The sequence below is a fragment of the Poecilia reticulata genome, chromosome 21 (assembly GCF_904066995.2).
Source record: "Poecilia reticulata chromosome 21, P_reticulata-male-v2, whole genome shotgun sequence".
In the NCBI taxonomy this organism is placed as follows: Eukaryota; Metazoa; Chordata; class Actinopteri; order Cyprinodontiformes; family Poeciliidae; genus Poecilia; species Poecilia reticulata.
Window position 1 is genome coordinate 16111539 of NC_088850.1, and position 69890 is coordinate 16181428.

A 69890-nucleotide genomic window follows, 5' to 3' on the forward strand; every position below is an offset into this window, starting at 1 on the left:
ACAGATGGTCAGATGGTTAGCAGATGGGTGGAAAAACGACTGAAGGACTGCCGAGTGGACAGAGATGGATGATGGACAAATGGAGAGATGGTTGGATGGAGAAATGAAAGGACGAATGAGTGATATTTGGACAGGTGGGGCAACGAGCGATAGGATGGGAAAATAGATGGATGATGGGTATTTGTATCAAACGGAAGGATGAGTAGACTGATGGGTGCGACTTTTATATAACTTGACAAAATAAAAAAAATAAAAAAAAAGTAGGACCTGAGAATAAGTAATGACTAATCCTTCAGCACACACTGGGCAAAAAAAAAAAAAAAAAAAAAAAAAAAAAATAAAGAGTTGAGCGCACAGAAACTGAGTCACAGCAGCATTTTTAGGATGAAAATATAAAACTCACATGTTCTCTTTATTTGTTGTATATAGATAGATGTACACCACTGAAGGTTTTGGATAAAAGCAAGCACAAAAACCTCATTTATGTAAGGAGCAAAAAACATGGCTGGATGTGGAAGATTCAAAACGGAAAAGACGTTGGTTTACAAAGACTGGAAAATCAAATCAAAATCCGAGCTGTTTTCCTAACCATCGATAGTTTTAACGTGTTGAACTTTGTGCCACATACCAACCGTTTGCAGTTGCTAAGAATATCTGATTTCTATACACAGGATAGTTTGTACAAAATATGAAATCTACCATTTAATAATAGATATAACATAAAAGTACATATGTACAATGAAGCCAGCCATTTAGTATGACAAATACTAAAGGACACTTGCAATAAAAAAAATCTTTTCAAAGAGAAAACAACAACAAAAAAAACAAAGCTTATGTAAAATGAAAAGAGCTCCAAAGAAGCCAGTATTAAAGCCATTTTAAGAACAAGAGACACCAACAGGGCGCGGCGCGGCGAGTCCAGTCCTCCCGCGCCCGTATCCGTTCCGTGCGAGAGTCTAGAGTAAAAGGTGCAAGGAGAGGCGTTGGCGCGCACCTTTTGGTGACCGTTGTTCTTCAGGACGAACATGGAGAGAACAGAACAGTGACTTTCCATATAATTTACAATTTGCACATTCGGTTGAAACACTGACGACGAGGTTCTGCAGGCAGAGGGGTAAAACCACGACAAAATGAACTCGAGAGCATCCAGAAGCAGATCTTCCAATTTTTTATTCCCCCCCCCCCCAATTCATCGCTGAGGAAAAAGGGGGAAAGCGCAGGTCTGAGCGGACGAGGTGAAAACAAAACATAAAGGCGGAATGGGACGGTTGAGATGGGCGGCGAGCTCTTTATGACAGGCACCGCGGGGTGGGGGGTTGGGGGGCGGGCGACCCCTTCACGCCAACACAGACAGCATCACGGATTTCAACTCTGCACTACTTTTTTTTCTTCATTTACTTTTTTTTTTTTTTTTTACATGCTGTGTTTCCTTTTTCTTTCAAGTTTTACCAGGAAGTGCTTAATTCGCTGAAGTGGCTTGCTTGGTGGGAGGGGGTTAGGGGAGAGAGACCGCACCGCCTCCGCTCTCGGCTACGCGGATTCGGCAAGGCAAGGTGCAGGAGGCCAAGCAGCGCGACGCGCCCTGCTTGGAACGCGTCAGATGTTTTTTTTTTGTAATTGTACAAATTTCTCCAATGAGCTGGCGTTTCACGTTAACGTATTGTTAATACTTCAATCCGCAGCAAATGTCCCCTTTCGATGACAAAAAAGGCACTGTGAAAGGAAAGGCTTGAAAAACTAAAACGCACCTCTTCGGCTTCTAGTGAGAGTTGCGTAGCAAAAAAATAAAATAAAATAAAAAAAATCCACCCAATTTCTGCTCAATTACATGCGTCAAACCCACACCTCTCTTCAAGTGCTCGTAAAAGCCTCGTATTGATGACTTGTTCTGAATGGATGCAAATGGACGGGTTAAAAATTAAATCCCATCTTATGAGTAAGTGAAGCTGCAGGCCAGGTTTGGCTTTGCTAACTTATTGCCTACTGACCTAAAGTTTTTTCAGTGAAGTGGAAAAAAATGAAAGCAGTTGGCACCAAAATAGACTTCTTCACAGAGACGTGGATGAATCCAACTGATTAAACCCCGATGGCGGGTCCGTTTTCGTCGAGAGAATGAAAAACATCAGAGCAACCAACAAAATGGTTACACATTAAAAGAAGCGTCTCCTCTTTTTCTAGTTTTATTTTTTATTTTTTATGAGACGAGCTCCTCATATACTACGTACGGAAAAATATAGACAGCCGTTTTGTTCAAATGTTATGAGAAAAATAGCTATTAAATATATACGTATATATGTAGAAACAGCTGACTTGTTTCACCAAATTATGTTTTTTTTTTGTTTGTTTGTTTTAAATCTTCGACCTAATATAGCTAAGGGCTTGTACTATTTTAACAAGCACCTGACATCCATAGATAAGAAGCAAGAAGATCAGACAGCTCACACACTGAACAGAACACCTGAGAAGAATGACCAGAAGAGGGCAGCACAGTACCTCAAAAACACAAGCTGAGGAGAGAGAAACAAGGGAGGAGGAGAAAACAAACAAAAAAAAAAAAACGCTTGTTTTGGGGGAAGAGACGTAGAGATCAGGACTGGTCTCTGCATCCCAGCAGGGCGGGCGTTGGGAAGTGAGGGAGGACGAGCACCGCTTGTCCTTTTCAAAGCTTACTTAAAACGGGTAGCTTCAGACATTTTCAGTGTCGGGAGTTTTCTTGGCCTGTTCTGCACTGTGCTGCGCTGAGATACCAGAGTTCTGTTGTTGTGCTGGCCCTCCGTGGGCCTGTGGTTCCTCTCTGGATGCCGCCGTTATTTACTTTTTTTTTTTTTGGATTCATTGTAAAGGTTGGTCTGTCTCTTAGTGGGCGTCGTGCGTCGTCAGCATTTCCTCGGCTCTTCGGTGCAACTCCAACGCCGTGACGGTGGAGATGTCTTTCGGAAGCTCCGATTTCCTCCTCACCAAAGGCCGCTCTCTGCGCTGATCTTTTTGGATCTGTGCACAAAAGACGAGCGTCAGTCAAAAAAAACACGGGCGCCGCGCACAGCTCTGCTGCGCGGTCATTTAGCTTCTGCGCCGACGGTCGCCACTCTTGACATCCGTCACTGTAACGTTTCGGCGCGTCTTTTCCAGCACGATGCAGCCGAATCAGCAGCTGTGCGAATGACTCACACCGACGGAAAGATTGGACGTGCGGAGCAGATAAGCGCTTCGCAACGTGGAGAAACGGCAGGTCTGCAAAATCAAAGCAGTATGCAAACTGTTTGCTTTTGTCTAATAAACCTCGACACAGCAACTTGCCTGATTACACACACCTTCAGGTTTTAATCTTTGTGTATTTCATTGGGGTTTTGTGTGAAACACCAACCCCAAGCGTAGTGATTTTTGAATCCCATTCTTGTTTAATAAAATAGTTCAGATTGGATGAAGAGCATCGGTGGGTATTTATTTTCAAACAACATGCTAGAAGCTGCTAAACCAGGCTTTCAAAGTTTGGGATAAGTTGATATTATGACTAAAATTTGTGTTAATCTTCTCCAGCTTTTCCCCTGACCCTTCTATTGTATTCCTTAACATTCATGAAACTGTTTGCAGACAAACTGTTGAGGTTTGCGGAGAAAAGCTGTTATTACCGAGTTCGGTTGCAAACATGAAGACTGTTTACTAATAGGGTGATTTCAGAGGGCAAGTAGCTGCACTGGAGTTTATGCAGGGGCCTGAATATATTTTGCACTATTTTAGATTTTTATTTCGGGAAATAAATAAATAAATAATTATTCCCCAACACAATTGCACAAAATCTCAATGAAATACACAGAAATTGTTTATGGCAAAAGGGAAATATCCCAAAGAGTGTGAATACTCGCAAGATTTCTGCAAGTCAGACGTAAATATAACTTTATGCCTCACTAACGCCTGAACAGAAATCATTAGAATCACAATGTAAATGCTGCCTCTGAACTTCAACTACTCATCCCCAACATAAAAAGCCAAACTGAACACTAACCTAGTGAACTCATGAGTATGAGATCTTTTTTTTAAGTCACTTTTTATGTAGAATTGGAAGCGAATCAGTCTCTCTTTTAGCTTGTTGGAAACTGGATGAGAGTCTTCGCTGCTACACTCCACACTGACCTGTGTGGCTCCCTCCTCTACTGTTTGCTTTAACACACTGACATCTTCTATCAGCGGCACATCTGTCTCCATGTCCATCGCACCGCCTGATCCTGGAGGGTCAATGTACACCAAAAACTGTACACAGGCACAAAAGACGAATAATAAGAGTCACTCGTGTAAACTCGACTGAAACCTGCATGTTATCAATGCTTATGCGCCACAAAGTGACTGAGATTGCACCTAGTCCCTCCTGGAAGACAAATTTGAGACTGTATCAGCTGAAGCGTCCGTGACTCCGGTCAAAATCAGAGCGAAAATGAGCGCAGCTTGCTTCGACCAGACATCCGTGAAACTGCTGCTGTGTGTTCATCTCACCTGTGGGTTGGACTTTGCGAGATTCTCTATCTTCAGCCATGCGTCTTCTCTCTCCTTCCATTTGCTTTTCTCTCTAAGACAACAAGGCGGTTCGTGAGCTTATTTCTCCAAACAAAGCTAGTCATGTTTTCCACTTCCGATTCTATTTTCAGTGATTTATGCCATCTCTGTAATTAGGTCAAATTTAATGCCCCTACCCTGGAAATGTCGGCGCGACTCGCAATCGACTTACTTGCTTTTCTCCGCTTTGAACTGCTGGGTGCAGTCGTCAAACAGCTTCTGATTCATCTCCATAAAGAGCTTCAGAGCGTTGTAAATCAAGCCGTGGATTGTCCTGCGGACACACAAACATTCCTGTGGCTCACTCGTTTAGCCCACAACAATTAGGCGACTACAACACACCCCCACGTACGCGGCAGAGAAAACACCAAGCCCCGGACTCACTTGTTCCAGTGGGTCTTGGAGTTGCGGTAAAGGGCTGGGAACATGATGGGAAGGATCTTGGCGGCGTTGTCGCTGATCAGGCTCATGATGTACTCGTTGTTCCAGTAGTAGAGAGCGCGCTCGGCCACCTAAACGATACAGTTCGTCCCACGGTTTACGTCACGCGGACAAACAGAAGGACGAAAACAAAGTAACCGGAGACGGCCGACGGAGAAAAGCGAGCGAGCCGAACCTGAAAGTGTGGACTCGACACACACTTGGCGAGCTGTCTGAAAAGAGGCTCCATGACTTTGACGAACTCCGAGGGCTCGATGACGTCCAGGATCTCCTCCAGCTCGTTGAGGAACATCACCTCCTTTGGACTGTGGGTCTTTGGCCAATATTTTAACAAAGCCATGACGGTCTGCATGGACACACACACAAGCAGGTTCACAGGGAGTCAGAAGAGCTCTGTTAACCATCCAGGACAGTGCAGCAATGCTTTCCATAAACCTCAACACGGCTCTTATTTGGAGCGTAAAGCAGCAGAACAAAGACGATGTTTTACAGACGATACAATGATCTCTGTTCCTGCAAAAACAATCTACAGTATTATTCTCATGTTGCCCACTTCTACTACTACTACTACTACTACAAGGGTTTAGAGCTAACAATTAATTTAGCAATTTATTACTCTATTGATTATAGGAATAAAGAAATTGGTATAGACTACGTTTCTTATTATTTTGTGCAAACGTATGTATTTTTTGTACGGTTTTGGCTTAATTACTGCTCTGAGTGTGCTGTTCTTTCAGCATTTTTTTATTTTTCTTTCTGGTTTATGATGTTGACCAATGTTAGAAAAATGAAAATCTAATTGATGGCATCTGCAGTATTTCAGCCACAAGTTCCACAACAAATTTGATACTCAACAGTTAGGGATTTTTTTTTTTTAACTTCCTAGTACCCGTTCCCCGTGAGTGCAGGATGACCACGTGAATCTGTTGCCACACGGGCTTTTCAGCTACAACCTTGCATTGCAATAAAAGAAACAAGAGCAGCCTCCCAATATTCTTTCACAAGATGAAAGGTGGGGCTACACAATCCCAGGCAGACCTTCAATAAAGCACAGAATCCCATAAAATGTCCAATAAGAGCGTTTCTTCTTAATGAAAACAGTGCAGAGTTGAGTCATCGTTTCTTGAAGGAAAAACTGCTGCAGAGTTTTACCCACAAAGCGAGAGCACGAGGGGAGGAAACGCAAAGCGGCACGTGTTGAAAAGCTAAACAAGGCGATACAGAGGTGGCGAAGCAACACATCGGCTTTCTGTTGGGTTTTGCGAGGTAGTTATCTTTAATGTTCTAGCCGCACAGCACAATGTTGCTTCTGCTCGTAGCAGCAGATTCAACTACACTAAAAACGTCCATCTGATGAAGTAATAGTGTTTTGCTACGTCATTGATGGTGGCCGATACGACGACCTTAGACCACAAAGGACTAGAAAAGAACAACAATTTGACAAATTGACAAGAGCTGTTTACAGAAGGAAATTCTGATTTTACACCATTTATTTACAGCAACATTATATACAATTTAAATTTTTAATATATAAACAGTATTTTAATTCCTTTAAGCCGGTAGACATTTAAAATACGGGACGAATAATTAATAAAAATCTTAAATTTTAATTGTTAAAACAACAACTACTGAAACGAGAGAGAGATATGATATCCGACCACGTCTCAAAATTAAACGCTAGCAGCGACTAAACACTCTTCGCTGATGAGATTTAAAACACATTTCAGGTGAAGACTGCTGTGGCGTCTTTTTAATGAAACCTAAGCAAACAGGATGTCTGCGCGGCTAATTCAATTATCGATACAAACGACCTGACGGCATTAACGAGTCCAACCTTACCGGCTCTGTGAGGGTGCTGTCCTTCTCCAAGAACTGGACCACACAGTAGGCCAGCTGTGAAACACAAACACAAGTCTCACGTCAGCCACCTTCTGAAGCGAAGCTAGCAGGAAACGGGAAAAGGTGTCACACCGAGGGGGAACTTACCTGTGGGTGATAAACACTCAGAGATTTGACTTTGTGTAAAGGCAGAAGGACTTTCAGTAGAAAAATTTTGTGCTCTTCTTTCAGTGGCAAAGCAAATCCGTTAATTATGCTGCGGATGAGGAAAAGTGGTCATTGAGAACACGCTCTACATATCTAGTTTCAATTTTAGAAAAAAAAATAAAAACCAAAATTTTATTCTGCTGCTGAAATAATAATAAAAAACACTCATTTCATAACTCAGTTCTTCTTCCACATTTGGACATTTGAGAAGAGAAGCGTTATCTAGTTACTGCCTGTTTGTTCCTGTAACGGTACAATGCTGATGTTGGATTTAGATTGAGCCATCCGATAAAGGGCAATTTCACAACTTTTGTTTGGCATCCATACCAGCTTACGCTCAATTTAAAAATGTGTGACACATAAGACTTCTCCGTATGTTCCCTGGACTACCCCACACAAAATACAAGTTAAATCACAGTCTCTGAGCTGCGATATGTGGTCAGGAGTGTCAGTGATGCTTGTTTTTATTTTTAAATGACTGTATCTATTTGTAGGCACAGTTGGAATAGCTTGTGGTATAACAAGTCACAGATGGAGGACACCATTAAAAATATATATCAGTATAAAAAAAAAGATCTCAGTTTTTCAGAAATGGACATCTTTATCAAAGTACAAAGACTCCTCATGATTCCATGCTTAATTTTATTCCCTTTAACATAAAAATAAAAAAAAAAACAAATGTTTTCTCTAATTACTTTGTCAAAATCAAAGCCTTACCTGCCGAGTATTTCCAGTAGTTCTGCTATGCCGTTATGGCGCTCTGTTTCATAAATGAACCTAGGGAAGAACGCATGTTTTGACTCGACCTCCGACACTCAACGCAAACAACGACTGCTTACGATCAAGCTTAACGACTAAAGCACACTCACGTATAAAATATGTTATTTATCTGTTTCCTAATGTACGCTCGCAGACCCAGGAACTTGCCGTAGATGCGATGCAGAGTGGTTTTTAAAAAATCTCTTTCTCTGGGATCTTCGCTGTCAAACAGTTCCAAGAGCTGAAACCAAAAGAAACATACAAATATTACTAGAAATGACCTGACAACGAGCATAATAAAAAAATATATACATTTACACTCCCTCTTGACACTTTAACGTTGACAAGCCAAGGTTCTCACCTGCATTACAAACTTCTGGTCAATATACTTTTTGGCAACGTTAGGTTGGAAGTCTGGTGACTCTAGAAACCGTAGGAAAAATTCATACACCAGCTGTGGGAAGAGAGAAACCAGTTGACTTATTGGTTTCCAGTGGATATGAAAGCTTACTCCGGCTGTGTTTAGTGACTGTGTGTTACCTGTAGATGTGGCCATGCCGCCTCTAGCGTGGGCTCGTCCTCCTCAGGGTCAAACTCTGCACCGGTGGGGTTCGATGAGGGAGGCAACGTCCTAAACATGTTCACAGCAAACTGGGAGGAGCGGGGGGAGGGGGTAACAAGGAGGAAAAATATCAACATTTGGACTTTATTTTTCACACAGTTATCTCCTAAAACGCGTCATCACACCTAAAGGCTGAACCTGACCGATTGCATCCGTCAGCCTAACAGAAATCGATGCTGCGCTTGCACATTAACCTTTTCTCAATTCCAGCTTCACTCTTACTTTAGCTGACATCTCGTGAACAAGGCACTTTTTTTTTTTTTAGCAAATTAAAAATCTGAAAAGTGTGCCATTTGGTGCAACCATCTACAGTTGCTGTAGTTCTCTTAAAATTCTTTAGGTCGTGCCTCCACTGCCTTTCGATGAAACATCTCCCAGTTCTTTGTTAAACAGCTCAAGCTCAATCAGACCAGATAGAGATCAGCTGAGATCATCCAGATAACATCTGATGACTGACTGTCAACATTAAACATGTGCTGATGTAAACCATTTAAAAGTAGCTTTGGGTGTTTAGCTTTGGGTCGGAGGCTTCAACCTTACAACATAAAGAGCCATTTTGCTCTCAGGATGGCATTTTATTTCTATTTTTAGGCTTAAAAAAAAAGAGAATAAAAAAAGAGGCCAGATATTAAAAATAAAAAGAATCACAGGTTACAATCTAATGACAAGGAAAACAGGTCGAAAAATGCATAAGTGTCATTCTTTGTGGAAATTCAATGCACAAATCTGGAGAAAAAAATTGAACAGTTAAAAACCTGCATTTGGCATTAAATCCATTTTTTAAAACAGTAACTGGTTCCGTTTAATTTTTAGCTAAAGTTATTAAAAGCTATTGTGGAAGCCCCTCAGAGCTTGCAGACCCTTGGGCTATCAGAGCTCCATACAGAGAAAACTCTGGTCACTTTGGACTTTTCCCAATGATGCAAAACTTTTGTGCCCGTCAAACTGCAGCCTTTTTAAAACCTGGAGACCGATAACAACCCCATACATACCAAACACAACACCCATTTTGCTAGAAAAAACAACTGCAAAAATTCACCCCTAAACCACAGATTCCTAATGTGTTTGATAACCGTAAAGATAAACATTTTAAGGTGTTTTTAGGGTCTCAAACATGTCCTGAAAAAAGCACCAAGACCCCCAAGTGAAAACCACTTGGACAGCGTTAACATAAGAATACACACTTTATCACCATGAAGGAGTTTGTCGTGTCAGTCCACACTTTGATGATAAAAGCCACTAGAGGACTTCAAAAAGCCCTCGTCTTTAAGGGGGGTCAGAAAAAAAAAAGAAAAAAAAAAGGGGGGGGATGGCGCTGGCAGGAATAAGAGAACATTTCTATGCTGATTTGGCAGCTCGGGTGCATTTTCAGCAGCACTGATCAAATAGAGCCTCAACAACAGCGGAGGGGATATTTGCACCTTGATCATCTGCAGTTTACAATGTGGCACTGAGGCCAGGCTTTGATTAACATCAAAGAATTTTTAATTTGGCTTGGGAAAACAAGTCGGGTAATGTGGATGCATCCTGACCACAACCCTGGAGGACCAGCAGGAGGGCGGTGAAAGCTAAGCCTGAATAAATGCTCAGAATCAGAACTACAGAAGGTTTAGTTGCAGATTTCGGGGTCTTTAAATGTAAGAATAACGTAATTCCCACCAACCTCGTTATGATCAGAAGCGTTTTAACATTTGAGGAGCTTCTGAGTTAAGAAATGCCCGAGCGACTATCGTGACTTAAAACTTTAAACAGACACCAAAGCAAAGATAAACGGGTCCGTTAGAAGATACCATCTGTATCTGAGCCTTTATCGTGTCATTCAGCAAAAAAAAAAAAAAAAAAAAAAAAAAAAAAAAAAGAAGAAGAAGAAGCCAACTAGGATCTAATCTGTACTTTAGATTTTTTTCAATATTAAGCCTGAAACACACATCTCCACATATCTCTGAGCTGATCATACAGCAGAGAGATTACCACCCAGAGGGAGACATTATTGTTTCACACTATTTGCTTTATGGAAAACATGTCGTTTACCAGCATATTTATGTGAGAAGCAATAAGTGGGTGAATTCTTGCTGCAATCTTTGTCAGTACCAAACACTAAATCTGAATCTAAGAAAGACCGACTGGTTTTTTCCCCCCCTCAATTTTAGCCCTAATGTTTCTGGTCTGTTTATGTAGAGTAGGTGTGGAGCTTTATAGACCCTCGACCGGGGAATGAGATGCAAACATACTCAGAAAGGTAAATACGTTCTCAGTTAACATGATTTTAATTGTGAAATAAATACGGCAATCCTTAGTTTGAATGTTTGCAATATGTTCAATATCACTTTTCAGTACATTAAAATTGGAATAGAAATAAGAACAAAATACTAAATATTCCTCAATTTAAAATAGTTCAGTATTGAAGAAGCATTTTCTTTTTTTCCGATTTCCATCCACTCTGGTCATTTCAAGGCAATTGATCAAAACACTTTGAAGCAAAACAAAATAGTGATGCATCAGATTTTCTAAAGACACTTCCCCTTTCAAAAGGTTTGGCAACAAGCCAAACTTTAGTAACGTGAGCACAGCGAGCGAGCCGCTCATTACGCGAAACAAACGTGGGAATATACTGGAAAAAAGTTCTGCTGAACGTCTGAACCCTTAGAGAAGGGCGAGCTGATGAAAAACATCCACTACAAAGCCGCAAAAATGTTTAAACATTTTGGTAAAAACAAACTGTGGATAGGTTGATTAGATAATTGTATTTAGGGGAATAAATCAGGGGCTCGTATTTACAGTTTTGAGGCTAATTTAAAGGTAAAATTAGACTACAAATTAACTGAAAACAAACTGATGTAATAAGGGTGAAAGAGACCAGGAAGGCAACTTTCTGGTTCAGAATAAAAACTTCCGTGTGTTAAATTAGGAAATATTTTCTTAATACGACTTCAGAGATAAACGGTACAGTTAGCATAGAAGTTTGCATCCATCTGGGGACGTTTTGTCCAGATTTTTGAACAGAGAACCTGAAGTCATTTGTGACTGCTTTGACACTGACCATATGAACTACTTCTGGGTAGATGGGCTCTGTGATGACATTCCTGTTGTGGGTGATGTATTCCACCATCTCGCTCAGAGCGGCTCGCTTCACCTCCTTCCATTTCAGGTCGCTCAGGGGGTCCGAGACGAAGTCGAAGAGGACGCAGCACTGACGCAGCTTCTGGATGAACAGCTTCTCCTGCTCTGCTGGGGGAACGTCTAGGAAACAGAAAACAGACGGGGAGCTGAAGCGAGCTGCCAATGTTTTAGTGGAGGAGAAAAAACAACAACAACAAAGTTTCTGCACAACACAACATATAAAGCAGTTAAAAATGTTTAAGGCAGCGAAGAGCGACTATGAAGGAAAAATCCATCAGAAAATGCCTTGCTGGGCAAGAGTTGAGCAGGAAATGACTTGCATGCTCACTCTGTGATTACTGCCAAAAATCAAATGTGAATGCTAAATCGAACATTTAGCATTTCAAAGACGGCTCCCGCCACTACATCAATGATGCAGAGGATCCAAGTCATGATCCCTGGGGAACATGAGGCCACACCTGTCCACATATTATAATTAGCATAATTAACCCGTCAGTCTGAAAACACAAATATCATTTCAGTTTGTAGAAAACTTCCGACTAATTGAGCTAAACTATTCCAGTCGAATCTACGATTGAACATTGGGGCCAGAATACGACTTTTTAATTTTTCTGATTCTGAGAATGAAGTCATAGTAGTACGACAATAAAGTAAAAATAATGACAATAAAGCATTCAAATTAGCAGAGTAAAACCATAATACCAGAAGACTAAATAATAATTTGAGAGAATGAGAAATCCTAAATAATAAAAAATTGATTAATGTTGAACATCTTGTGAAGTTATACTTTGCCATCGGTTTTACTGATAGGATAATGTGACATCTTTTAACAAATCACCATCAAATTATTTTCGTCAGCGGGACTTTTGAAACAATTGAACAAACGACTCAGAAAGATCCACAGACTCAACTACTCGCGTTCATTAAACAAATTGTGTCTTGTAATTTAGGAAATGTCCCGCTAATATTGTGACTGTATTCTCATAAATAAATAAAAATTCTCTTATAGTCTGGCCCAATAATCTTGTCGTACAACTCACAGAAGCAACGACTGAAATAAAAGCCACTTTTTTAAAATAGTCTCTCTCATTTGTAATGTCATTTCTAGAAAAGAAATGAGAAAAAAATTTTAATTGATGTGGGAAAAAAATATATATATATCTGATTTTATTTTTAAGTCATATCACCCAGTATTTAGGAGATCCTGTACAAGTCATCTATTGAAACATCATCTCCTATAAGAGTAAAAAGCAAGGCAAGGGTTTCAAACAGTAGGAAGAAAAAAAACACTTAGTAATAAAGCCACAGGCGTTGTCCATCCATTCAGGCATGTTTAAAGGAGCTCTAATGCACTCTTTCACCTTCAGCTGCACTCTGTACCAAATAAGCAGAGTCCTTTGCAGCAACTGGACTGACCTGCAGCACATTTTGAAAGACAGCAGTCAGACTTCACTTCTTAAAGCAACAACTGCATGTCGCACAAAAATCTCATTCATTCCACCAACAGTTAGGAGCGTAAACACACTGTTGCCATCACAAAGCAATTTGGCACTCAAAGCAGACATGGTGAGAGGCACAGACACAGTCTGCCAATAAGCAAAACAACGTTTAGAAAATGTCTGTAGCAACAAGTAAATGCTCAAAAGGCATTAAAAAAAACACACACGCACACCAATGAATGAGCTACAAGCTACAAATAGTGCCACACAATTCCCTCGCCTCCAACACAGCGGGATAAGAGACCTAAAAGATCACAGCGTGAAACCTGTCCGTGGAGCAGCATTAATCACTTCATTGTGACTCAGTTCCTCCTTAAACAGCTGCATGAGTGTAATTTGTCACCATGGTGGCCGCAAAATGGAGCCAACACTTAGGCCCGGTGGGTGACCACGCTTAATCAGAGGTGCATGTCGGCTACGGCCATCTTGCACTACGGTCACTTGCTGACACGATCAGGCGAAGACGTCAGAGGGCGAGAGGCGAGGTGGTTGGTTTTTAAGAAAGTCGTTTCTACGATTTTCACAAATTGGAGATGAGTTGTACATGGTCATCAAATCATAGGTCAAGTTTTTTTTCCCATCAAGAAGGCAGTTCAAAGTGTTTTACACCTTAAAAACAATTGATGCAGAACACAATTATAAAATAAGCAATAAGCTGCGCATTTTGTCAAATGCCGTCGTCGAAATCGTCAAGCAAAAACAAATCAAATGTCGATCAATGTTCCATTTAATAATAATCAAAGGAAACTCTAAACAGGTGGGATTTTAGGCTCGATTTAAATGGGCTCAGTGTTTCAGCATCTTTGCAGTTTTCTGGAGGTTTGCTCCAGAAAGTTTCCATTGTGAATTAAATCAAAACAACTTGAGAGTTTTTATCTGGAGAGGCTAGATGAAAACTACAATGTTTTCTTTGAAAATGCAACTCTGACCAGCAAAGGTGGAGAAAGCCTGGGTTATGACGTAATTTCAGAAAAGCAAAGCAAAAAATAAAAAAACACACCTAGTAATGATCAGAGATGATGTTTTAGGAGATGACGTTTGTGCAAACAGTTTCAGACTTGAATGTTGATGGTAGATAATTTTAGAAACAAGACTTACCTCAACATTACATTGCCCTTTGATTTTGGGTGTTTAGCACATGATGAGTAAGCACACAAATAAATATAACTTAATTATTTGAGGGTAGAATTTCTGCATAAGCTTCTTCCTTTTCTCCCTACAATCTGATATTCTAGCAATGCAGAAGCACGGCTTTCTGCCGATTTCACCGAGAGGTTTTTATGCAAATGAAATATGATGACGAGATCAGAACACCAGTGCCAGTACAAACAAGTGATTGTTTATTTGTTCCATTCTCTTAAAGCAGAATGACATGTTTGTGCAACGATTAACGAGAAGACGTGAACAAAAAACGGTTTGAGTTGACGCTAAGAAAAAATAAATAAATCTAGAAACAAGTCAGCAGTTACCAGCAACAAACGGGATCCATGTAACCACACCGCAGGATAAAAAAGCTAGGTCTAGGCTTTAGCAAGCACTCTCAGAGAACTGCGGCGTTTTAAAACTGTGCTCAAAAAGACACATTTTGAATATTCCACATGAGAAGCTTTCTAGATGTGAAGCAATTGGTTTTCAGCTGGACTGTCTGTGACCTGTGAATGGCCAATCATGCCGAGATATCCATTTCTATGCCGGTTAATTATACATGAAAGCCACAGGAAGATAAGATCGTGTATGCTGTAACAGGAACAAAAGCACCACAAGCAGACTGCTCGAAATGAAAATCCTCAGGCCGAATTTCAAAAAAAAAAAAAAAAAAAAAAAAAAAAAAAAAAAAAAAAAAGATATTCAAGCTAAATACGCAATGAAATAGTAGCACTTTTTCCCCCCACATGCATGAAGTTGATGATTTTTGATTAAACTGAATTAAAAATCTAGTTAAAAAGTGAAGGAGACGCATTTTAATGCACAACCAGGAATAAACAACAATCATTTATGTAAAATAAACACAAGTTATACTTTTGTGAACAGATTGACTTAAGGAAAATGAATGCATGTCAAACTACTTCCAGTCTGGCTTCGTGTTTGCTTGTATAAATGGTTAATCAGACCTCGGCCCGTATACCGGCCCAGACCCACAACATCTATCGGCTCCGGTTACACAACAGCACTAGGGTTTCTGAGCCGCCCTAAAATATTAAGAGACATGCTGTGCAACTGCAGACTTCACACACAGGCAACACTGCATGGCTGGGAACATAACCTTTACTCTTCTAAAGACTCCAGCTTGCACACAGGAAGCCAGTTGTAAACAGCGTTTGCTTTAAGAGTCGCCCTCTGAAAGTTTGATCAAACTAATAAAGCGCCACCACACAGCCTTGTTTTTTTAAATGCTAACGCAGGCTAAGCGTGGAAGAGGTGGGGGTTTTTTTTGTGCTGATAAATGTCATGAGTAGGCTCGAGTTAAAACATTCGCTGATCTCCATCAGTAGGTAAAGGAACTTGGGCTGCGGGAGGAATACAGATATAGTTACAAAACCCACTAAATGTGCAGCAGCAGCAGCGACACTTCAGCAACCTGCGAGTGTCAGATTACAGCAGATATACAAAACTCTGTGCATTACGGACAGACTCAATCTGAAAGCAAGCTTTGACCCAACTTCCTACATATGACATCAATAGTAAAGATGGGGGAGGGGAGATGCAGGCAAAACTATCACTCTTTCACTCTCTCAGCGACTGAAACGAGCCGTGTAACGTTTTTGGCGAATCCCTTTCGTGTTGGTATACAAACACCACCACCTGCTTCCTCCCCCAAACACACTCCTGCCAACAAAACCAACCAAAAAAAAAAAAAACAAATACACAGTTGCCTTGACTACAAATGCTGTGTTTCTTGCATCACAAGAGTTTATTAGTGAGGGCTGTATGCCTAAATTTTTTGCAAGTTTCCTCTTGAAATAATAAAAAAAAAAAACACCAAAGGAGCAGATTTGCTCTTCTCACCTCTAAAATGCATCAGGGCCGTAGGCTGGAAAGGCCCGTTCGAGCTCGGTGTGTCCACAACCATCCCGGTGGCAGTGCTAGTACATGCCAACATGAGTGAGCCGAGGCAGGAGGCAGGGAAGAACAGGGCAGCCCGGGCTAAGGCGAGGAGCCAGCCTCCATTTTAGCACGAACGCTGAGCAGAAAATGAAGCTCCCCTGCCGCTGGAGGGAACCAGCTAGTTAGTGACGTCATGTCCGACTGCTGCCACCCGATTGGCTGGCTGCAGTCACATGGGTGGGGCCGTCAGCATAAACAAACACGAGGGAGGGGACTGACTGGTGGACCGGAGGGGAAGGCCTGCTATTGTGATGGGGAGGGGGGGGAGAAAAGAGCAAGCTACATCTGTCAAGAGTTTTAAAGCACAGAGAAACTTCAGCCTGTTTAGTTGTTTATGCATTAAATAAAGATAAAAAATTTCCTTTTATTTGAAGTTTCTAATTTAAAAAAAAAAGTGCTGAATGTTAAACTTCAAACTGTTCAACTGCTTTTGTCCACTAACATTAAGAACAAGCAAGGAACCCACAGTGTTTGTCCACACAAATCCAGACTGTTTAGTTTGAATCAGGAACCTGCCCAGCTGTTCTTCAGGGTCCCTCCCAATTCTATGTTTATGCAGAGTTCGTTCACACGTCTGTGTGATCTTGCGCGATAGATGGCTCATCAGGAACGCGGCCTAAGCCCAGGTGTGTGTGTGTGTGACTGAGAAACAGGAAGGCAGGAAGTCTCATTTCAAGCAGCACAGGATGTGCATGTACACTTAGCCGCATTCTGTCTCAGCGGCAGCGAGGACAAAACCCCTGCACTGTAGGGCTGTGCAGGAAAAGGGCAGGTCTGACAATAATGCAGACGGTTCAAGACTGACAAAATCATTCCCGCAAACAGACAGGGTGACTGAAACAGCCACGCAACCAACACCTAGACAATGTTGTATAATCTGCACCGCGAGTGTCATAAACACAGTCATGCACGATGCAAAGAGGAAACCTTGATTTTAGTCTTTTGCATTAGAAGTAGTTACTGTGATTTATATAATTAGATTCAAAAAACACATAGTGCATTCAGAAATAACTGGCCATTTTAGGAGGCACATTCTTATATTTCAGTTTCCCTTTCGACTTGAGATCAATAAAAGGGTGACCTGGCTAAGGTTGGGTTTAAGAATTAAGCATATAAACTTTACTTGTATGGGGTGGGATAATAGCCCCATGATATAACTTTGACTAAAACATGTCTCATAAGCTAGGTAGGGTGCACAATATATCAGCAATAAAATGTTTTTAAACCCAATAAGTAAAACTGGGATGGTATATTTCCCATCTTGTTACATATTTCTTTGTGCTTTGGGAGGGCAGGCAGGGTATTTGTTTGATCATGTGATAGTGATGCAGCACTATCAACACTTTTTTACAATGTTGAAAGGGTAGGTAAATATAATAGAAATACTATCAGTAAACATCCTTTATGTACAATTACAATATCAGTATCGAAAGCCTGCATCGGTCTACACTTTCATATTAGTCCATCCCTAATTGGGGGAAAAAAGCAGTAGGCCTACTTCAGCCAGCTGAATGACTGTGTGCAGCAACAGGTGGGGGAGGCGCTGCAGTGGTGCCAACGTGATTCATTTAGCCTCCTCCTGCTTAGGATATGCTGGCACTTTATCAAAACAAAAGCCCCTCTAAGGACTGCTGAGATTCAATCCGTTTATGCAGGGCGGTAAGCGGAGGGTGTAAAGACATAGGGCAAAAGGTGAAGAACATATGTGGAAGTGGTGCCTCACTTATGTCTGCAATATTCAGCTTGCCGCAACCAAATCTGTTTGCTACTCAAACTTTCACAGTGTGGGATCTCAAATCTAAAGCAGAAGTATGACAAACATGTAACTGTATACATAATCTTCTGCTTTCTCCCATTTTGTGCAACACAGATACATCAAAAGTCATCTATAGTTTACGGTAAGCTATAAATGGCTCAATATTTGGAGGCGTGGCCAAGCCCGACATAATGGCTTCAATCACTTCTTCCGCTTCTACTGATAAACTACAACCATAGATAGATTCCAAACAAAAACAGTGCAGACGTTATCATTCACAACTCCTCTTTCTGTTCGCTAATTAGCCTGGTTGAGATTCAACAGGACAAATTGAACTCAGTGGGAGAAATAACAGAAATTGCACTGAAGGGACATGAGAATCAAGCAGAATTAGAAAACAATTGCACGAACAATGGCTGAATTAAAATTAATGATCCATCGCCTTTTTCTGTGTAGAAATGCTAGAATTTGTTATTGCTATTTGTGTACCTTAATTAAGCTGATATGGTGATTATCAGCTTGATTATAGCTTCAAAACTGAGATAAAATTTTGCAAAAGCAGGTTAATTTTAGTTTGTGTTTTCTGAGTAAAAATGCGTTTTCATTTTCTTAATTTTATGTAACTTCTAAAAAGAAACAGCTAACCCTAACACGTTGCGGCTCTTATGAGGGTTTGTACTTCTGCTTTAAAAGGGCAGGTGGTGGCTGAATTGAGTAAAGAGGAGATGTGAAATTTGAGAACAAATTCTGACAGATCCAGGGTATTACAAACGCTGTTTTTATTACACAAAAATAAATCTGTAAACCTGTAAATCTGTAAAGTCTTCAAGTTTTACCTTTAGATACGTCACTTAAAACTGTATACATCTGCATAAAGTAGTCAAAGAGAAGTCCAAAACTCAGTGCAACTGAATCTGAAACTAAGACAGAGCAGTTTTAACAGTAATGAGGTCAAGTCTTATTCAGAAAGCTATTTTCATGCCATTCTGCTTCCTGGTCGCCGTGCAAGAAGGCAACTCAAGTTAACCAGAACATGCCCACACGTTAATCCTTCAAAACGTGTGTCCAGCATATGCATTCACCAGGCTGGAGTTTTCTGCTCTTTGTTCCTAAAATAACACACGAGTGGCTCTTTTACAGGTCTGCTGATCTTCAATGTCACAATCCTCTAGATGTGCTCAAGGCTCTGATCTATTTAGAGAAATAGACCAATCAACACGGCCGCGAACACGGGTTCTCTTAAACAGTGGCTGAACTTCACGTTCCCCTCAGCAGTTCTGCAATGACCCAAAGACATCTGGATTTATCCACAATTATCTGATAACACACAGCAGTGGATTCAAATTAAGAGTCATATGCTCAAATAATTGAATTTTTTTAATGTGTCAAAATCAGGTTATCTGCAGCTGACAGAGGTGAAATTTTATCCGTGAATCAAAATGTTGTAAATGCTAAATTTGATGATGCCATGATCTAACAGTAGGCTCCAATGTGCGAGAGAACATGATATTTCAAGTGTCATCCATGCAAATTCTGCATGACAACAATAGATTTGGCCGGCTGAATGGGTTTTCACCGCCTTTGATGTCCACGTTTGATGTTTACATCTTTAACCAGGTTTGGTGTTGGTGTTGTTATAGAGGAAAAGAACAAAAAGAAGCTGGAAAATAAAGGTAATCGTGTCGCAATGAATTTTTTTCCCCTAATATTTTGAAGCCACAAATTATAGTTTAATTTCATTTTAGATCACTTTTCTGGATTTTTTTTTTTTTATATATATATATTTAAAAAATTTTCTTTATTGGCACTTCATCTATAAAACTTGAGTGCATTTATATAAAATAATATTGTGAATTATAAGGATTATTCAAACTGCTGGGTTTTTTTCTTTTTTCTCAGAGTAAAACATTACAGAGTAATCATCAACTAAAAACATAGCCTATTAATATTTTTAAATAAGTATGTTAAAAAAAATGTAATACAATGTATTAGATGCAAGTATATTGGAATAATTTTTTTTTTCATGTAGACAGAAAAAAAATAAGTGGTGAAGTTGTGATTTTTAAGAAAACCACAACTTCCTTCAGATCTGTTTTAGCAGATCTTCCTGCCAGCCAATTAAAAAAAAACCCTACTAATAACAGAAAATTTGCCTAAGATGTAAAAAATAAAACTGTTCAGGCCTTTTCAGTCATTGCCTTAGTTTTTCCCCTATTTTTGTACATGCTGCACAGATTGTATAAAAATTTAATTCGATAGCTAAAACTCAAAAATGTGGCAGCACGTTATCTAAAATAGAAACTCAAACATGGAGGAATCCTCTAGGCCAGCAGGTGGCACCAAGCCCTTTCAGACAGACGATGCATGTAGTAAAACTCATTTTACTCATTTTACGCCTGACCATTTTTGCCCTAAGACACATTCACTGGCAGTTTAAAACAACAAGCAAAGAGGAGGCACTTTGAAAATATTTATTTCCAATTCCCACAACTTTACAACACCCTTATTTTAACGATAAAACTGTCTAAAACTGTTGGGGGCATAGATTCTTAATCTGAAAGCAATTGAAATGTGCCGCTTCCTTTTTCTTCTTTTTTTTTTTTTAAATGCACGCATGGGAAGGCTGTTTGTTTTGGCCGGGCCTCACCAGCGTGGCTCTGCAGGACAGGCCTGTGGACATGTGTTTCTATCACAAGGTGGTGAACATGCCTGGAATGAAAACAGGCCAAGCGAGGAGCCTGTTTAGACAGGACCAAGTGATAACATCTACTGGGACACTCTGGGATAATGTTTTGCAGAATGTTATCAAAGCTAACATTGGGGTGTGGGAAGTGCGCGGGCTTATCAGAAATTAAGTTGTGCTCATTGGTTTCTTGACACAACACAAATGTAGCAGCTCGACAAAAGACAAATATAGATGCCTTCTTACTGACAGACTCAACTGGCCTGTGTGTGTGTTAGGTGCAGATCGTTCCAGAAGACTGAAATGAGCCTAAATTGTGCAGAACTGCCAGAGTTGAAGTTGTTCTGCAAGACGGGTAACGACTTTCATCTCTGAGCCAAGTTTTTCCCAATCGAGAAACACTCAGGAAAAGAAAATGGAAAAAAAAAATAAAAAATCACTCTTTAAAGAAATCTAAACTTTCTGTAAGTGTACTTGAAGCCAAGAAAAATACAATCTTTTTTTTTTTTTAAAGTGTGGGTGACACCAAAAAGTTCCTGTGAAAACTCATAAAAAGCTCCCCCCCCCCCCTCTTTAAAACTGCAGCAAGAGGAACTAAAGTTTAATTAGAGCCACTTAACATTCTGTAGTATACTGTTTTATTTTAAGGGTTCCAGCTCTGTAAAGACAAAAAAAAAAAAAAAAAAAAAAAGGAGAGAAAACTTTCCGCCTGTAAAGATGTTTATGAAGAAGGGCAGCTGTTCACCGCAGTAATCTGCAAAGTTCCAGTCAACACACTTCAGCGCTCACCTGTCCCAAAGACTCCGCAACGAGTCCCGCTTGAACTTTGAACAACTTAAAAATGTAGAAACTTTCTGTCTTTGAGAGAACCTGGAGAATTACTTCCAGCAAGTCACAGTGAGCAATCTTGGTAGCAACTTCTTTGCTCCAAACATCTTTCTTAAGATATTTTTGAATGCACCAGTCAGTTGATACAGAAATCAGTTTTTGTTTTTCTGAGAGGTCGGAGGTCATTTCTTTTGTCCCCCCTTTTTTTTTTTTAAATGTAACACTTAAAAAACAACAGAATGCAGGTTCTTTGAAAGAGGTAATACGACTGAATCAAACAGAAAACAAGAATTATCTTTTTATGTACTATTAATAAAGTACATAAATTCAAACTGAATTGTAATAAAAATCTAATTTCTGATATTTTTTCAGTGTTTATCAACAGGAGTAATGGCAGGGCTTCTCCCAGTGTATTATAAGCCTGGCGGGCCACCAGGCTTTACTTCTGCCACCACCATGCTGAGCATTGCTCATTTATTTAAGTCTTTTTAAAATTTTTGCATTTTTTAAGACTTTGTAGTTGGTGTTCAGGTATCAATCTAACAATCTTTCAATAACACATAATTATAAAGTGATATTTTCACATTTCCTGTCAACTTTAAACATTTTTGAACACAAAAACCCGACGGGTCGCTGGATGAATGACTGCCCTAGCACCCAACCACCGGGATTAGCAAGTTTTCTGGGGGAAACTTTGAACGCCATTATATAATTTCTTATAACTGAGAGAAAAAAAAAAAATAAATTATGATAAGAACTAGTGATAATGTCATCCTGTGATAACACCTGAGTAATTCTAACAGCCTGTAGGATGCAATTGGCCCATGAGATCTACAATAAATGTTTCCAAAATATAACTGAATATGATTACTGTTCATTATTTAGCAGCACAGTTGCACTGCTTTAGCTGTGGTAGAAATGTTTTGTTTTATTTTTAGAGCCTTTACTTTTGCATCAGATGTTCCGGTTGTGGGCTGCACAGTGGTTAGTAGCATGATACCCAACAGCCAGAAGCTCCTGGGTTCAACTCAACCATGATTGTGTTTATGTGTGTGTGTTTGTTTGTCCTGACAGACCGACCGGGGTGCAGTTACCAGAACAGTAGCGCTAGCCATTTGTTTGCTTTCGATTATTTCTAAAGCACTGCTAAAGACCGGGGACAGAACTGGTGTGTGTATTCATGCGTTCATAAGCAGAAGCATGCCCGGAGGCCTTATGGCTGTGTCTGCTCCTTACTGTCCCAGCTAGCGATAAGCCGACCAAGGGCTTTAGCATCTCAATATACACCTAGACAGTTCAGAGGAATAAGACGCAAGGAATAGTGGCGCAGTTGGGGAAAACATCTTATCCCCCTATCATCTGAAACACCGTCAAACGGCGCGAACATGGAATTAAAGCTTTATCTCTGGATTACTACTAAATATAGACACTTGGGTTAAATCCAACACAAAATCCATGCCATGTACGTCCTCTGTTTCCACGTATTGCATAACGCCATGTCCAGCTTAGTATTAAAATGCGGATGAGGAAGCATCAACGGATGTCCGTGGATGGTGAGAGAGGGGACAGAGTAAGGACACAAAAAAAATTTTAAAAACATGTTGAATGTATGCTTTTTGGTAAGGCATTGCAAGGATTACATGCGTGTGTACATACTGAAAAAAATAAGAGGAACATAAGCATATGTAATACTTAATTAACCACAGCTGAATGCTTGCAGACACCTAGCGAGAAAGGAGAGATAATTGCAGTTAAATACCTTTGAAAGCGGGGAGTTTCTGCAGCTCCCTGCTGTTGCTCAGGCTGAAACGAGAGGAGCTTTGCCTCTTGTCCTTTTTGACAGGTGTCTGGGAACCTGGCTGCTTCCCCTTTAGCAGCTGAGTGGTAGGAGGAACGCTGTTGCTCGTCTTCCTGTTGGAGCTCTGCAGGACCAGGAGAAAAACCAGCGTCTCTTAAACGGAACAATGCAAGGCTACGCCAAAACAGAGGTGGATGAAGTGGGAAGAATGTGCAAGAACTTCAATATGAACATATGAAAAAATAAGTAAATATATACGTCTAGAGCATGTAGCAACAGACTGGTACATTTAATCATAACCAGCATGTTGCCTCCTACTCAACAGGAAGTCATATACCATAATTTACCCAATATATAGACACTAATAATGAAATAATATATATAAAAATAAAAAAAAAAGTCCAATGGGGGGTAAAGAGCTCTGCTAGTCATCTGAACACAGTGATAAGCGAGGCTGTGTCTGATCCTGATGTTGGGTCACCTGAATGCACAGTATTTCTCTCAGCAGGACCCGAATGCCTGCAAGGGATGCGTTCGACAACACGCTCCTCCCTGACGGCTCAGATCAGGCTGCAGCTGTGGACCTGTCTGTCGTCTGAGTCACAGGGGATTTATCACATTCATTTAAGACCCGGCTAAAATTGGCCGCGCAAGAACAGGAGCACAGGCCGTGCCATTTAGAAAGGCATCTGGTGAAGTTGAAATGAAATTACCCAATTGGAATTTGTTATGAACTGGACTGGCATTAAGATCCATCCATCCATATCACTGAATTGGATTTGCTTTTTTTTTTTTTTCCCCCCCTCTAAAAGTGCCTTGAGACACATGTGTTGTGAGTCAGCACTGTACGAATAAACTGAGAATGAATTCAAACACACGTCGTAAGACCTTGAATGAGACAGTCAGGCCATTTTTTTTAAAAAGAAGAGGGAAATGAGCTGCTGTGTTTTTCATAGATGAGCCGTTTGGGAGGGTTAAAGAAAAATGTTTTACTAAAAGCGTCATAATGTTAGAAAATTGTAAACCTAAACTTCGCTTGCATTTAATGGACACACTCAAATCATTTCGCAAATTTGGTGCAGGTCCACTGAGCCGGTAGAAATTTGAAATGCAGGCCATTTTCCTTAGATTTAACTCAACCAGAGGTGAAAAAGTGAAAGCCTAGTGTAATGCATTAAGTGTACACTATCAAGTGTTAAGGGCAACAGCGCAGTAAGTTGTTAAAACATTTTATTAAATGTGATCATTTAAGATCATTTGAAATGATACAACGAATTACTAAACAGTAACATGAAATATTTTTGTTTCAGTTTATTAACTTAAAAAGTATTCATTACAAGTTAATAGCATTATGACATTAATATGCACAGAGATAAGTGTGTATGTTTTTATTCATTTAATAATTCATTTAGATCAGGGGTCCCCAAACTTTTTCCTGTGAGGGCCACATAACTTTTCCCTTCTCTTAATAGTCCGGAAAATACTGTATATGAAAAAAAATCTAAATGCTCTCTGGTATTGTTCAGGGGGCCCGACCAAACGTGGAACCGGGCCGGATCCGGCCAGCGGGCCGTAGTTTGGGGACCACTGATTTAGATGGTTCCTTGCTATTAAAAACGCAGACAATGTTTAAGAGGCATAAACGCAGTGAAAGTAAGGCGGAGATACTTCTACTACCACTCGGCAGCAGCTTTTTTTTTTTTTAACGGCAGCTCTACTTTGGACTTTATAACTGTGATCTGAAGAGTTTCTGAGGAAGTTTTATCTTGACTGCAAGAAGAAGGAAACTGCATGAACAGTCCCCTGTCTTCCTGAAACAACTAGCTACCAAGCAGTCAAGTTAACATTTAACTACAATTAGCTAGAAGCCTGGCTTCTTCAGAGTGATCTAGTTTGTCTGCTTAACTTGCTACTAATTCGACAGACGTATTGGACTACAGAACTTGTATGCGTCTGTTTTCGGCAGGGCAGTCAAAATAATTTAAAAAAGCTTACTTATCTGCTCAAAAAAGAAGAAAAAAACACATAAATCTGAATACTGGGTGCATTGTCTGTTCAGAGTGTAGGCTGCAAATAAGTCTTCCATGAAAGATCGGTAATTCCGAAGATATTTTAGTGAGAAAACGCAGAAAAATATTCAGACTATTTACACTGATAATATTAAGTGTAACATTTTTGCTAAAAAAATAAACCCTTAACTTTGAAGAATGTTCAGACATAAATCATAATACTTTTTTTTTTCTTATTTTTTAATACTTGTTATCTAGCATATACTTCACTCAAGTGGTGCTCTTGGTTTTTATTTTTCAATTTAAATTTGTTTTGATATTCAAGTGCACACAACATACGTTGTTAAAATAGCACAAGCCAATTAGAATCCATTTTAAAATGCTCTTTGACCTTTTAATGATTAGTGAATTACATAAAATTGTGATTCTACGAAAATAGATCAAGTAAATATGTTCACCATATGGCTGAGCCGTAGCTCCAGACAACCTTAGAAATAATTTGTCTTACAAAAACCTCCAAATACAGATTTGGAGGCTCCACACAGGAGCGATATGCTAGAGAATCGGATCATGTTTTAACTGCAATAGCAGCACCATGTTGCCTTCAAGCAGCAATAACCTTATGTTAATGGCCGCCCCCTCCAACAGCTAGCTAAACATTGATAGCCTGTTACATTCAACAGTTGAAGCTCTAATTCGTACAACTGTTGAGATAAACAGTCTGCTACTGAGAACAGCCGAAACAATGCGAGTAATTTGAACAGCTGCTCCAAAAACATTCACAGTGGGGAAAAAATAAAAAAAGAAATAAAAAAATCATGCGTCTTAAACGCTTTAACTCATCTGACAACCTATTGTTCAGTAAAACTAGTCAGCAGCCTGACGGTCTTTATTTACAGAGGGCTTTTCATACTCGATACGGGCGACACTATGCGCTTTACATATACAAAAACTAGAGGTAGTGACCAGGCGAAAGAAAAAAAGAAAAAGAAAATAAATTATTAAAGAATATGTGGTAGGTGTGTAATTAAACTTCTTATGCCACATTTCTTGTGTCCTTAGGTTTGAACTGAAGGTAATATATAAAACAGTATATTTTAAGAAAAAAATGTTAAAAATGTCTATAGATTGAGAAAGTTATTACATCGTTCTAACTTGACAATAGATCACAAAATGAGTATTTTTTTCCAAGTGAATATTCTAATCTTTCATTTGATGTGAACATTTGCTAATGTTATCTCTTCCATGAAATTCCCTTCCCCCTAATAAAACAATCCTTGTTTAAAAAAAATTGGTTTCTAATCTTGCCATTTCAAAATAAGAAGTTTCAGAGCTGTGCACGCAGTACTGCAACATTGTGAAACTGTGGTGTTTTTGCTCGGCGTCCACTTACTGTCAGTCTCACACCAGCCCACGTGTTGTTTCAAAAATGCGATTTTACCATTAATCTTGGTCTGTTACTATATGGAGAAACCTTGACATCATTAATAAAAGGTAGCAAGAGTTAGAACAGTGTTCTTTCCTGAGTTCAGGGGCTATTTTTCAGCTGATCTAAAACAATTATAAGTTTTCTCAGGTATTTTAAACTTTAAATTTAGAGCAGATTTACATATTTGCCAGACAAATGCAATAACGTGATGATCCATTTTCAGAGGGATGTGAACATTCAGAGTGGGGATTGCTCTGATTTACCTCATGCTCGATATTTTCCTGTCCTCCGCCTCCACTCTTCCCCACTTTGCCAGACTTGGGAGACTCCTGAAGGAGAAAGATTCAGCTGAGTCCAACTCGTTTTAGCGAGTAATGTGAAGCATTAGGGGGCAAGACAAGGCTGCCCACCCAGCCACATTAATGTTTAAGTCCGCAGTTAGCTAGCTGTCGTTACTTTACAGTCATTATTGTTCACACTGCATAGATGAAATAGTCAACAATTAACGCATAAATACCGCAAACAAAACTAAATGAGCGCTTTACTCAAAGCGCAACAAACCACTTTACTGGAACAAAGCAACGCGACACATTCAGCAGTGCTGCTAGTATGTTGGCAAGACAGCGGCTAGCCAGAAATGACTGGTGCTTGGCTAAGATGATGGGACGTTAACACTAATAACTAAACGTCCAAATAGCACCCGGTTTATCTCTAAATACAGTAATATACACTTCACGTGTAGTTCATCCCCTACAGACAAAACCTGTAAAATGATCCCAGACTTACCTTATCTTTTTTGGGTTTATTCGGCATTGTACACGCGTAGCCGCCCTTGCTCCCCTCTCGGATAATCCACAACCAAAACCTTGACAACTCTCCGGGCACTACACTGCAAGGCGGTTCAGCCAGTACTCACGCAGTGATTGGCTGTTGGTTGTCAGCTGACTCACGCGCCTAGTACAGACAGTTTCTGAGAGCCCCCTGCCGGTGAAAGTGTGCAAGTACAGGACATTAAATAGCAGAGGAGCAGCCTGCCAGGCTTTTTACATCACAATTTTGACTCTTTGGAGCGGAGGGAGAAAAACACAGGCGCAATTAAAATTAAAGGTTAATGCTAATAATGTGACCTTGTTCCTCTCCTGGTTGTCTATATATTAAAATAAAAGAAGAAATAGTTATCAATAATTCATCCAGTTCCTCTAGAAGTACTGCTTCATAAAAAAGTTAATTATGCAGTTATGATTTATTAGTTTATTGGGAGGCAGTGGTTCCGCTAAATCTTGATAATGCTTTAAAACTCAAATATAAATATGTAATGTAACGTTAATATGCTTCAACTACTCCCAATTTGTGTGTACTTTTTATTTCTAATAAAATATATGTTTGTATAGATGTGGTTTGCCTTTTAATGGTAAATAAACTGAGCAGAAAACAACCAAAGCCATTTTAAAAGCAATGCCCTTTTTACAAAATAGAACGCATTTTGACGCCACAAAACACCTTTGACATCTTTTTTCCTACAATTTCTCACGATTGTTTTTTGTAGCTCAATTATGAACAAGCTCATATGCTTGCATTTGATTTAACCGAGCTTCACATGCTCTAGATTTAAATAGGTAAGAATTTTTAAGTTTTCATTAACATATTTCCCATTATGTAAACCCAACCACAGCAGAGCATCAATACTGCTTCACTAGGCATGCTTCAGTTTCCAGAAAAACAAAAAAAGGAAGTTGACAAGTGCAACTAATCAAATTCATTTGGAAAAAGGTTAACTGCAAACCTGAGCACCTCTATATATAAATGTTCTGTGAACCATTTATTGTTAGCAATCTGGAAATAACTAAAGGTCATAATTTTGCACTCAAAGCTCAAGACATTCTCAAGAGGATGTTCAATTGAATGCATCAATATCTAAATTAGGTCAATGTTCTCGGGTATTTGAGTATTAAAGATTTTTTCATTATGTTGTAGAAATCAATTAGGCAGCTCATGCTATTCCCCCCCATTCTGTACGACATTTTAACCACATTTCATTCTGTTCAAATCTAGATTTGTACGAGTTGGAGAATAGTTACATAGGTTAACCGTAGAATACCGCTACTGCTTAACTTTAACTTAACTTGCAGAACTATATGCTCATCAGTATTAACTCTAGAAGCTTCACAATTTTAGTTGATGCACAATGAACCAAACTTATTCACATGTTCAACTTTTATTTAATGTGCTCAACTGCTCCAAATAACAGCATCAGATATTTACAGTTAAAGAACGAACCATGGAATGTCAATAAATAACACAAATGCATTGAAACTTGAGGTACAAAAACCTGACACTAACAACTGAAAAGTAAAGTCCTAAAATAGGAATGATCTGAACTTAAAGGTGTCAGTGGGAACAGAAACAAGTGGTGACATTCCAAGATCATTTACAACATTTAGGTTAGAACTGTACAATATGCCTTTTTTTTAACACTAGTTAAACAGGAGGGAGCTTAGTCAACTTCTTCCATTCTGGATGCATCATCGTCGCCTTCAAGAGGAGGCATATCTTCGGCGGGAGCAGAGGTAGCGTCATCCGACGTCGTGTCGTCCTCATCGATACCTGAAAGAGGAACGTCAAATGAATTACTGCAATCTATCCACTGGCTTCTCTGTTGTGTAATAATTTAGTGGCACATACCAAGACCAAGCTTGATCATTCGGTAGATGCGGTTGGCGTGTGTCTGGGGGTCTTCCAGTGTGAAACCTGAGGACAGCAGGGCGGTCTCGAACAGAAGGATGACCAGGTCCTTCACGGACTTGTCGTTTTTGTCAGCCTCTGCCTTCTGCCGCAGAGTCTCCATGATGGGATGGTCGGGATTGATCTCAAGGTGCTTCTTGGCAGCCATGTAACCCATGGTTGAATTGTCCCTCAGCGCCTGAGCTTTCATGATCCTCTCCATGTTGGCTGTCCAGCCGTAGGTGCTGGTGACGATGCAGCAGGGAGAAGAAACCAGGCGGTTGGAGACTGTGACCTGTGCCGGGATGCAACAATTATGTTAGGCGCTTTATTACAGACAAGAGCTCAACAAGACTTTCAATTTTCTTTTGGCATCTTACTGCTCACCTTTTCCACTTTTTTCTCCAAGATATCCTTCATGATCTTGCAGAGGTTCTCAAATTGAGCCTTCTTCTCCTCCTGCTTCTTCTTCTCCTCCTCATCCTCAGGCAGCTCCAGGCCCTCCTTCGTTACTGAAACCAGGTTCTTTCCCTCAAACTCCTTCAGCTGCTGGACACAGTACTCATCAATAGGCTCGATCATGTAGATGACCTCCAGGCCAGCTTTGCGAAGACGCTCCACAAAGGCAGAGTTGGCCACTTGGTCCTTGGTTTCACCTGCAAAAAGAGACACCGCAACGCTTGTAAATTCTACATTAGTCTGAATCTTATTCATAGGAGTTTTTAAAGATGGAAAAATACTCACCTGTGATGTAGTAGATGTGCTTCTGGTTGTCCTTCATGCGTGTGACATAGTCTTTGAGGGAAACCATCTCATCTCCAGAAGCTGAGGTGTAGTAGCGCAGCAGCTCAGACAGCTTCTTCCTGTTCTGGGAGTCCTCATGGATACCAAGCTGCAGTAAAACAGCCCAGCTATTAGCATCAGGCACTCAGAGACAGCTTCCACTTAAGGTTTCCAGTCAAGATATTTGTTAAGAAAAATGGCAACATTTCCTAAAAGCGCACAAACTCGTACCTTAATGTTCTTGGAGAACTGCTCGTAGAACTTCTTGTAGTTGTCCTTATCTTCAGACAGTTCTGTGAACAGTTCCAGGCACTTCTTGACTAGGTTCTTGCGGATCACCTTCAGGATCTTGCTCTGCTGCAGCATCTCTCTAGAGATGTTCAGGGGCAGATCCTCAGAGTCCACCACCCCTCTGATGAAATCTAACAAGGGAGACAGCTTCGTTCTTACACCTGCACTATTCCAGTTAGTTAATTTTAGAGCAAGCCTGCAGCAATACTTACTGAGATACTCTGGGATGAGCTCGTCACAGTTGTCCATGATGAACACCCTGCGCACGTACAGCTTGATGTTGTTCTTCTTCTTTTTGTTTTCAAACAGGTCGAAGGGGGCACGGCGAGGCACGAAGAGAAGAGCACGGAACTCTAGCTGGCCCTCAACCGAGAAGTGCTGTTCGGGGTGAAAGGTCGCAAGTTATTTTTGTGACAATTTAGACGAAACACGTTTTTTTTTTTTTTTTTAAACACAAAAACTGAGACTTACCTTGACAGCCAGGTGGTCCTCCCAGTCATTGGTGAGGCTCTTGTAGAACTCTCCGTACTCCTCATTGGTGATGTCATCTGGGTTGCGGGTCCAGAGGGGTTTTGTCTTGTTCAGCTCCTCCTGGTCGATGTACTTCTCCTTGATCTTCTTCTTCTTTTTCTTTTTGTCTGAAGATTTGTCATGGTCGTCCTCCTCATCTGATCCGACGTCTTCGATCTCAGGTTTGTCCTCATCTTTCTCTTCCTCCTTCTCCTTATTCTCCTTCTCCTCCTCCTTCTCTTTCTCCTCCTCAGCCTCGTCGTCACTCACCTCCTTGTCCCGCTCCTTCTCCACCTGACACGTGCAAAATTAATTGGAAAGGCGCTTGTTAATAAGCGTACAACAAAAAAACAAAAAAGCTGATGAAGCAGTAGCATAAACCAGTAATACATAAAATATTGCAAATGCTTACAAAGAGTGTGATGGGATAGCCAATGAACTGCGAGTGCTTCTTCACAATCTCTTTGACTCGTCTTTCCTCAAGATATTCTGTCTGGTCCTCCTTCAGGTGCAGGATCACCTTCGTTCCGCGGCCCAGCGGTTCAGCTGTACAGCAGAAAAACAAGTCAGTTCATGTTGCCTTTAAGTCACTACATAAGCATCTATCCTTTGTGTTAAAGTAACTTACAGTTGTCTGTTCTAACTGTGAATGAGCCTCCGGCAGAGGATTCCCAGGCATACTGCTCGTCGTCATTGTGCTTGGTGATGACTGTGACCTTCTCAGCGACGAGGTACGCAGAGTAGAAACCCACACCGAACTGACCAATCATGGAGATGTCTGCTCCAGCCTGCAGAGCCTCCATGAAAGCCTTGGTGCCAGACTTTGCAATAGTGCCCAGGTTGTTGATCAGGTCGGCCTTGGTCATGCCGATGCCCGTGTCGGTCAGGGTCAAAGTGTGCTCCTCTTTGTTGGGCCTGATTTCGATTTTGAGGTCTTTGCCAGACTCGAGCTTGGAGGGGTCGGTAAGACTTTCATACCGGATTTTGTCCAAGGCCTGTTGAGAGGTCGACGAGTTAGTAATATGCTGGGGGTTTTTTAAAAGTGATGTTACAGACATTTTATTTCATTTTTGACTGGAAATTTAACATAAACTTACATCTGAGGAGTTGGAGATAAGCTCTCTGAGGAAAATCTCTTTGTTGGAATAGAATGTGTTGATAATCAAGGACATCAGCTGAGCAATTTCAGCCTGGAATGCGAAGGTCTCTGCCTCTTCCTCCATTGGTTGATCATGTAGTTCAGGCATCTAGGTAAAAGCGGCAGATACAAGCTTTTAGAAAAAGTAACATTTTTGCCAAACACAATTTAAAATCCTGCTTTTTTTAAATGTAAACCGTTTTCAAAAATAAATGAAAACGCAAAGCAAAACCAAATAAAATCTAAGTTATAGCATTATTTAAATGTAAACAAGGATATATTATTGTATTCATTTATACATTTACAAATTTCAAGACTTTTGAATAACACCAATAATACCAGTGTTTCTGGTTATCATTTTACAATAATTGTTTCTTTGTTTTTATGTTCTGTCATCCGATGTTATTGTGTTGAAAATCTTTCTTTGTGCCATTTGTTCAAAATAAAGTACGTTTTGAAACAAGAAAAAAAAAAAAGATAAAGGCGATGTTTTTGGAGACAGCTGGCCTGACAGATTGTCCAGTTCAGCCATTCAACTCAATCTAAAAACCACCTGCTTATACTTCTCATTCCAATTTCTATACCTTGTAATCACACGTGAACGTGTGGACATGCTTTTAATCATTCAGTTTTCTAATAGTTTGATTTCTCTCATAATTTATTTCGTCAGTGATGTAAAAACGACTCGACAAGACCACGTGGTTTCCAGTGCCAATTCCAGGAAGTGCAACGGCGCCCCCTGCAGGATTCGTGGCAGAAATGTTCTAGAAGCTACCAAAGATGCAAGGAGTCCAGCAGCCTCCACGATCGAAAAGCCCCTCCTTCTAATCACAATGGATGACATCCCAAAGCTAAAATGTGAGTCTTAATGTTGGAAGCAGGACTGAACATTGGCAGAGTACAAAATTAAAAATATTTTAGATAAAATTAAAAAGTGCACAAAAGAGCCACCGTGTCAGGAGGCTGCAGAGTTTAGACATAACTGTTCTAATTTAGCCTTCATAAGTCTCAATTTTAGAGGTAAAAACGTGACGTTTATTTTAGCAATAATCCATTTACTCACATACATTGATATAATTTTGGAGGCTTCATTCGGTAAACTGTAAGCTTTGATATAATGTCAATAATTAAGCTCCAGTTTAATTAACATTAGAAAACGGTCACCCTTAACGGCTTTGTGGTTTATTAAGAATAGTCCTCATCTTCGTCAGATTTTTCATGAAGATTTTCTCCATTTACCTTGGTCCTCCAACGCGTGTCGAGGGCTCCGGAATTGGACGTGTCCTAGTCGCTCCAGTGCGCTGCTACTTCGTCTGGTAAAGTATCTGTCTGCACCTACTGTCTGTGCGGCTTTTGTAGTCTCTCAGAGCGTTCGAGAAAATCCTAACTGAGAGCTTCCAGAACCGTCTGGAATTCTCTGAGGTGCTTACAGTTGATTGGTCGGCTGAAATGCCAATCAATGCATATACCCGCCCGTCTTTCCATTTCTGGCAGAAGGGGGCGGTGTTGAAGCGGAGCAGAGGTTTGTTCAGGGAAGAAGGCACGTGTGAGCAAAAACGAGAACTTGCCATGCCGGGTTCACTGAAGATTCCAGAACGTTCAATTAAAAAAAAAAAGAGGGTATCGATGGAGAAAATGAAACCTTCTTTCTTACATTATAATCTGTGTGGCTGTAAAACCAATTTTGCTTGTGTAAAACGCAGGGGGGCTAATTAAATCACTTATGCAATTGCCATATAATAAAAAGCAGCCGGTTTGATTTACATATTCATTTTATTATAAATTTTAAAGCTTTACATATAAAATGTAACGGTTACAAAAAGAGGAATAAGTCGATACCTCTTGACTCTACTCTTATGTTCTCAAAAGGTCTAAATAAATATATTAGAATGAGGATTAAAAGACATTATGGTCTGTATTACTAAAAACAAACTTGTCAAGTTGACACTTTTCAGAAATAAAGTTGAGGTAAAGAAAAAGTCATTTTAAAAAGCAATAGCACTTACAAAAATAAAAACTATGTAAGAACAGTATTTTAGTCAACTTCTTCCATTCTTGATGTGTCATCTTCTCCTTCTAGGACTGGCATGTCTTCATCAGCTGGCTGAATGAGGTCTTCAACTGCAGAGTCATCATCATCAATTCCTACAATAAAATACAGTAATGAGCGGTGTCTTCATAAATATATAATTTAAGAATAGGTCCGATCATGCTTATCCAAATAGTCAACAAAAAAAAAACCTACCAAGACCAAGCTTGATCATTCTGTAGATGCGATTTGCATGAGTCTGGGGGTCTTCCAGTGTGAAACCTGAGGATAGCAGGGCGGTCTCAAACAGGAGGATGACCAGATCCTTCACAGCCTTATCATTCTTGTCTGCCTCTGCCTTCTCCCTCAGTGTCTCAATGATTGAATGCAAAGGGTTAATCTCAAGATGTTTCTTGGCTGTCATGTAACCCATGGTTGCGTTGTCCCTCAGTGCCTGAGACTTCATGATCCTCTCCATGTTGGCTGTCCAGCCGTAGGTGCTGGTGACGATGCAGCAGGGAGAGGCAACCAAGCGGTTGGAAACTACAACCTGTGTATGAGAGGTTTTGTGTTACTGCAATGCTCAATTATAGCCGGTTCTTTGTTGTTGTTGTTGTTAAGACAATAGTTTTGACATTTCAGAAAGTGATTACCTTTTCAATTTTTTTGTCAAGGATGTCCTTCATAATCTTGCAAAGATTCTCAAATTTATTTTTGAGCTCCTCGTGCTTCTTCTTCTCATCTTCATCTTCTGGAAGTTCCAGGCCTTCTTTGGTCACAGAGACAAGGTTCTTTCCATCATATTCCTTCAGCTGCTGGACACAGTACTCATCAATAGGTTCGATCATATAGATGACCTCTAGGCCAGCTTTGCGAAGACGCTCCACAAAGGCAGAGTTGGCCACTTGATCTTTGGTTTCACCTGTAGAGGTTGTTGCAGATTCATTTAATCAATATGCTTTTTAAGAAATTGATTAGATAAATTAACACTTTGATGAAGAACTAACCAGTGATGTAGTAGATGTGCTTCTGGTTGTCCTTCATACGAGAGACATAGTCTTTGAGGGAAACCATCTCATCTCCAGAGGCTGAGGTGTAGTAGCGCAGCAAATCAGACAGCTTCTTTCTATTTTGGGAGTCCTCGTGGATACCAAGCTGAAATATGGAATGATCCGTTACTGCCAGTTACACTTCACATTTTAATACAACTTGGACATGAATTTAACTCAGAAGAATGAACCTACCTTAATGTTCTTGGAAAACTGTTCGTAGAACTTCTTGTAGTTGTCCTTATCTTCAGACAGTTCTGTGAACAGTTCCAAGCACTTCTTAACTAGGTTCTTGCGGATCACCTTCAGGATCTTGCTCTGCTGCAGCATCTCTCTAGAGATGTTCAGGGGCAGATCCTCAGAGTCCACAACACCCTTGATGAAATCTAAAGGTAGGAGGTAAACAGTGTTCTATTAGTAATCCACATCCAGACAAAATGTAGGTATGTAAGGACAGAGATGAGAATAATTGATGTGTTGACAGAAAATGGTAACTTACTGAGATACTCTGGTATCAGCTCCTCACAGTTGTCCATAATGAAGACCCTCCGGACATAAAGCTTTATGTTGTTTCTCTTTCTCTTGTTTTCAAAAAGGTCAAAGGCAGCTCTCCTTGGTACAAAGAGCAAAGCACGGAACTCCAACTGACCTTCCACTGAGAAATGCTGAAGTTTTAAAATACAATATACATTTTGATTAGCTCCGTACACTAATAATCATGAATATTGAATAATCATTTTGGACTCTCATTGTTAGCTTACCTTAACAGCCAGGTGGTCCTCCCAGTCGTTGGTGAGACTCTTGTAAAACTCTCCGTACTCTTCATTGGTGATGTCATCTGGGTTGCGGGTCCAGATAGGCTTGGTCTTGTTCAGCTCTTGAGCATCAATGTACTTTTCCTTGACCTTCTTCTTCCTCTTGTTCTGGCCATCCTTGGAGTCTTCATCTTCATCGGAGCCCACATCCTCAATCTTTGGTTTGTCCTTGTTCTCTGCTGCATCTTTCTCAACTTCCTCTTCCTTCTCTCCCTCGTCAAGATCCACTTCCTTCTCTCTTGTCTTCTCCACCTTCAACAGATCGGAAGTTTGATTACTATTTTCTTTGCATTTATTTTCACATTTTCAGTGCTCATTAATGGCTAACAATAGATTCTAATGTGAGATAACTTACAAAAAGTGTAATAGGATAGCCGATGAACTGTGAGTGTTTCTTGACTACTTCTTTGATGCGTTTTTCCTCACAGTATTCTGTCTGATCTTCTTTGAGGTGAAGAATAACTTTTGTTCCTCTTCCCAGTGGCTCTCCTGAAAATAAAATCAAGTTGACTTTAAGCCACAGGAAAGGAGTAAAGCTATATTTGCTTATGCCAATTAAAGCTAAAGTAATGTCAGTAGAATACTAAATCATACCATTGTCAGGCCGGACTGTAAATGAACCACCAGCTGCAGACTCCCACACGTACTGCTCATCATCATTGTGCTTTGTGATCACTGTGACTTTCTCAGCTACCAAGTATGCAGAGTAGAAACCCACACCAAATTGACCAATCATGGAGATGTCGGCTCCTGCCTGCAGAGCCTCCATGAAAGCTTTGGTGCCGGACTTGGCAATGGTGCCCAGGTTGTTAATTAGGTCGGCTTTGGTCATGCCAATGCCCGTGTCAATCAGGGTCAAGGTGCGAGCATGCAGGTCAGGCTGGATTTCAATCTTCAGGTCTTTGCAAGACTCAAGTCTGCTGGGGTCCGTCAAGCTTTCATATCTAATTTTATCCAAGGCCTGTCCAGAGGAGAAACTGCTGTTAAATCATTGTTGAGTTCACAAATATAATAGATTATGTACGATTTTAGTTCTCTTACATCTGAGGAGTTGGAAATGAGCTCACGAAGGAAGATTTCTTTGTTTGAGTAGAAGGTGTTAATGATGAGGGACATAAGCTGAGCGATCTCAGCCTGGAAGGCAAAGGTCTCCACTTCCTCCTCCATAATGTGTCCAGCTTTCTCAGGCATCTAAAGTAGGGCAGATATGTTACTTTTTTTAAAAATTGATTTTATATTGTATGTTTCAATAGTATAGTTTTTTTTTATGCTTCCGGTTTTACTAGTCTGTGCTATCTAGATGTGTTTTACTACTGCTACAAAATTCTTTGACATGGCCACATGGCTTACATGTGGTGGCTAATGGTTGATGAGCATATGCTCAAGCTGTCAGTCAAAGATTTGGCAAGAGGGTGGAGTTCTAGTGCTTTCCCATCCCCCAACAGATTTACTTTATAGCCTAACTTAATTGTTTCATAGAAATTAAATTCCGACTGCAAATCATGCTGCTATACAATAATGTGAACATACTGCATTTACTGTTTGGGCCAGGCAGACAGCTTCTTGTGAATAATTGTTCCACTGACTAACAGCTGCTCTCTGGGTCAGGGTCACCCTACATGCCATGTGCTTCATTCACATTATAGTTCTATAAAGATTCTTGTGGCAAAATGGCTCTGTTTCTGCCATTTAAAAGGGAAGTGACACTAAAATGCAAACACTATCAATTCACTTTAAGTTCTTAGTACTTTCCTTTGTACATTTAAAACCATTCTCATTTTGTAAAATTTGTTCAAACCTTACCTCGATTAAAATTGTTGGTTCTTTTCTTCAAGCGAATCGTCAAACAAACTGCTTTTCTTGTCGTTTCTTCTCAAAGAATATCAAATCTGCACTTCGCTGCTGCTCCTGTGAGGAGTCAAGTCTGTCTTGATGTGTGTTCGCGTGAGTGTCCTTTGACTCTATGCAGACCACCAGGCCATGCTCGAGTCTTTTTATACTTTAGGGGTGGTTTCTCGAAGCTACCCTTTGGAAGCTTCTAGAAAACATGTTCACAACTGTTGGCGAGAGGGGTTGAGGAAAGGCCGGGAAGGAAGGGGGAGTCAGGAAGAGAGAGCCCTAATGTTACTGTGCCCTTATAGGGGAGCAGAGTCACAAGGAGTGCCTGTCACTCACAGTGAGTGCTTCCCCGATAGCTTGTCGGGCTGGTAGGCCCCACAACCTGGTGAACGCGTCATAGGTGTGCATTGCTCTTACTGCCACTTGCTCTAGGATATGTCCATGAATTTGCCTACAAAGTGAAGCAAGTTTATTTCAGTTTTTGGTGTGTAAAACTTGGTGGAATTTACACACCTGCATGTTTTTAAGAGCTAGACAGACCCTACTATTTAGTGTGGAACTCAGACAGGTTGACGCAGTTCCATACAATTTTATATATAGACAGACAGATAGACAGACTTTGTCAGATAAGCCACAGAAAACTGCTTATTGTGTCTCAAAGAATTTTATAGAGAATTTATTCACTTTTGTAAGTGAAGCAGAAATTTTGAAAAGACTCAACCTGATAAAGTTTTAAGTTTGCAAATGATTTTATGTATGCTGAACACAGTATTTTTATAATGGGTCATGAGTGGCATAGGGTAGCTGAATATGCCACTTAGAAAATCGTGGAATATCCGGGAATTAAAATTGTGCAACACAGAACAGTAGTCCACTTCAATAGGTAACGTTTTGACGTGGCCAGTAGATGGCAGTATATTATACGTTGCACCCGCTCTGTTATGTAATAGAAATGCTTCCAGCTGACTGGAGACACTACGAGAAGCTGACTTTGTACCTGAACACGACGCGCTGTCGCAATCATTGCAAATATTTTCCATGCTGAAATAACTTTATAGATTTTATAATATTGGGAGATGATAAAATCAAATTTTGTGACAAGAAAAACAGATATATGTAGATGTTTGTGAAATATTGAAGATAGTTTATTTTTAACTGCATGAGTCATTGTAATCCGCATGTGCAGTCTCCCGTCAGTTCTGGCTGACTCTGGTATATTCACAGAAATGTTGTTACCGTACTATCCACTCTGTCCCTGCAATAAATAAATTGAATCAACTGTCATATTTTGTCAAACTTCAATGTACTTTATTGGAATTTTGAACATAGATCTACACAAAATAACCCAACAATGTGAAATAGAATGAAAAGATTAGTTTTTAGTTTAAAAAAGTAACTATGCAATACAAAAAAACTTAAATGCAACATCTAACAGATTTTATTCCATCATCGGCATTTGTTCCGCTGTGCCTCTGCTGAAGAAAAGCATTGGCATAGCATTATGCTGTTTGTTTTTAATGTGTCGATCTATTCAAGAGGTTATGAAGTTTGAGTTTTCCTCTATAGCTTTTTGTTGTTGTTGTTGCATGAAGACCACAACATTTGATGTTGGTCTCATCTGACTACATGCATGTTATTTCACGTTTCTCTGGTGGCATAAAGTTTAAAACAAAACAGATTTCATAGGCCTTTCATTTTGCCATAACAGATTCTTCCTTTTAATCTATAGGTCTATGGAACTCCTACAGGGTTCTGCTGCCTGTCATTTAGCCAGATAGTCCGGTTTGCAATGTTCCTTCAGAAAACTGCTGCAAGATTCAAGGCTTGGAATATTGTTCCATATCAAACTCTGCTTTGCATCTTTTCTTCCCTGAAATATCTGCTGGGTCCCAAGATGCTATTTGTTTGCTAAGGCTGTCTACAATCCCTCAAAGCCTTCCCACAGTAGTTTTATTTATTTAATACAAAATTATATTCATGACATTTGTTACAAGAAAGGTGGTTTCTGAACTTTATTCTACTAAATTTTATTTAGGAGTGAAAGAAAATATGAGCTGAATATAAATGATCTGACATTAGTCCGATTATTTATTTTTTTTAAATTTTGTTTAAAATAATTAAAACACAATTTTCTTCCATTTCACATTTAGTCTTGGTTTGTCACATAAAATTGCTAAGTACAAGAAGTAAGAAATTTTAGATTTAAGTCGCTTAAATTTTACTTCTTATTACATAAAGGATTGGAATTATACACGAGGTAGAAGGAAATTGTGACATATTCCATGTATAAAATGATTAATTCATATATAGTAACATAGAAGAGCGATTAATTGTTCTCTACCACAGATGGTGAGAGGGGTTTGACTTTATGAATAGCTTGCCCGTTATCCTATTTGAAAATTGTTTATCTCCATGCTGGCTAACATTTCCAGTCAGTCCCGTCTCCCTGCACGCATGACTGACGGCCTCTACGTGTGTGTGTAACATCCGGGGCTGGGACAAGGATGAACGCCAATTTCCAAGATGGCGGCGGAGGGAGGAGGGAAGGAGACGAACGAAATTAAAACCCAGTTCACCACACGGGAAGGCGTCTACAAGCTCCTCACTCACTCTGAATACAGCCGCCCGAACCGGGTGCCTTTCAACTCGCAGGGCTCCAACCCCGTCAAGGTCTCTTTCGTCAACGTGAACGACCAGTCCGGCAACGGCGACAGGATATGTTTCAATGTGGGCCGGGAACTGTACTTTTACATCTACAAAGGCGTGAGAAAGGTAAACAATACCGACAGACCCGCCGCTGTCCCCGTGGAGCCCAGCGACCGGGCGCCTTTAACAGGTGTAAGCTCTGTGGGCTGCTGTCAGTGAGGTGCGCAGGTTGTCCAAACAACAAGGCCATGTAGCTGACCCAGCTAAGTTAGAGACTAATTAGCATTCTAAGCTCACATCGTCACAGTTGTTTATGCCTCGATAAGAATCCACTGGATGTTTAATGGGTCTGTGACACGAGATTCCAATTCAGCTGGAGGAGACTGGAAAAGGCTCGTCGTGTCATATGATGTATGCTTATCGTGGATATTTACATGGTGACATGGTAAACAGAATAAGAAAAAAAAAAAAGGGGGGGGGGGGTCAAGTGGTGTTCACAAGGAGGGACAAACTTTGTGGTCCTGGGAGAGAATCGGCTAATAAGTGATCCCGATTTAAGCCATTGGACTGGAAGTGGAGAAAGATTTTTTTTTTTTTTACTCTCGCTGTAATGATGTTCACATTTAACTCTCAGACTTTGAATGTAATGCATAGTGATCCACTGGTTGCATACACTCGTTCTTGGCCTTGTTGAACAGGAGTGGTATCTGTGACTATCAAACTGATGAAGTGTTTTGTTTGTGATGCAGCACCCTGTGCAGGCAATGGGAGCATTGGTACAATCTCTGCTTTTACAACGTGCTAATATGTGCACATGAAAAGTGATCGTCTGTGTTTGTAACCTTTTCTGCTGTATGAATTTAGAAGGGAGTTGACATGAACTCTAGACTGACATCTAATGTGCCACATTTAGACATGGGGGCTAATCCACCCGCACGTTTAAACCTTAAAATATGGTATGAAATTGATTAGCTCTAAGACGATTAATCGGATTAATCATGATTAATGGATTAGTGAGATAAACACTATCTAATTTAGTAATCAATTATTCGCTAACTGGAGTATACAGGCTCTAAAAAATGGACAATTGCTGAAAGAACAACACAGTCAGAGCAGTAATTGTGCCAAAACTATACAAAAATTATATGCCTTTTTCATTTAAGATAAATATTTTTTTTTAAAAACTTTGTCTGCAAATATGTTTTACCTGGAACTGCTCAAGTGGCATAGTTTTAAATTCAGAAAGTTCAAAACAAATAATAACCCCCCTTCATATTAAACACCCTCATTGCAGCCCTATAATAGATAAAGGTGATTGGTTGATTGATGTTAATTTTTTCATATACTCGTTATTGCTAATACTTTAAAATATCTGTTTTATGCTTGGGAAATCAAATAGTTTGTGAGTTGTATATTGAGCTCAGAATCATTTCAGGCGTTTATGTTTAGTTATAGTTGAACACAGATCCGTTCACACACGTGAACTTGGCAAGCCGCTATTAAAAAGCCCTCCTTGTAGGATCTTGCGGTCAATGTCATCATAGTCGCATGAATTTATCACAACTTCATTTATTATGGATATAGGAGGTCTGGTGTTAGGTTTGAACAACTTCAATATGGCTGCTCAAGAGAGGGCTGACATGATTGGTCAGTTGACTAACCTGTGAGATTACTTCTTGAAAGCTCAATAGTAGTAGTGTCTAAAACCTTTCTTGAATGAATGTCAGCAAAAAGGGTGGATCCGAAGTGAATTTGCTTCTAGACAGCCGACTTAAAAAAAACAAAACAAAGTCACACTAGCTGTATGTTGCACAATGTCTGGATCAAGACCTTTTAAAATTACAAGTGGGGACACATCCACTGTTGTGTGGAAGCAGTGCAAGTAAATTTCTACACAGAGCAAGTAATGTGTGAGTATGTTTGTTTTCGTCTTAGGCTGCTGATCTCAGCAAACCCGTAGACAAGAGGATATACAAAGGCACGCAGCCGACATGCCACGACTTCAACCCCCTTACAGCGACAGCAGAGAGCGTCTCCCTATTGGTGGGCTTCTCAGCCGGTCAGGTGCAGCTCATCGACCCAATCAAGAAGGAAACCAGCAAACTCTTCAATGAGGAGGTAGGCTTACATCAACGTCGTTTGTAAATTAACACCACAATTTCCACCTGTTTATGTGCCCAAGTCAACCAGAAAGAAGCTAACCTTTCGATTTCTTCCTCTACTTGTAGAGACTCATCGACAAGTCGAGAGTAACGTGCATACGATGGGTTCCTGGTTCAGAGAGCCTGTTCCTGGTGGCTCACTCCAGCGGCAGCATGTACCTGTACAACGTGGAAAACACCTGTGGCACCACCGCCCCTCACTACCAGCTCCTCAAGCAGGGGGACAACTATGCCGTACACACTTGCAAGAGCAAGTCGGCCCGTAACCCCCTGCTCCGCTGGACGGTCGGCGAAGGGGCGCTGAATGAGTTTGCCTTTTCTCCGGACGGCAAGTTTCTGGCTTGCGCGAGCCAGGACGGCTTCCTCCGGGTGTTTGGCTTCGACGCCGCAGAGCTCCACGGAACAATGAAGAGCTACTTCGGTGGCTTGCTGTGTGTGTGCTGGAGCCCCGACGGGCGGTATATCGTGGCGGGAGGGGAGGACGACCTGGTGACCGTGTGGTCGTTCTCGGACTGCAGAGTGATCGCGCGGGGCCAGGGTCACAAGTCGTGGGTCAGTGTGGTGGCGTTTGACCACTGCACCACTAGCGTCGAGGACGGTGAGCTGCCTGCCGAGTTCAGCGGGAGTGATGAGGACTTTCACGAGCAGATTCACATCGGGGCAGGCAGAGAGAGGGCCAACAGCTCCCACTCTAGGCTTTCTAAGAGAAACTCTACGGAAAGCAGGCCGGTCAGCGTGACGTACAGATTTGGCTCAGTGGGGCAGGATACTCAGCTGTGTCTGTGGGATCTTACAGAGGACATCCTTTTCCCCCACCTCCCCTTGTCTCGCACAAGAACTCACACTAACGTGATGAGTGCCACAAGCCCTGCAGCCACTGGACAGACAGTTACCACTGTATCCATCACCTCCGCCACCAACTCCAGCGGCACCAATACTAAAGACAATGTGAGCAATAGTAGCGCCACTGGCAACCCGGCCAACTCCCTCCCCGACTCGCTGCCCCGCTCCAACAGCCTGCCCCAGGCCACCAACCCAGCCGGAGGCAGCACCCCCAACAGCCACACGGGGAGCAGCTGCAGCAGCAACAGCAGTAAGGGCAACAGCATCATCGACAGCTCCTTCATCGCCAACAAGTTCGCAACGCTGTCTCTGCACGACTCGCGGAAGGAGCGCCACGAGAAGGACCACAAGCGAAACCACAGCATGGGCCACATCAGCAGCAAGAGTAGCGACAAGCTCAACCAGCTCGGCTCCTCGCGGACGGCGAAAGCCGAGGCAGCCAAGACTCTGGGCACGACGCTGTGCCCCCGCATGGAGGAGGTTCCCCTGTTGGAGCCGCTGGTGTGCAAGAAGATCGCCCACGAGAGACTCACTGTGTTAATCTTTCTGGAGGACTGTCTGGTTACAGCTTGTCAGGAGGGTTTCATTTGCACATGGGCAAGGCCTGGTAAAGTGGTAAGTTTAAATCAGTCTTATCAACACTAGACTGATGGTTTAAATAGTTTGCAGCCCATTCAATTAGATAGATTTTCAACTGAACCATAAGAATATTAATGGAGGGACTACATTTCTGATCTTTTTGTCAAGTCTTATACTGACTCTTCTCTTCTTTTTTTTAACTATAATTCACAGAAATTAAAAAGTCTTTTTAGCCCTCCTCCAAGTCATTAATTGCTAATTTTGGAGGCTTTGTAATGAAACTGCCATCAGTTTACCCTTTAGAGCTCGATTAGGGACTCAGGTTGACTTTAGTCCCTCTTTTCACAAAGCAAATTATGAAGACAATAAAAATGCATCTTATCCCAGCATTGAAATTTATTATTAGTTTTCAGTTAAAACCGCAATTAAAACTTGTCATGCCTCATTCGTCTCCATGGATATTCCCTTTAAGGTGGGGGTGCCCAAGTCCCATTGTCAAAGCTAATAGCCTGCAACCTTTAGGCACTTCCCATGTCTAACCGATGTTAATTGAACATAACTGTAAGCTATGAGGAAATCTCATAGTTTTACCCAGTGGTGTTCAGCTTCAACCCTTGAGGTTTCTGCAAGTGTTAGATTAATATCTGGTCAAAAACGACCATAGCAATTGGTTGACTTGCCTGTTTGGTATTTCCTTAACCTCTGCAAAGCCCTAGTCATTTTAAGTTGGGTTTTCAGAACTAAGAAAACATTCTATCTATCTAAACTGCCTGTTGTTTTACATCTGAGTAACCCTGTCTTATCTTCTTGCAGGGATTGTTGTCTCAAAACAACCCAGCCAACTCTCCCAGTGGGACAGTAGTATAGGCACTGCTGGCTGATCCATGCAACAGAGATGGGGGATGTCCAAGCCCAGTGTGTGGCCCTTCACACACTGTCACACGGCAATTAACCTTCTGTTTCTGTGTCATATTCATCACTACTGCTACCCCAGAGTTGCCACCCCCTCCCCCGCCCCATGTTAAGGAATCTGATGTTGGTTGGGGTTCAAAGGGTTTTTGTTGGTAGTTAAAAAGTGTGTGACTGGATCATTGTTACATCTTTGGTTATATCAAATTGTCTAGTCTGAAACTAACAAACTCTAATACCCAATCTCTTGTGCCTATAGATGTTCAAAGACTAGACACAGTGACGTGATGATGCCTCAACCCAACCTTTACGCATGGGTTTAGTTCGGTGACTTGTTTGTTTTGATGTGCCCCAAAATAAAAGGGAATAAGATCACTTTGAGGAGGCTGCGGCATATCCCTGAAACTATTTCTCGTTCTTCCCTTAGAAATATTCAAATCCAAGGTATCACACCGAGTGAGTTTTGCACACATTTCCCTTCCTTTCGTACTCGTTCAATAACTCCTCCCCTCCCCCACCCCTCCGTTTTGATTTTGTGACGGCAGAACGCAAGTGTAACTTTTCACATCTCTTTTTGAAGCACTTGTAGGAAGACAAAAAAAACAAACAAAAAAAAAACAAAACGGCTTACCGTTGTTCTCTGTCTCAAAGTTAGATGCTGCAATCAGTTTTTTATATGGAAAACAAATTCTTTGCACTTAATAGTTTATTAGAGGAGAATGGCTTTACATTTTTTTGGAGTGTGTCAGGATTCTGGCAAGGTTAAGGTAAAACTTAAAAAAAAAAAAAAAAAAGCAAACTTTGTACCTATCGAACATTTATTTTATTATTGTTTCAGATTAAACTGTCTTCTGTACTATATGTAAATATTGTACTTCAATGATTTATGGGTGAAATTAACATTAATACTCTAGTTGAAAGATTTCTCATTTCATAAAAAATAGTGATATTTCTTATACAGAAAGTCTAACTAAAAGGGGTCTTGAATATGCAGGTGAGTTTTTCTTTTCCTGTTGTACATAAAGAGAATTCAGGTGTATTTTTTATTAAGGAAGCGTTTGGTATTAGGAAATGTTTTTGAAATCCTCTCGTCTAACAGGTCGTGCTGTACGCTTGCTAGCCTGTCGCCGCAGGTTTTCGTTTTACAACACAGACAGGTAGGAACAGATGCGGCCATCACTGAGCTCAGGTAAACCATAGGAAGACTATTGCTGATACAATCCCCCCTCACCCAGAGGCCTTTGTCCCACCCTGGCAGCATGCTTGTGAATTAAATTCAACAAGACTGACAAACGAGTTCTGCACACCGGGCTGAGACTCCTAGTACACCGAGTTATTTTCGCTTTTGCCATTTCTCCTGAACCGACGCCGAACTCGTGAATAAACTTCTGACACTGTGATGAATTTCTGCTGACAAAATGTCCGCACTTCAAGGTGGTGAAGCTGAGGGCGAGGGGGGATTTATCACGCACCGCACATAGGACTGAGGATTTTAACAGTGGGAGCCTTTTCCTTTATGTGATGCCTATTAAAACAACTTTGACAGAATACAACGTGTGTGTGTGTGTGTGTGTGTCTTATTTGTTTGAAACAATGGCATTCCTGCAGGTTCAGGACGAAACCCCAGACATCCCTCCCTCCAGGTCATTCGCAAGGTGTTTCGAGCCCAGACGGGATGTATAGACCACCTGTGAATGTTAAAATTAAAAGCTTGTAAGTCTGTTGAAGAAGGGACAAATTATTCTTATGAAATTTCGCATGCATTATTAAAAATCAGAATAGTTGGATCTGTGATGCTTACAGAAATGTGGTCAGAAAACTTATTTGCCCTCGAACTCTCCATTTATTGGTAGCAACTGATGCAATAAATCTCAAAAATATGACGGCAGACCAAGCAGCAAATGAGCTGGTATCTGGCGCCATCGTGTGTACATTTCAAGCAACTGCAGCATAATGATACGATGTGAATTTCTATTATCCCATGAACAGTTTGCGAGTCTTTTCCATTATATTCCAACAGCGAAATGGTAAAATGATCACTGTTTGTTACTTTGCAATATATATATATATATATATATATATATATATATATATATATATATATAAATAACTTTGATGTTGCCGGAGTCACCATGTGAACTCTTTAACAAATTAGAATATCATTGCAACGTTCTGCTTTCCAATATTTCCTGCAGAAATCTCTTGATCAACGGGGACGTGTTCCTCCGGACCAGGTTTGAAATGGTCCTGGTTCTTCTCACTAGACTCGCTCTCTGGTGGCTGACTGTCCCCCTTTTTGATCCACCGTCTCCAGTGCTTTGGCGCTCGATTCATTTTCAGTGACCAGTGAAGAGTCCTGCTATTTGATATCTTTAGCTCCTCAGGTGCGTGCAGCTCCCACCAGACTGCAAATGACACCTTCTTCTTCTTGCGCTTCAGTGGCTTGGGTGGCTGTAATTCCTTTTCAACAATGTTGTCCGCTGCAACCTCTTCGACTCTAGGCTGGTCGGACTCCATTGTAACCTTTGCTTGTTCCAGGTTCCAAAATAAATAAATCACTTGTCTAGAAACTCGGTAAAGATTTCACGTTACGTTTGATGTCAATCTCCAAAAGAAATGCTGCACCAAGCAAAGTTGAAAATCTTACTGTGAGCTGCTAAATTAATTCTCAAGAGAAACGTATCAACAGCGGCTGCTAACAGGTTGTGATGAAAGCAGACCGATGTGACGAGTTTATATAATCGCTGGTGATGACAGAATTCTGCTTTTGGGAATTATATATTGTGATGTCACAGTTTCGTTTGATATTCAGAGCGGGCTTGTCTGATGGATTTTTTTTTTATTAACACGACGGATGCGCGCGCGACCTGACTGCAGAAAGCGTGGGTAAACTGTCGTTGGTTGCCATAGTTACCCACCATTAGCTAGCCGTTTTTACGTTGGTTAGCATGTTGTCAGCGTAGCTAGCCTAGGCTACTATAACTGTTTAAAACTAAGTGATAAAATAAGTTATGCTACCAGATTAAAATTAGGGAACGGGATATTGTAAAAGGTTAAAAGTTGTATGGTGGTTAGAATTTTCCTGCTTTTTCGTTGGTCGGTGTTTTTCGGTGTGATGAGACCAGAGCTACCTGTTCCAGAGTGATGGGGAAACAGAAATTGTGCCGTTACTGGTGCATGTCTGATGCAAAGGCTGTTTATCCCATTCCCTAATTTCAATTTGGTAGCATAACTTATTTTATCACTTAGTTTTAAACGGTTATAGTAGCCTAGGCTAGCTACGCTGACAACATGCTAACCAACGTCAAAAACGGCATGCTAATGGTGGGTAGCTATGGCAATATCAACCTAAAACCCAAGCTAACAATTTAGGAAATCTAAACTGGGGTTCGTACACTCTTATTTTTTCTTCATATTTTAATGTCTTTAGTTACATTTTACATTTTATTCCGATGTGTTTGTAATTGCTCTTAATAAAAGGTACTCCCCATTTTAACAGCTTGAACAGCATGTTCACAAATAGATATTTCAGAGAAATGCTAAAGATGCATAACAACAACTTTCGATGCTTTGTTTGTGTGGCAGCCATATAATACTGCTGCTAAACTCTGAGCTTTCCCAGTCAGAATTTCAACTTCTGGCTCATGCTTTTTTTTTTTTTTTTTTTTTTTTTTAACAACAAGAACACACCATGCCAATCACCTCCCATCAACCCCACCTGTATGTGTTCAAGAATAAAGATGAGAATTTTAATTTGGGACACATCCATTACTTTCTAGTCGTATCATTTTAATCTTAACGACTTATTGGGAAACATCTGGCTGCCCGCTGTCTGCCCTCTCCTTTGGTGTCAAGACGATTAAGGAACATTCTGCATAATTTGTACATCGAAATGGACACACCTGCTGAAGAGAGTGCTCTTAAACTAACTATGTAGTTAGAAGAAAAAAAAAAAAAGATCCTTTCAGTTAGAGTGCAGCCGTAACGTAATTATGTAGCATTTCAATAAAATGCTCGTTGCAGACATTTAATTAAAATCTCTGGAAACTATGTTACTTTCCATGAAGGTGAACAATACAATTGTGTTCGATTGTAAGAGTGACACCCTGGCCTCAGGTGTAATGCATCAGTAACACAATTTAGAATCACTTAATAGTCACAGGGGATATGCTTTGCTATTTAAACTTCAGAACTATTGGTGCAAGCAGCATTTTAAATACAGCGACCTAATAGATTTTTTTTGCAGAGTGGTTTTAGAAAACCACTCTAACACTCTATACGGTAGACCTTTAAAAAGCAACATAGTGCACTTTACTTTTTTTTGTTTTGTTTTGTTTTAATCATAAGCAGAGAAATCTGATTAGGTGAGGGTTCGTCTTTCTGAAGATGTTCTAAGCATCTCACTGCATGTTCGTCACACAGATCTGAGCCGGTTTCACATCCCTAGAGAGTTCTGGGTGTGGCACCTGTTATCCTTCAAGGGGGACATGTGTGGCAAAAAATGAAGTCAAAAGCTGCATTTCCTTTTTTTTCTGAGACATGTCCTCCCGGCAAGTGGTATTTTTTTTATTTTTTTGTTCAATAGATGGCAGCATTGCTCGGAGAAGACTCCAGCCCTTGATCGAACCAGAAAAATCACTGTCTACGAACATTATCTTGTCTCCATTTCTTCCATCACCTTCATTCTGCATTCTCACAGCTTCAGCTTTATTTTATATTCCAAATGAATAATAATAATAACAATAATAAAAATAATAATAATAAAAGAACACCACTCCTCCATAATTTATGAGTCACTTTTTGAGGAAGCAGGAGCTCTCCTCCCTCTAAATACGGCAGCCCGTGACAGCAGAGGTGTGTGGAGTGTGATTAGCAGGCCTGATTGACTCAGTCATCCTGTCAGGGAGCTGCTAAACGGCTCTGACTGACTGCCTCAGCTCCTATACGGACTGCTCTCATCCGTGCCGAGCAGGTATCAATCAGAAGGGCTGATCCCTTAAATAAACTAACAGAATCGAATGCAGGTTTTTTTTTTTTTTTTTTCCCCTGCCCAGCTCTCCTGTCAGACTCTTTTAACTGGCTATATACAAACCAGGTCACTTTTTCTCCTGGGAATTTATACAGCAGCTGAGCCAAACTTCCCAGTCCTAGTCAGAAAGTATCTTATTATTTCCAGGCATTAAAAAAAAAAAAAAAAAAAGATATTGGAACCATTCCTAATTCTTTGATTTTATGAATAAAATGAGGCTCGCAACTTTGATTTTATGAAAAAGATTCTCTATTCCTTGGTACAATATTATAAATACCCAAAAAATATTTCCATACATGATGCGTCAGCATCCAGAGAAAGGGTTTACTAACAGACAGACATGACAAAGACTAAGCTATTCTGCCTCAATGACAAAAAATAAATAAATTAAATCTACATTATACACCTCTACTTACCGTCAAGCATGGTAGTGGCAGCGTTCTGCTGAGGGCTTATTGGATTCCACTTCAGACAGCTAGCTAGTTGAAGCTCCAATGGGACAATGTTTTCCAAAAACACACATCAAAGCTAGTTTTTTGTTCGGATAAAGCAGGCAGAGTGAAGATGGAGGAACAGCTCCGTTCTAAACTAAAAAATTAAGGACTATATTTAAACGTGGGGCAGGAATCCAACCCAAATTCACCCTATCGCTTCTAATAAGACGAGTGATCACATATCCAGTCATAATCAAGGCAACCCTTCCTCCCAATAATTTGTCATTTTTAGATAGCTTGTAGTTTCACTGCAACTTAAGGGAAATGCATCAAAAAATATTAGTGACTGTATAGTTTTGTTTCCATGTGTAAACTATTTATGTTTTTCTAAAATAAACATCTGAAGTCGAATGATTAACTGTAATTCCTTTTGAATTACAGCTATTCAACATCAATATAACGCTCATCCTCATGAGCAGCCCGTGAAATCCTCCGGCCAGAACGGCACACGTTGAGGGAAACGGGCCCGGCCTTATTGCGACTTTGATCAGATGAGACAGCTCGGCGTCCTCGACTGCTCCGATTGTTAAAATGGCCTCCGTTTGTTTATGTAACATGTATGCACTCAAGCTCAGAAATAATGATTGAATTGGAAAAAGCAGATGCTAATGTGTTGGGGGGGGGGGGTGACTTGGCAGTAAGGTAAATCCGTGAAGTAAAGGTGATGTGACTGAGTCAGCAAAATGTCGTTGTTAATTGCATTAATAAATGTGAAATGCTGCATTGTTACACGATTATCTGAGTTGTGCAGGGCTTTTAGGAGAAACTTGGCTGCTTAATGCTCAACATCTAGAAGTTGCATGCTGCCGGGCCGCCTGTAGATCTTTAAAATGAGGCTATTAGTGTGTTGTAATGATGTACATGCTTTCTGCTTTTACTTTCCTGTAGGCGAGAACAAATAGGACTGTGGCTATCTCTGCAGGGCATTCGGCGGAAGCAGCGCGTCGTAATTTCTAAAGGCTCCCACATTAGCTAACCGTCGGTCATCGCATGAGGAGCAAAGTGCCACATCCTCCATTCTTATTTCCATTCTGAGCCAGCCATCTTCCCTCGAGGTGCAGGCCCAGTTATCGAGTCTCTCCACCATGAGAGCAGCTGCACAATGTGCCAGTCACATGACCCGAGCGCCGTGTTAGGAATTAAAGTTCACGCGCAGGAAATTAACTGGGGCTTCTGCAGAGATCCCGGGGCATGCAGGAATCCTTTGTTAGGCCTCATCATTGTTGGGGTTTTAACCTGATGTTCAGCTGAAGCAACAGCATTGGATTAAGCGTGTAGCATTAAGTTTAGGCAACGCTGAAAATGGGACCCCCAGCAGAACTGTCGTATGACCCGACTACACGAATACACCAGCCTCAACTAAATACTTGTAAGATTTTAAAATAGCAGGCAGGATGGAGAGATACATGTTGCTGAGTTGAGGAGGAGAAAAAAAAAAAGAAATAAATCAATGCAGCCTGGAGGCCAGCAAGCTCTGGTCTCAGTGGAAACCGTCAATACAGAGGCGCTTAAAATGGAAATGCATCTTCAATAACAACAAAAGGGACAAGAAAGCAGCACGAGTGCCAGGGGACCCCCTCTGGTTGTACCTGCGCTTATCGGGGGAAAAAAAAAATGTAAAAAAAATCTCTGCAGAGACGCAGTGGCCCGAACTTCCATGTTCCCTCCTTAGGAATCAAGACAGTGATGCATTGCAACAAAACGAAACAATGCCCTGCAGGCTGCAGTCCTCAGCAGCAGCTCCCAGGCTGGGCTTTTTCTGTCAAAGTTTACTGAACTGGGGGGAAAAAAAAAAGTTCCCATTTTTGTTTATGCCTTAGCATGTAAAAAACCCCCATCATAGGGTATGTTCGAAGCGGTATTCTCAGTAAGACTCCAGAAGCCTCTAAATGGAACAAGGTGCCTAACTTAGCTCGTCTGATCTCAGTAAATTTACCTGCTATAAATACCTTCAAATTAATCATGTGTGCACAGCAGGATTGTGAACACCAGAGGATTACCAGCTTTATGAGTACCCTGATGAGACAGGGCTTCAGTTCCTAATTATATTTCTATTTTAAGATGGGCTACATTTTGCTTTGCGTAATAAAATGTGTTCCGATCTCAACCTTTTAAAAGGAGAGGTCAGAGTTTCTGGAATAAAGTTCCATTAAAGGGTTATTATTAGGTTGTATCATAAGTATTATTATTGATATGGTTAACACTCCATAGACCACTATACAAAATATATAGACTTCCTGGATTAAATGTTTAATACAGAAATGAAGAAATGCAACAAGCAAAAAGCGTATTTATAGGAGTTTAAGTTAACTCTACTAATACTTTTTACTTTGATATCATACACTGAAACTCCAAGCTTCATACATATGAAGCACTTTCTACATTGATTTCCCAGAAACAAAACAGCCTTGGTGTAAACCGCTGTTGTTTTTGTGGTTTGAGTTGTTGTGGACACTTTGGCTTTTGCTCCTCAAGACCAACTAATCGCTTTTTATGAAAAAAATAAATAAAGCAAAAGAGGCCAACCAAGTCATCTACCCCCGGTTTTTTTTATTATTTTTTCATGACTTTTGAACAGAAGCTCACGATAAAAGAACTTTTACTCTAGCTGATATTCTTTAGTGCAACCTGGGTATCAACAACAGAGCCCCGATGTTCATGAAAAGAAGCCAAAAATTCAACATTCGTCTTTATTTGGAACAATCCAAGAAAACAGTCCAATAAAACAGGCAATATGGAGAATAGTCCATAAAGATTTACTTTTTTTATATATAGGATGCAAAAGAGAAAAGAATACATAATAGTAGCAATTAAGGTCACTGTAATCGAACGTAACTCTTGCAGAGTTCGTGATCCCTGATGTCTCCCCAGCCCCCATTTTTCACATGCGGGGCCACTCCTCCGGCGCCGTTGGCTGGCAGTCTCTTTGTGATCAGGAGGTTTTTGGGGAACAGCTGGTTTCCGCTGCTCTGAAGTATGTTCTCGATCTTTGTCTTCTGACTGATGGGCATGCAGGAGGCCTTCTTGTGGTGCATGCCGCAGTCCCCGGCGTGAAAGACCCTGGGCGCCTCGCTCACCATGACCTTCCAGTAGGAGGGCAAGCAGGCCACGGTCAGGTGCTGCAGGGACCAGTCCCAGTTGTAGTCGTCGTAAGTGCAGAACGTGTCGGTGCACCGGATGAGCTTGTGGTACGTCTCTCTGCTCAGAGCCATTCCCATGTTGTGCTCCGTCGACTTCCAGGCCTTCACCTCCACCTTGTTCGCTTTGCTGGAGTAGCCGATGTGGCTGTAGCTCCCGAGGGACAGGATGTCGCAGTCAGTGCACTGCTCCCGTCTGAGAGCTTTCATCAGCTTTAAAAGGTGGATAAAGTCTGGCGACAGATAGTGGTCTTCCTCTATGAGCAGAACCAGTCCTTGGTGGTCTTTGAGAGCTCTCACTCTGTCCCAGACGAAGTGCAGCTTCCACCACCAGTGGTGCTTGGTCTGGGAGAACTTTGCCTCACGGTAGTGGCCGAAGGAGTCCGGGTACTCCGCGTTGATGCATCCGAGTTTTAAGGCGTCTTTTTTGGGAATATCTCTTGGGCAGTCCCTGGGGTCGTTCCCCGGGAATTCTTGGGGGTAGAGCTGAATGCTGAAGGGGAAGAAAATCTGAAGGACTTGACAGAAGTCAACCGAGGCCACCACTTTGTTTATCTCAGGAGACCAGTAGTCATGGCTGAATATCAGCAATATGCTCTCCACTCCCCTGGCCTTTCGCAGGCTATCCACCAGCAGCTTCAGGTAGTCGGGTCGGTTGTGGACCTGAACCACCACGACCAGATCATCTTTCTGCCGAGTCTTGTACTTCTCTTCGTTTCTTATCGTCTGGTCGAAATTCAGCTGGAAGACGATGCCGCGATAGACGAGAGTGGCGTTGTCCACCTCTGGCTTGTTCATTTTGGCTTTATCCTTTGCATCGTCCAGGTGCGTGCCGTTAGCTTGGATAACGGGTGGCGGGACAGGTGCACGGCTAACTGCAGGAGTGGCTTGCAACTGGATGTGATTGTTGAGGCTGCCACTGCTGCTGCTGAGGCTGCTGCTCCTTTTCACAGCCTCAAATTCCTTGGGGAACTCCTTGGAGAATTGAAGAGTTATGTTCTTTTTTTGCCTTCCGCTGCTCCAAAAAGCTAGGCCACAGATAACAACCACCAGAGTCAGTATCACCACCTTCCTCTTGTAGATTCGGAATCTCATGATAGAGAATCAGCCTCTTGCAAAAAAGGATAGAAATTCTATACAAAAAAAAAAAAAAAATAGAAACACAACCAAAATATAGTGGTGTGTTTTTCCACAGGTGCAAAAAAGAAAAAAGAGGCCCAGTGAGGCTAATTGTTGGCAAAAAAAGCTCTTAATGTAAACATTAATTCTTCTTGGAATGTCATAGATGGTTCATAAATATCCCATAAGGCATGTCGGCTGCAGGGAGGCAGTGTGCATGGGCCACCTGGATAATGGAAAAAAGAAAAAAAAAAAAGAAAACCTGAGTTATGAATGTTAAAATATTAATAAATACATAAAACCATAGTTCAGCAAGATATAGAGTCTGACTGATGTTGACGACGTTGAGTCAATTTGACGTTGAGACATCGTAGCATATAAAACTATGTGTACATTAGGGAGGATAGGTGAAAAGTTGTTGCTACTGTGTGTTGCTGTTTTCAGATTTGTTTGCTTTATTGTCAATCTGCCAAAGGGCTACAAATTTAAATTAGCTTCACTAAAAACAGCCATATAAGTGTATATTATTTGCAGTACCCCACAAAAAGCATTAAAATAATAGAAAAATAGGAAAAAAGCCAAATAAAAATAAGATGACGTTACATGTTTTGCGCATAAAAAAGTAACTTTACATTTGTGTCCCAAAGTGAATAACTCTCATTGTTATTTTTTTCATTGGAAAGTATATTTAACATTTCGGGATTTTAGAATGGCAACTGAATTTAAAGCAAGTTCGTTGGCTTAATGTTCATTTGAAGACTTTTATTTTAAAGCATATAAAATAAAAGTCTTCAAATGAACCCAAAAGGTTGTAGTGCATGCTCTAGTGCTTCATCTTCATTCATGAAGATGAGTTCATTTTTAATGAACTCATCTTCAGGGTTCGTCGAGGTTTACATAAATAAATCATAATGTCCACATTGACGATTGTGAATTACAAAGTCGAAGCGCTCTACTGTTTTTGTTTTTTTTATATTGTCTATTATAAAAGTTACATTATAAAAAACAATATAACCACATTATAAATAATAGAGTCAACAGAAGCTGCTCAACAGTACTAATTCATAATTTAGTTTTTTTTTTTTCAAAGCCTGCAAGTCATTTTAACACCAACTTTCTGACACATTGAGGTTTTTGGATGCAGTGAACCATAAAACAAAAAGTGTGCTGCATGCTTTTGATGTGTCTGGATTTTCGAAAGCATGTTCTTCAGCGTTTGAAACATCCCATGTCTAAAGGGATGTAATACGGTACATGCCACAGTGACAATAATTCAAATAAACTGTCCATAATATCCCAATCTCATGCAGAATTTCAAGCCATGTGTGCTTTAATAAACTCACTGTGCTTTAATTGAATACGGCAGATAAACTATCCTTATACTAAATGTTTACTTTAGAAATACACACTGACCTAATTCCATCTAAAAAAGCAAACCCCTTTCATGTCAAAGTATATCTTGAAAACTAGCTTAGTCATTTATGATTACAGAATGGATTACTTTTAGACAAGAGCTGGTCCAGTCATGAGCTGCGTTATTACTGCGATGTTCTGACACATCCTCAACCTCCCGGGAATTACCCAAGGATGCAGAAAAAACCCCACAGCAAGAACTGAGGAAAGTTTGTCCAGGCTCATTTTTATCCTCTCCCCATCAATTTACATTATTCAAATGGGATCATGAGCACAGAAGGACGGTAATAGCATGAGATCAATTAATCATATTTTGCAAAAGCAAAATATGATCATAACCCATTAGTAGACTTGCTGTAAAAGCAATTATTTAATTTCAGGGAAACGGGCTTCATGTCCGCAAACTTATTCCTCCATCCCACTTTCAATAATAGACCAACTTTACTTGGATTATTATTGAATAAAACTCAAAGCTTTCTGCATTATAGTGTATCCTTAATTACATTATCGATATTGATTGGCCGTTTCTGCTCAGACCTGCAGAACAAACCTTCATATTTTATTGATTACTAAATGAATGATCTGTCAGCTCTGCATATCCTGCCTCTGTCTGCCTGAAGCATACGATTCAGAAAAAAACAAACAAACACTTAATAGGAACGAGTCACAACCATGGAAAACTTAATTTGTCAATTATTATTTGAAAAATTCTTCCAATTGTCAATTGTATATTTTCTTATTTGGACATATTGAGCTTAAAAGACGACATTATTTACTTCCGTATTTATTTTACAAACAGTCAAATAGCTTCCCCCCCCCTCCACCTCCACCTCCGTCTACTACATTTTTCAATGTGTCAGTTTTCTCCCACGGCTTAAAGCCTGTCAGTGTCTGTTAATTAGCCGTGGCTTGTCAGTGGCACACCGAGTCAGCAGCGGCTCTGTTCGATCCTACCATTATTTATAGGCAGAGCTAACTCCGCTAGCTGGCAGTAAATTCTCCCAGAGCCACTCCAAACAACAGAAGCCGCGGGTCCAGCTTGGCTCCGTTATGACAGCGAGCATCCAGAAATGCTACTTCAATGCTAGCAACGGCTCCAGCTAGCAACTTCCAAGGCAGCCAGAGCCAAGAGAAGAGCTCGTCGTCAACAACAGCAGCAGCAGCAGCAACAGCAGCAGCGTAACAAACCGAGCACAAACAACCATGTTGTCCGCACTCACCGAACAAACTGGACTGGTGCGGTCCTTTCACTGGGAGACATTAGAACGGCGGCTTTCCGTTCTCCTCCATACCTTCCAGCGAACTGCATGGAAACGTAAATGACGGCTAGCTGCTCGGAAAAAAAAAAAAATCACAAATACAGAGCCGCCGCCTCCCACTGTCCCACAATGCACTGGTCCGGGGGGGAAGGGGGGTGGTGGTGGTGTGGGGTGGACGAGCAGGAGGGAATGGAGTGGGGGTGTATTCCAACCGCTTTTATCCAATACCATAGACATTATTATTGATGTCTATGTCCAATACGGTTATAGTTTAAACATCTTCCTCTGACTGCTGCAGCTGCTGACATCCATCCATCCATTTTCTTACACCCTTGTCCCTTAGTGGGGTCGGGAGGTGCTGGTGCCCATCTCCAGCTAACGTTCCGGGCGAGAGGCGGGGTCACCCTGGACAGGTCGCCAGTCTGTCGCAGGGCAACACAGAGACACACAGGACAAACAACCATCCACACACACATTCACACCTAGGGACAATTTGGAGAGGCCAATTAACCTGACAGTCATGTTTTTGGACTGTGGGAGGAAACCGGAGTACCCAGAGAAAACCCACGCATGCACAGTAAGAACATGCAAACTCCATGCAGAAAGACCAGTGCCAGGAATCGAACCCAGAACCTTCTTGCTGCAAAACAACAGCTCTACCAACTGCGCCACTGTGCAGCCCACAGCTGCTGACAGTTTCACTTAATTCCTATTTTCTTTGAATATTGTTTTAAACATCGTAAAAATATGACCACCGAGTAATAAAACGACTATAATTACACACCCGCGCATCAAAAAAAATGTTGAGGTGTGAAAATTTTCCGTTTAAGTTTCAAACATTTAATTTCATGTGCTTCTGAGTGTTGAAGTGACAGCTCACAGACCTAAAGAGTTGTCCGAGGCCTTCAGAATGAAGATTAACGCTCTCTAAGGGATTTATATACATCTCCAAAGAACGTAAAATCAGCACTTCCACTGTACAGAAAACAGTCAAAAATGGCCTAAGTCCAGGTCTGACCATGCAAGCAAGTTTACCCTGAGAGCTGACTGCAAGATGCTACTAGAGGTCTCCATAAACTCCTAAAATATCTTGACGTACAGCAGCCTCTTGTGAATGTTAACGTGAAAGCAAATTTAATTGTCATATGAAATGTGTTGCTTTGCTGTTTTATGGTCTGGGCAGGTTTTAGTGCTGCAGGAGATGGCCAGCTCACTATGAGCTGAAAGAATCAGAGTCATTGGCAGTGCTTGCACTGTGTAAGCGCTGCTCATTAGCTGGATGTGAAAACAAGCTATTGAAAACTCATTCAGGGAGTAGCTGAGAGATGTCTGCGATCGTGCTCTGGGCACACAGACAGAATATTGTGCTCCTCTTTGTCGACAAAAGTAGAAAACTGTCTTGTGCTTGGATAGGAAAAATATCTTTTTGCAAAAATATAGATATACATTTGAAAAAGGAGGGTAGTTCTTTCCTTCAAATTGTCTGCTATGGATTCCCAAACTAAATCTAAAGCAGCCCATCTTCTCTTAACATTTGAAGTCTCACAGAATACTAAAACACCTTCTGCACACAATAACCCACGTGTACATCAGCTGAAAAATTCCCCATACATCCTGCCCAAATCTGCCACTAACAGTCCGGACCTCTGAGTGATAATGTAATATTCAGTAAAGTACAATTATATCAAAAAATTACTTATTTCAGTGAATCAATTCACTAAGCTAAACACAATAAGCAGATTAATTACTCACAATGATTTATTCAAGCCTTTATTTCTATTAATTATGATAACTTTCTGCTGACAGCTGATAAAAATATGGAAATTGAGATTAGAATATAAAATATTTAAGACAGAAATGTTGGTTTTGGAAGAATATGTTTAATACCTGCCTAAAGGTCGCTATTTTCAAGAAATGCTTTTAATCTGACAAAGAGCCTACTGAAATTTACTGAACTTGGCTGTATGCTCTCACATATACCACAGTAATAATGAACTTTTTATATTGAACTAGAAATTGTTCTTATCTATTCTTAAATAAAAAATAGTTTTCAATTTGTTCTTTTTGTTTCTCTTATAAATCAATAAATTAGACATCAATTTCAGTCTACATAACGAGGTTATGCATGTAACTTATCCCTCTAAAGTTTTGTTTTCCTTACCAATAGGTGGAGCTAAACAACAATTAGGCAACCGGAAATACGGCGACTGAAACCGTCTTTTGCGCATGCGCATTTCTAGTTCTTCCTTTCCGACACTCGAGCGAGAAGAGACAAGATGGGCCATCAGCAGCTCTACTGGAGTCACCCGAGAAAATTCGGTCAGGGATCCCGCTCCTGGTCAGTGACAGTCTCGTCGATTTGATTATGACCTAAAGAGTTAATTTAGGTTATATTTGTGGCTTAGTTTGGATTTTTTTCTGTGTTAAAATTGCATTCAGTTCCGTACCGCATGGGCGCTAAGGCTGAGCCAATATGGCGCTCGAGGATGTAGCTTCCTATGCGTTCAGAACCACAGCCAAACGTTAAAACGATTTCCCTACCTGTTGACAATTTTAAGGATTCAAAACTGCCATCACCGTTGTAAAATAGTACCTCGGTTGCTTGTTAGCTGCTAATTGAATGCTTCGGATGGACCTCATCGTTGTTTGTATTGACAATAGTAAGGATGCTCTGCTAAAGGAGTGCTAAATGCTAACCGGCTACTAGCAATTTTCTACCGTATTTACTGACGCGTGCTAAAGAAGATCTCTAACGAAACAAGATCAATGAGTTAATTAACTCTTATTTCGTTTCAGCCGAGTGTGTTCAAACAGACATGGCCTGATCCGTAAATACGGACTCAATATGTGCCGTCAGTGCTTCAGGCAGTACGCAAAAGACATCGGCTTCGTAAAGGTGAGTAACATCTTCTTGCGACCAAACTTAGGATCGCGAATAAATATGGCTTTTTGAGAGCGTCTACTGACTTGTAAATATATAACGCAAACAATTATAGTTTTTTGTACAAAAAATAAAAAAAATCAGTTGTTGATGGAATAAAGATATAGGCTGCTGTTTAGTACTCTACTTTTCCAGTTTTCATGGGCAGTTGTCTTCCACAGTGATGCTGTCAATCATCTCACAATCCCATTTTTTTTCTCTTCTCTCTTTCAGCTGGATTAGATGTGCTGTGCTGACATCCACTGGCTAAGGACAGCTGGCTAACATGGAAGAAATTCAACACTTCTAATAAATGCTTTTTTTTTTGTTCAACCACATTGACCTGTGTGGTTATTTGGTGACTAAAAATGTTCTTAGAAAATATTCAAACGTGGGCTTAAAAATTAAAAACTGCAAGTTATTGTCTATTTTAAATCTATCTGAAAATGAAGTATTTAAGAGCTGTATTCATGCAACCAGGCCTGAATACAGATATGTTAAATAAATTTCGACTGAAATTTTTACTTATTGATCCTTACCTAGGGAACCTGGCCCCTTGAGATATGGCCAATTAAATGGTGCAAATCTATTGTAGACTTAAATTTTTATTTTTGCAGTTATATAAAAAATACATATGTAGTGTTGCTTCTGTGAGCTTAAAAATTTAGTTCTGATAAACTTTCTAATTAATTTTTTTCTAAACATCCCCATGGACTAGGTTAATGTTTACCTATGTAACAAAAATCAAGGGCTTTAAAATGTACTGCTCTAAAATTCACACTTCTAAATTATGTTGGATTTATTTGAAAATACAATAGCTGCTGTATAAGTGGATGCACAACTGTATCATCGGAGGTGTTTTGGGGGAGAAAAAAAAACTTGTCAGGTGTGAACAACCATGAGACCACTGCACTGGTTATTCCACCAAATACTGATTTCTGAACTCTTCCCGAGTTGAAACATTATTGTTGATTCTAAACGAATGTGAATTTGTTTCTTTGCATTATTTGAGGTCTGAAAGCTCGCATCTTTTTCGTTATTTTGACCATTTCTCATTTTCTGCAAAGAAATGCTAAATTTTGGCTTGGTATTTCAGACATGTCAGTAGTTCATAAAATAAAAGAACAATGTTAATTTTACTCAAATGTATACCTATTAAAAGTAAAATCAGAGCGACTATCATTGTAGGTCTCAATTTTTTCCAGAGCTGTATGTATGAGGTAACCATAAGTTTGCAGCAAGAGTCTGATTTAACATTTCTTTAAATAGCCCTTTAAAAAGTATTGCTAAGCTATTAAAAAGTCATGTGGTGCAATTAATCAACCCATCTGTACATCTAATTGAACTAAACTGCAGACTCATTTTGAAGCCAGCGTGCATTCACATTCAAGGACAGGGAACATACTGGGATTTTGTTCTGCTTCAAAGCTAATGTTTCCTGATAAGTCTCCTACAGGGAGGGCTAATTGGCCAGTAACTCATGACTTCATTGTCCAAATCTGAATAACCTTCATGTCATCTGTAATAAGGAGGGTGGGCTTTTTAAGTGTGACCAAAAATAATCTTGGGTAGGATATGATGGAAGTATTTAGCCTCATTTTGCCTCAACTTCCAAATAGAAGGTGAAACACTAGAGGGCAGCAACACTTCATGTTGATTTAGAAGATATTTATGACATACTGCTATTTGGAAAACTTTAGTTGTACTTTTATTTTTTTTGATGTACAAAATGTAAATTTTGAAGCCCCTTCCCTTTTGAGAAGTGAAACATGAAGAGTCCATGAAAAACAGCACTTTGTGTTGGACATTTAGGTCTTGAGCTATGCAGTATATCAAACTCTAGACTTTTGGCTTTATATATTAACAGGAAAGTCAGGTGATGGAAATGCCAAAACTTTTAAGACTCAAGGATTATCCCAACAATCTTTATTATCAGGGTTCAGATTGCAGTTTTTAAAATGCAAGAATATGCTTAAAGTTTTAAGACTAGTTTATGTAGCGTCCCAACTTATTCCAAAAGCAGCAGTGAGGTAACTTAACCAAGTGAGTAATAGAATAAGAAATGTAAGAAGCATCATAAACTGGAGTCATATCGCCTATAACTGACAAGAAAGCTCAAGTTGATGCTTCCAAGAATCCGTGTCTCTCTTCAGGAAAGTCTTCAGGTCACTTTGCAATTCAAAGAAACGCTTTGTGTAAGCGATCTCCAAACTGCTTCATTAAACTTCCCCACGTGTACAAAGGGAGCACCACAGTTACATCAAAATGCTGATATCAAACAATAGGATTATGCAACAAGTCAGTCACAAATACAAACTAAAACTGACAACAAAGGAGTCATCGCTCTATCAGATTAGAGTCTACAAATGGGAGAGGGGTGCACACTGAAGCCTTCGAAGCTTTGCCTTGTTGACAGAGTGACATTTCGGATCAAATCTGGCTCCGGCATATGGATTTTATGAATGCTAAAATATGCATGAGGGAGAGTGTGGAGTCGGGAAGTTCCTTTTAAAGTGTGGCTGCCGCGGGCTGGGCTGTTGGGACAGATGGAGCTGATCACACAAGTGCTGCATGTTGCATCACATCATGGAGGCGGATAGAAGGTGATTCTTTGATGTTCAGTTTGGCTGTACTTTTTTTTTTTTTTTTTTACCAGTTGCATTAATGCCCTAGTTAAGCTGCCATCTCAGGGCTGCCAGGACAGGCAACTGATGACATTTAGAAGGTTTGTTTCATCCAAACTCAGCAGCGAAGGCTCTTTGTGTCAGTTTGCCGCAGTAATTGAGGACCAAATTCTGCCTAATGTTGTGTTATCGCTGCATTTCCCAGCTTGCGTGGTGCACTTATGTCGATGCTCTACTTCTGCGGTGTGGTTTCAGCTGTCAGATTCCAAAACGAGCCAAGTATGTTGTCCCAAGTTTTTCAAATGAACAAAGGAAACCAAGTTGGGCAACTTCTTCCACATAAATGGTCAATAAACAGCAATTTATGGAGGTCGATCGCATAAGCAGAATTTGAAGAGAAGGGCTGGTGACGCAAGAAAACTAGCCTGAACCAAAAGAAATGGATTCACTTTTCTGATGACAAAACAGTAAAGCAAGAGTAACATTTGCCAGCAAAATATAAAATGAGTTACCCCAACCTGGCCTCTCAAAAATAAATTTACATTAATGGGTGCCAGTTTTTCAGTGGAGAAGAATAGAATACATAATGTGGCTCCCTTCAAAGATCTGTAAATCCCTTCTCTAGCTTTGAACATCTATAATAATGGTCTAATAAAAGGAACAGCAATGGCTGACAACTTTCCCGTACTGCCACAATAAAACACAATAGAGCTTGAGAGCAAACAACTGTATTTTAAGTCAACAAATAATTTAAAAAAATAAAAAAAGTCCTGGATAAGCCCCCATTTTGCCACAACTTGAGCAAAAACTTATGCTGAGACAAATTCAGTTCCAATTCAGTAGTGTTTGTTACTATATTGGCCCAAAGCTTAAACTTCCAATGAAATGCATCAGAGCTTGAGACTGTAGTGGGAGAAAATGTAGCAAAAGTTCAAAGGATGGTAATATTTTTGCAAGGTGCATCAAAAACAACAAGACATATATAGTGAGATAAACATCATGCCATCCTTATTAAAGATAGTTTAAATCTTTAAATCACATTAACTGAAAAGAGCAGTTTACAGACCTAGACAATATATATTATCTGGTTTTTCTGCAGCATTACTGTTTTTTTTTTCTTTTACTAACATGTATTTTTAAGAGTTTATGACCCCAGGAACTAATTTTCCCCTGCAGAATCCCTCCCCGCTTCCCCACAATCTGATTTGCGCAATGTCCATTCTTTTTTGATGAAATCTAGTTTTGCAGTAGTTAATCAGAGGCTGTTTGTGGCCAACACAAACCTCCTGCTGAGGGAAAAAAAAGGAGACTCTTGAACCATTTACCACTGCATTTTCAAAGTAGGACAAACAAAAAAGCCTATCCTTTCAAGTTAATCTTACAAAAAAAAAACACCTGAATTTGAAATAGTGCATCTTGATGAAATCTTTTTTTTCTGTCTGTTTCATCTTTTATACATTACAAAAAGTACATATTTTTTTTATGTTTTCGAGATCATCAAACACATTTTAATATCAGGGAAAGATGAAATGTTTGTTAAATAAATTCTTTCAATAAGGCAGAAAAATAAGTCTATCCAGTCATACATGACAATACACCTGATTCTCTGTTAGAACATGAATTAAGTTCAGTAATTCAGGCCTGATTATTGTCAGAAATGTACAGTTTGAAAATCTCTTCAACAGAACTTGTCTGATGCATAGACTATACTTTAAGATTTGAAAAAACAGCTAATTATTCTCCGATCTGCATAATCAGACACTTTATTCTGTTAAAGAGATTTCAGCAGGGCACTTTTTTGTCCAGAGGAAAATGAGCAAGTGCTCCAGCACCACCGAGTGTCAATCTGCGCACATCCCTGTCCACAAACTTAAAACGGGCAAGGTCTTGATGTGATGTTTTGGACTTAAATTTAATTGAGATACAGTGGTGTGACCTTAAACAGGAAGTTTATGCTTAAAAACCCTCTAAAAATGTTTGAATGAAACCAATTCTGCTGAGAAGAGTGGGCCAAAAATCGTTAGTTATGTTTAAAAACATAATAATTGCCAGCTGTTTAACTTTTCACAGCAACTGAGGCCGCCAAGGGTTGGACAGCTAGATCATAGGCGTAGGTGGAAATAACTTTAGATTGTATTCATTTTTGTTTGAAATTTTGTCTGATAAAAAAAAAAAAAGCAAATACAAAAGTCTTTTAACAGACTCTTTTGTTTTAGCTCTTTTTAAATGAAACCATTAAAACTGAGCTCTTCCTGACAAGGGTTGCGAGTAATTTTAGTAATGTGGGTTAAAACCATGTACAACTGCCAACCACGGTACTTCAACACAGCTTAAGGTGTTAGGAAAATCCTGTCTTATAACGGCTCTTTACTTTCGTGTCACAATGAGTGAGCTCCGTCTTTACAGACAGCATGAGTTTGTGTGTTATGGGAGCACTTTAAGAGCAGACAGTTAGATGACAGCAGCACGAAGACCCAGTTTGTTATCCATATGTGACACGTGTGATGCAACAGCTGTGTACGTTACAAAAGCCTCATCGACGCTCTGGCTGACTGGCTGACTGCCAGGTACAGCGCCCAGGTCTCCCCTGTCCGTCTCCTGGATTATGGCGAGAAGAGCAGAACTGAAAATGTTAACAGCGAGCTGTTGGCATGGAAACATTCCACTGAGTTTTACCGGCGTCTGATTGTTAGGGCAAGAGGCACTTCTCGCTGCAAGGTTCCTCAGAAAGGCTCCAGGCAAACATGCTGCTCATTCATTGAATTCTAACCGAGTGCGATTATTGCTGACCCAGGGACGGCAAAGAAAAGGAAAGTTTTAGTTTAAAAAAAAAAAAATTATTATTTCTTTTTAATGAAAATGGTTCAGTTGCTGGAGAGAATGGAAGAACAAACAGAAAGTTTAATTGAAATAAAGGAACCAACAGTGCAGGCAGGAACAGCTCAGTCTCACAGTGAAATTATGCAGCAGCAGAGGGGCTCTGGAGCAAGCAGTTGAATTTAATAAGCATAGAGCCGACTGACTGACTCTGTCATGAAAGAGTCCACACAAATGGAGGCAAAAAAAAAGGTCTCCTTCGGTTATAGCCGACACCTGATCACATCAGGAAGCCCACCGACTGGTGCCAGTAATGATGGTTAATTTTAAATTAAGTGAGCTTTTTTGCCTAGCAGGCACGCTTTGCCAAGACTTTTATCCGAACCAAAATACTGTCAGTGTTTCCATCTACTGTGAAAAAGATCAATTACGCTAGGATGTTTTTTTTTTTAGTTATGTTCAACGAAGGCCGACATCCATTCAATTTTTGTCTCTCGTGGATCAGCAGGCGCACCGGATCCACACGGTTTGCTTAGAAGTGGTGCTTTTTCACTTTTGACTTCTGCTTTCAGATGTGAACCAAACTATTCTCTCTAGTTCGAGACAACTGGGAGCTGCCCAACACGTCCCGCTCCCGGCTCAGCTGTCGTTTGCTTAAAATGGAACTTTTCATGTGACAACACCTTCCTTTTTTGTGGTGACAGCTCAAACACGCGATGCTGAAAGGGCCTGATGTCGAATGTTAATGAAGATGTCACTCCGCAGCTGATTAGACTTAAGAAAATTACAGCAGTCTATCAACAAATGTAGCTAAATATACGCAATATTTTTTCTCGCTTATGTCAAAATGCGGAAGTATTTATTTTTGAAACATTCTAATAGATATAGTTCTACTTGCTTTCTGTTATGCAAGATATTCCTCCAAAGATTTTATGCTGTATCTCTTTTTTTGACTGAGAGTGACTCAAAAAAAAAACAAAAAAAAAAAAAAAACTTTTGCTGTTGAATTTTGCTTGACTTTTAGTTCAGTGCAGACAGAAGGTCTTATCACGAAGCTGTTCAATCTCGAGTCTCTCTCTTGAGCTTTCTCGGGTCGGTAATAAATCACCAATCAAGCTGGGGATATCATAGACACACGTGAGCTTATAAAAGATGAAGCTGAAGGAGGCACAGAGAGGAACTCAGCAGGATCAGCGTACAGTAGAGAGTCACAAAGAAAAGACACGATTAATGATTAATCGATGGTGTGTGACACCTCTTTATTTATTTTCTAGTAAAACGTCCATTGAAGAAACTACCCTTGGGTAAAGTCGCTGCACTTCAATGGAACCAGTCTAATGTGTGATAATGGTAACAATTATACACCCGGTGTGTTTTAGAGTTTTTTTTTTTTTTTTACATTTCACCAGCAAGCTGGCTGCACGGATCATCTCTAATGATCTCTAATGTCCAACCCCAAAGGTGCAAAGGCATTGCACCCTTACATAAATCAGCCAATGCAGGGCTGTAACTACAGCGAAAATCCTGTATCTGAGTATTTTGTGAAAAAAGGACTTAGAAAATGCTTTAAAGAAGATATAGTAGTAGAAACAACATTGATACCGAAGCAAAGATTAAACATATTCAGGTGCCTACCTTGGCTCTCACCGGAGTTACATGACACCCAACCACCAAAGAGTTAACACCTTGATATTCGTCCCTGCAGGTTGTGTGTTTGCTAGCAACTTTGCCAGCAAGTTCCCACCTGAGACTTGAGGAGTATTCCCTGGCCTCTTGTTCTACGCTTTGTGTTTTATGATTAAGTCTTACATTTTACCCATTTGTATGCTATATTTCAGCGCTGTGACGTATCCCGAAAATTTGCCCGTGCTTGGGGCCGTATATTTTTGTCCAAAGTTTGACTAAATCTGGCCTGGGAATGCCTGGGGAGAGCTGCTGGGGGAAGGAGGCATTGTCTGGGTTCCCCAACTGAATTTGTTACCCCTGTGATCAGACACTCAGAATGAAATGGATGGATAAATGTGAAGAAATCTGATTTCTCACAAGTAATTTAGTTTAAGCCTTAATAATTATTTGAAATACATGCTATCTAGCCCTTATAATTGGAAACATTGCGATCGTTCTGCGAGGAAGGCTCATCAATGTTAGAACAGCGTAAAGGCCAAGACATGCTGGTAACGTCAATTCCAGCTTCAACTTCGCAGGTTAAGGAAGCAAACAATTAAACAAAGCCGCAACAAAAACACCAAGAAACGTCAGCAAACATAAAAGACTCAGACAAGAGAACACTAGCGGGTACCGTATTGCCAAAAAGTTTGACATAATGAACCAGTGAGGACTGGACGAGAAACAAGGCAGCCCTTTTGTTGTGGATTGTTGCTCAGGGCGATTGCAAATCAGCAAAATGATTGCATTTTCCCAGCTCAAGACAAATTAACTCCCAAACAAAAGAAGGACAAACTAAAAATCCACAAAGGAAGCGTAAAGAATTTCAGAGACTCAACCAGAACAATTTATCTCACAGCGGCGCGACAGAGATTCTCAGCTATAACAGCTTTTGCTATCGCACCGGATTCCTAAAAGCAACAGAATGAGACAGAAAAATTATCATGCGGGAAAAAATAAAAAGACTGAAAACACTTAAATTATGCAGCTGTAATGCAAGCAACAGAAAAGGTCAAACAAGCAGGGCTGTGAATCCAAATTACCTCCCTGTGTTTAGAGTTCACGCCTTCAGCACGAACAGGCCGGAGAGCAGCATTATCGACCCACGAGCTTCAAAGGCTGTGTCGTGTAAACACGAAATGAAACACTAATTATTAACACCCCGGATGACTGGAGACTTTCACACCTCTCACCACTTCCCAAGTTCAGTGAAGGCACAGAGTCACAGGAAAAAGCTTGTGCTTACTAGACGCGGGGCTCGACTTGAAATTCTTATTTCCTCCCAGTCGGGCTGACAAAGAAAAAGTGAAAGTCTAAAGCTACCTGTGAGGGCAGTGTTGTCTCGTAGTTGAAGACGGAAGAAACAGAGCGAGCAGGCAGGCAGGCAGAAAGCTTTTAGACCAAACTTGGTCTAAATTGAACCCACCGTGCTACTGGAGCACAGATTATGACTGGGGCAGAAAAGAGAAGCAGCACTAATCCTGGCACAGAGGGAAAACTGCTTTCATGTACCTAAAGAGAACATAAAAATCAAAGAGTTAACACCAGTAATGTTTTATCAGATTTCCCTGGTCTTAGTTGTCTCTCGTCTCTTCGTGTATCTGGTGTATGCGTCCGTGTTGGATTGCGTCTGCGGTATCAAGACTCGTGATTTTGGTACGACAACGAAGCTGATCCTTACAAGCGGCGTAAACGTATTTTGAAGCAAGAGTTGAAGTCGAACTTCCCTGTTCTTGTCGCCGTGAACCAGTGGTCCTCAAAGTCCTTGAGGGCCGGCATCCTGCATGTTTTAGTTCTCTCCCTGGTTTAGCGCACCTGGATCAAATGATGGCTCATTAGAAGGCCTAAGAAGCACATTGACATGCTGAAAAGGTTGTTACTACCACCAGGTTTTGGGGACCACTGCCGTAAACTAATAAATTCCTCGCAGACAACATGGTCACAGTATCACCAGAGCAGCACAATGTCCCGTTTGTTGGGCGATCCTCTCAACAGCTACCTTTTTAGCTCCCATACCATGGAGAATTTCCGAAGCATCGCGATAAACGAGTCGCATCACCAGTACGCGCAACGATGACAAATCCGAATGGATTCCTTCCGACTTCCAGTCAAAGCGGAAACGTCAGTTCAGTTCACTGTGGTGACTTGCAGGAAACTTGCAGAGGTCAGTGTTCATTTCAGCTTTTGAACGACTTGAGATTTGTAGCCAAGCAGAGCACAAGTGCTCAGGGGCAGCTGGGGGAAAAAAGAAAAAAAAGTTCCCTCATAAATGGGAAAAAAAAAGACCAAATAGTGGCATTTAACAGTCTGCAGAGAAATGGTGTCACACAGACCCTCATCTTTCCGTCCTCCTCAGGCTAAAAAGAATGTGATGTTCCATCTGTATTGTAATTTATTTCTCACACAGGTCACCGCTCCGCAGTCGCACCACATACTTTATTTTAGAGGGTGGTCTC

The 69890-nt window shown here is 40.5% G+C and overlaps 6 protein-coding genes across 9 annotated transcripts; 2 read left to right on the forward strand and 4 right to left on the reverse strand.

The window, feature by feature from the left end:
• Positions 1-1176: 1176 nt before the first annotated feature.
• ppp2r5cb (protein phosphatase 2, regulatory subunit B', gamma b) lies at positions 1177-27566 on the reverse strand. 4 transcript variants are annotated; one of them, XM_008398395.3, is made up of 16 exons: positions 27430-27566; positions 26907-26972; positions 23167-23329; positions 11457-11656; positions 8335-8445; positions 8156-8248; positions 7905-8035; positions 7753-7812; positions 6976-7084; positions 6829-6882; positions 5165-5335; positions 4933-5060; positions 4721-4822; positions 4489-4561; positions 4132-4248; positions 1177-2991 (listed from the first exon to the last, which is right to left on the reverse strand). In XM_008398395.3, exons 1-16 carry the CDS (start codon positions 27454-27456, stop codon positions 2857-2859), a joined length of 1740 nt encoding a protein of 579 aa, XP_008396617.1. In that variant the 5' UTR covers positions 27457-27566; the 3' UTR covers positions 1177-2856. The 4 variants fall into 4 exon arrangements, with proteins under 4 accessions (XP_008396617.1, XP_008396618.1, XP_008396619.1 ...); XM_008398396.3 differs by lacking the exon at positions 4132-4248; XM_008398397.3 differs by lacking the exons at positions 23167-23329; positions 26907-26972; positions 27430-27566 and adding an exon at positions 16042-16282.
• Positions 27567-28839: 1273 nt separating this feature from the next.
• Positions 28840-33493, reverse strand: hsp90aa1.2 (heat shock protein 90, alpha (cytosolic), class A member 1, tandem duplicate 2). Its single transcript, XM_008398393.3, has 11 exons — positions 33326-33493; positions 32046-32195; positions 31577-31943; positions 31361-31494; positions 30910-31242; positions 30651-30816; positions 30379-30569; positions 30109-30256; positions 29752-30020; positions 29326-29659; positions 28840-29247 (listed from the first exon to the last, which is right to left on the reverse strand). Exons 2-11 carry the CDS (start codon positions 32193-32195, stop codon positions 29138-29140), a joined length of 2202 nt encoding a protein of 733 aa, XP_008396615.1. The 5' UTR covers positions 33326-33493; the 3' UTR covers positions 28840-29137.
• A 347-nt stretch (positions 33494-33840) lies between these two features.
• hsp90aa1.1 (heat shock protein 90, alpha (cytosolic), class A member 1, tandem duplicate 1) lies at positions 33841-38087 on the reverse strand. Its single transcript, XM_008398394.3, has 11 exons — positions 37783-38087; positions 37021-37170; positions 36574-36940; positions 36335-36468; positions 35926-36231; positions 35664-35829; positions 35360-35550; positions 35123-35270; positions 34769-35037; positions 34332-34665; positions 33841-34231 (listed from the first exon to the last, which is right to left on the reverse strand). The coding sequence occupies exons 2-11, from the start codon at positions 37168-37170 to the stop codon at positions 34122-34124; spliced, it is 2175 nt and encodes a 724-aa protein (XP_008396616.1). The 5' UTR covers positions 37783-38087; the 3' UTR covers positions 33841-34121.
• Positions 38088-40251: 2164 nt separating this feature from the next.
• On the forward strand, positions 40252-46510 carry wdr20b (WD repeat domain 20b). Its single transcript, XM_008398392.3, has 4 exons — positions 40252-40590; positions 42400-42582; positions 42693-44084; positions 44862-46510. The coding sequence occupies exons 1-4, from the start codon at positions 40342-40344 to the stop codon at positions 44913-44915; spliced, it is 1878 nt and encodes a 625-aa protein (XP_008396614.2). The 5' UTR covers positions 40252-40341; the 3' UTR covers positions 44916-46510.
• Positions 46511-53156: 6646 nt separating this feature from the next.
• mgat2 (alpha-1,6-mannosyl-glycoprotein 2-beta-N-acetylglucosaminyltransferase) lies at positions 53157-57547 on the reverse strand. Its single transcript, XM_008398391.3, has 2 exons — positions 57370-57547; positions 53157-54962 (listed from the first exon to the last, which is right to left on the reverse strand). The coding sequence occupies exon 2, from the start codon at positions 54710-54712 to the stop codon at positions 53297-53299; it is 1416 nt and encodes a 471-aa protein (XP_008396613.1). The 5' UTR covers positions 54713-54962; positions 57370-57547; the 3' UTR covers positions 53157-53296.
• Positions 57548-59590: 2043 nt separating this feature from the next.
• On the forward strand, positions 59591-60661 carry rps29 (ribosomal protein S29). The gene is made up of 3 exons (XM_008398390.2): positions 59591-59746; positions 60205-60304; positions 60563-60661. Exons 1-3 carry the CDS (start codon positions 59685-59687, stop codon positions 60569-60571), a joined length of 171 nt encoding a protein of 56 aa, XP_008396612.1. The 5' UTR covers positions 59591-59684; the 3' UTR covers positions 60572-60661.
• Positions 60662-69890: the final 9229 nt, after the last annotated feature.

Bases quoted from the DNA above. Each gene is read 5' to 3' on its own strand.
- ppp2r5cb (XM_008398395.3), bottom strand. From the start codon at position 27,456: ATGCCGAATAAACCCAAAAAAGATAAG. The intron at 8,446-11,456 runs GTCAGTGTCAAA...CGCTCCTCCCAG, and splicing joins ACCCAGAAGTAGTTCATATG to TTTGCTGTGAACATGTTTAG. The intron at 4,823-4,932 runs GTGAGTCCGGGG...GTGTGTCCGCAG, and splicing joins TCCAAGACCCACTGGAACAA to GACAATCCACGGCTTGATTT.
- hsp90aa1.2 (XM_008398393.3), bottom strand. From the start codon at position 32,195: ATGCCTGAACTACATGATCAACCAATGGAGGAAGAGGCAGAGACCTTC. The intron at 30,257-30,378 runs GTACGAGTTTGT...GTTTTACTGCAG, and splicing joins AGTTCTCCAAGAACATTAAG to CTTGGTATCCATGAGGACTC. The intron at 30,021-30,108 runs GTGAGTATTTTT...CTCTTTTTGCAG, and splicing joins GCACATCTACTACATCACAG to GTGAAACCAAGGACCAAGTG.
- hsp90aa1.1 (XM_008398394.3), bottom strand. From the start codon at position 37,170: ATGCCTGAGAAAGCTGGACACATTATGGAGGAGGAAGTGGAGACCTTT. The intron at 36,941-37,020 runs GTAAGAGAACTA...TCCTCTGGACAG, and splicing joins TCATTTCCAACTCCTCAGAT to GCCTTGGATAAAATTAGATA. The intron at 35,830-35,925 runs GTAAGCTAACAA...TTAAAACTTCAG, and splicing joins AGGACCACCTGGCTGTTAAG to CATTTCTCAGTGGAAGGTCA.
- wdr20b (XM_008398392.3), top strand. From the start codon at position 40,342: ATGGCGGCGGAGGGAGGAGGGAAGGAGACGAACGAAATTAAAACCCAG. The intron at 40,591-42,399 runs GTAAACAATACC...TTTTCGTCTTAG, and splicing joins TCTACAAAGGCGTGAGAAAG to GCTGCTGATCTCAGCAAACC. The intron at 44,085-44,861 runs GTAAGTTTAAAT...ATCTTCTTGCAG, and splicing joins GGGCAAGGCCTGGTAAAGTG to GGATTGTTGTCTCAAAACAA.
- mgat2 (XM_008398391.3), bottom strand. From the start codon at position 54,712: ATGAGATTCCGAATCTACAAGAGGAAGGTGGTGATACTGACTCTGGTG.
- rps29 (XM_008398390.2), top strand. From the start codon at position 59,685: ATGGGCCATCAGCAGCTCTACTGGAGTCACCCGAGAAAATTCGGTCAG. The intron at 59,747-60,204 runs GTCAGTGACAGT...ATTTCGTTTCAG, and splicing joins GGTCAGGGATCCCGCTCCTG to CCGAGTGTGTTCAAACAGAC.